Source organism: Panicum virgatum, chromosome 3N (assembly GCF_016808335.1).
Source record: "Panicum virgatum strain AP13 chromosome 3N, P.virgatum_v5, whole genome shotgun sequence".
Taxonomy (NCBI): Eukaryota; Viridiplantae; Streptophyta; class Magnoliopsida; order Poales; family Poaceae; genus Panicum; species Panicum virgatum.
In genome coordinates, this window is record NC_053147.1 from 16,541,615 (window position 1) to 16,592,467 (window position 50,853).

General features: G+C 46.8%; 3 protein-coding genes across 3 annotated transcripts; all 3 read left to right on the forward strand.

Moving 5' to 3' along the window:
• The first annotated feature begins 14,096 nt into the window (after positions 1 to 14,096).
• On the forward strand, positions 14,097 to 14,477 carry LOC120667609. Its single transcript, XM_039947650.1, has one exon. It carries the CDS (start codon positions 14,097 to 14,099, stop codon positions 14,475 to 14,477), a length of 381 nt encoding a protein of 126 aa, XP_039803584.1.
• A 16,310-nt stretch (positions 14,478 to 30,787) lies between these two features.
• Positions 30,788 to 32,718, forward strand: LOC120668163 (protein SPEAR3-like). The gene is made up of 5 exons (XM_039948075.1): positions 30,788 to 31,097; positions 31,210 to 31,317; positions 31,935 to 31,999; positions 32,136 to 32,223; positions 32,332 to 32,718. The coding sequence occupies exons 1-5, from the start codon at positions 30,861 to 30,863 to the stop codon at positions 32,425 to 32,427; spliced, it is 594 nt and encodes a 197-aa protein (XP_039804009.1). The 5' UTR covers positions 30,788 to 30,860; the 3' UTR covers positions 32,428 to 32,718.
• A 14,735-nt stretch (positions 32,719 to 47,453) lies between these two features.
• On the forward strand, positions 47,454 to 49,304 carry LOC120667610 (aldehyde oxidase GLOX-like). Its single transcript, XM_039947651.1, has one exon. It carries the CDS (start codon positions 47,454 to 47,456, stop codon positions 49,302 to 49,304), a length of 1,851 nt encoding a protein of 616 aa, XP_039803585.1.
• Positions 49,305 to 50,853: the final 1,549 nt, after the last annotated feature.

The window sequence follows — 50,853 nt, forward strand, 5'->3', positions numbered from 1 at the left end:
ATCCACTTGTAGTAATTAGCTTTAATAAAATTCTGCCAAGACTTAAAAGCTAATGCAGTTGAGTCAGCCAACCTTAGAGCCTCATAGTTTGTGTTATACTTGTTGAGTACAAGTTGTGTACTCACCCTTGCCTCTTCTCTACTTTTTCCTCTTGGGATACTCTACTGCTGCTCAGTTCCTACCGACGCGAGGGAGTTCACTCAGAGCTACCAGGACTACGAGGACTTCTAGGCGTTCATCTCCCAGTCGACATCCCTGTGGCGCCCAGCTTCCGAGAGGCTTCGTATTTGTACTTTGCTTTCGCTGTATTAGACATTTTGTCATTAATATAATAAATAAAATTCATTTTCTCTTTATTATATCTTTTTACGTGATATGTGCTGTGATATACTGTTCATTCTGTTGTATATACGTGTGACTTGATCCTGGCACGTATATGATTGCTCGGTTTATGTCCATTTATAAACCGGGTGTTACACTCCTTTAGGTGGGCTGCTCTAAGTCCCCACCAAAGGTCCAACCCTATGGGCCCCTCAAGGCCCATTAGTGCATCAAAGCCCAGTCTAATTTGGATCTCATTCTTATTAGGCTTCTGGCCCTTAAGTGTGTGACCCTATGGGCTCACGCGTGAATAGACATAGCCCAGTACTCCTACTGGCCAATAGTTGATAGCGGTCTCTAGCAAGATGTGTCAACTCCTAAGCACGCGCGAATCATATCTGTCGAGCCGTCACAATCTTATACATGATGTTCCCTTTGCCTCATGATATTTGGTCTAGCTTGAAGCTGACCACTCTTTCTCGATCCTGTGATTCGGAATCCTTGGTTAACTCTTAACCCAAGTATGGCCATGCATTTCCTGATCCGAATCACTCGAGGGGCCCAGAGATATCTCTCTCTTGTAGAGAGGGGCAAATCCCCTCTTGACCAACTATGTCTCACAGCATGCTTCTTGACCGACCCGAAAGCCACCTTTATAACTACCCAGTTACGGTGCAGCATTTGATAGCTCCTAAGTAAGTCGGTTCACATCTTGAGTATATACGACGATCTCAGGTCTTAGGACATAGCATACATATTGTGTAATGAGAAGTCATCATCTCGTGTTGGGTCAGTTCAGTCTCATGTCTCACATGAGCCCACATTATTAGTTTGACATCCCCATGTCCATGACTTGTGAAACGTAGTCAATCAACTAATACATGTGCTAGTCTAATATTCATGTGTGTCCTCACATGAACTTCGACTAGGAACACTTTAGAATATTCATACAAGTATAGAGTTTCACAAATACTTCACATAAGCATTAATCAATATAAGTTGTCATCCATGAATATTCAAGGAACACTATATTAATCATGAATACAAGGAAATATGATTGCCTCTAGGGCATATTTCACACACAGGGACCTGGTGCGCGAACTTGGACGGAGCCTTCCCACTAGCACGAATGGCCTGTTTGATGTCACCACCAACTTTGCCTCCGGCGAGGAAGCAGTTGGTGCAATCTTCGACGGCAATACGACCAAGCGCAAGGAGGACGCGCCCGCGGAGGGTAGCAGCAAAACCAAAACCCCCGCGAAGAAGCTGAAGCGGGGCAAGAAAGGAAAGAAGAAAGGCCCATAGAACCAGTGCGGTCAGGGGCAGGAGGAAGACTCAAACGAGGCCCTCGCTGTCATCCCCGATCGCAAAGGTCCCCGAGGCCCCCTCATGGCGGCGGTGGCCTGTTCGACGACATGCTCAAGAAGCCGTGCCCTTATCACAAGGGCTCGGTCAACCATACCTTCGAGCAGTGCGACATGCTCCGTAAATACTTGTAACACCCTAATTTTAAATTTCAGCATTTATTAATAAATTTAATTGGCTTTAGTTAAATTTTCTAAGGTTTATTGTGTTTAGTTGGCATTTAATCTAATTTTTGTTCCTTAATTAATTAAAATTCATCATAGTTTTAAAAATTTTTGTTGCATTCATGCTGGTGCATAATTTTATTTGAGTGTGGTTTGAATTCAAATTCAAATTTGAATTCAAATTTTGTTTGAATTAGATTTAGAAAAGTAAGAGAAATAGAAAGGAAAAACCCAAAACCAGCCAAAACCCAAACCCGGCCCAAGTCAACCCAGCCCGGTCCGTCTCCTCTCTCTCCCTTTCATCCGGCCGGCCCAGCTCGCCACTCCCCCGTTCGGCCCAGCAAGCAGCCCAGTCAGCCCGCCTCCCCTCTTACCCGCGCCTGGCCCAACGCGCCCACTCCACTCAGCCCACGCGGCCCAGCGCCCCCGCGCTCTCTCTCTCCCAGGCCGCACGCGCCCCGCCCCTGCCACCGGGCCCCGCTCGCAGCAGCCCAGCGCCCAGCTCCCCGACGCCCCGGGCCCGCCTGTCATCCCCGACCTCCGTCTACCTCGCGCCAACTGCCAGCCGGATCCCCGCCGCTATCACCGCGCCGCGTCAGCCCTGGACCCGCACGCCGAGGCCGGCCCCTCCCTTTTTAAACGCTCCCTGGCCCCCCTCCCGCACCCTACCTCTCCACGCAGCCGCCATCCTAGCCCTAGCCCGCTCCGCCCCGCGCCGCTCCGCCCCGCGCCGCTCCCCTGTTCCGCGTGGCCGCAAAGCTCCGCTGCGCCATAGCCCCGCCGGAGTAGCGCAGCGGCCTCGTCTCGACTCCAGGAGCACCCCGCGCCGTCCAGAAGCCCGGGGGCGCTCTCCTTCGTCCCCAACACCGAGCTCTGCCCGGAGCGCCGCCGACCAACGTCGCCGCCAACCCTGCGTCACGAATCCGCCGTCCCGAGCTTCTGGTGAGCCCCCCGTGCTCCAATCTTGCCTTCCGTTCATTTAGCGCTTCGAATTTTGCCCTGGCACGGCGGGAACGCCCGACCCCGGCGAGCCCGTCACCGCAGCGCCGCCTCCACCGCCGAGCTCCACGCTCCGGCCACCCCCGACCCGCGCACGAGGCCCCAGTGGACCACGCGTGTCGCGCCCGTCATTTTGCACCAAACCGCGACCCGAATCGAGCCCGGGAACACCGGATTCGGTTGCGCCGGCGACCATCCGCCGCGGAGCAGAGCTCCGGCGACGGCGCCGCCGCCCCCACGCGCCCGAAACCCCCTGGCCGCCCGATCTCGGATGGACGGCCACGATTAGATCTAGATCCAAACTGTTCTTAGCCATCCGATCCAGATCCAAGCGCCCAGATTCAAGCGTACCCCTTCAGCCTGGCGTTTTTGTTAAAGAGCCCCTCGGTTTTCTTGTTATCAACCCGCAGTCCACCTTTATTCAAAAATAATCTCAGTTAGGTCCTGTTTTTATCACTTTAGCCCCTAAGCTTTCCAGTAATAGTGCCCGCCGTCCCTGTCCTTGTGTTTTTGCACGTTAGCCCCTATAGCTATGCTTTAATTACGTTTTAGCCCTCGGTTTTAGCAGAAAAGCCCCTGAAACTTCAGTTTTCTTACAAATAAGCCCCTAGAACTTGTTTTTGGCCTAGTTTATGCGTTTTAGCTCCGTTTTTAGCGTTCTTTATATCCACGCGATCGTTGTAACGCGTAGAATAGTTCTAGAATAGTTTTGTGCGCTGTTTTTATGTATTGATGTACTGTTTCTTAGTTTTTGTTAATGTTTGTTTGTATGCTTATTTTCGTGCATTGTTTTGGCCATGTGTTCGTGAGTAGACGTTGATCCATCTGAGGAGCCCCAGTACCAGTACCAGGAGCAGCCTTCTTCCGAGCAGTTCGAGCAGCAGCAGGAGCAGTACGAGGAAGGCAAGTATAACATGAACAACCTATCACTTTAAATACAATTTCATACTGCATTTTAATATTGTATGCCTATAAGGACTGTCCTAGCCACTTTATGTCCTTTATATATACCTTTGGGTTGCATTTTGGTTAGTTGTGCTAGGTTGCTGCGCTATAACACACTCTGGTCCTTTTTAATTAAATTGATTAATATTTTACTTGAACTTAATTCTGAGAGTGGCACTCTGTGTGGCTTGAGTGGCTCACTTCTCGTTAAAAGATGTTTTTTTTAGAAACATGGTTTAGGGGGGCCAGCACGGTGCTTAGTGCTTGGTTGGCCACTCTCCATAAGGACCGGTTCATAGAGCGACAACCGGGGACAACAGCGCTACCACAAGGCTAGAATGGGATAGACTTGGCGTAATAATTAGATCTTTTTGGTTTGGAGTAACTTACCTGCGGGGCAAGAGTAGTAAGCTTCAATGGTCCCTGCTCCTCCGGCTTGGTCTGTGCTTGGATTGCGCTCCTGTGCTTGTACCCCCGGAGGTGGGCCCCATCATCGCTGACCTATCTCTCGCGGTTACGCCTTACCAACGAGATTCTTTGTAAAGGCCTCGTAGTGAGTCGCTGGCCATCTCACCTAAGGAAGTGTGATGAACAACTGGCGTAGCTCACGACTTGTGGGTAAAGATGTGCAACCTCTGCCGAGTGTAAAACTGGTATACTAGCCGTGCTCACGGTTATGAGCGGCCCAGATCCTCCTTTTGATTAGTGAAGTTATCTCCTTCCGACGAGGGAGGTGCTTCTCGGGGTTTACCTTGGTGGCTTGGTTTTGGTTTGGTTCTCAGTAGTAGTATAATTAATTCTGATTAATTACTATGTAACTGGGTTAATGGTAATTCATCAACTCGTAGTAAATAGCTTTAATAAAACTTTGCCAACACTTAAAAGCTAATGCAGTTGAGTCAGCCAGCCTAGAGCCTCATAGTTTGTGTTATACTTGTTGAGTACAAGTTGTGTACTCACTCTTGCCTCTTCTCTACTTTTTCCTCTTGGCTACGCTACTGCTGCTCAGTTCCTGCCGACGCGAGGGAGTTCGTCCAGCGCTACCAGGACTACGAGGACTTCTAGGTGCTTCGTCTCCCAGTCGACGTCCCTGTGGCGCCCTGCTTCAGCTTCGGAGAGTTTTATTCGTATTTTGTACTTCGCTTCCGCTGTATCAGACATTTTGTCATTATTGTAATAAATAACATTCGTATTCGCTTTAATATATCTTTTTACGTGATATGTGCTATGATATACTGTTCATTCTGTTGTATATACGTGTGACTTGATCCTGGCACGTATATGATTGCTCGGTTTATGTCCTTTTATAAACCGGGTGTTACAGAGTGGTATCAGAGCCATATCGACTGTAGGACGAAGCCTAGATAGAACTGGTCGAGTTTTAGGACTTCTTCTCTCCAATCCTTGTCTGCTGAAACTATTTTACTATTATACCCCTTGACTTCTTTGACTTTTTACCCTTCTTGCTTTGATTTCTCTCTCTAAAGAATAGTTTCGTAGATTTTGGCCTGAATCAGTCATCTGACCACCATGAGCATAGCTAGGTGACCTTTTTATAATAATACGATAGCACGTTCCGCGACGCGTTGTGTTAGTCGAGTCTTTTGCTAAACTCGGCTAATTCGTGAAAATTGTCTGCTTGTTATTATGCTACCTGTTTGATTTGGATTTTTGAATGAATGCATAGCTTAGTAGTTTAAATTTGTTTAAAGAAAATCACTCAGATGTTAAAGTTAACTAATTAATAAAATGAGTTAGATCGTTGGGGGTAAAACAGTCCACTCTATCCTGTCTACTTTATCATGGCTGAGTCTTTTTCCGCAAAGAGTTATCATATCCATTTGAGTTTATTCCTGCAATATCCTTACTCGTGAAATCTTTTGTTCAAATCAGATGGTGAACACCAGGAGCACCGGTTCAGGTTCTGGCCAGCAGCAGGGTCAGAACAACCCGGGTACTGGGATCCCGATGCCGCCGCCTTTGACTCCGGAGCAGTACTTCCAGCTCCAGATGCAGATGATGGCTACCCTGAACAACACTGTTCAGGCTCTTCAGCACGCTCACACTCAGCCTCCGCCTCCTCCACCGCCGCAGCCTCGCGACAGGCGTGCTGAGTTCCTGAGGGGTCACCCGCCGACGTTTTCTCACACGTCTGACCCTCTTCAGGCTGACGACTGGCTCCGTGCAGTGGAGCGTCAGCTGGACATCGCCCAGTGCGATGATCGTGAGCGCGTCTTGTACGCAGCAGGACAGCTGCGAGGGGCAGCTTTGGACTGGTGGGAGTCCCACCCGGTCCATGACCGCGAGTCTCTCACTTGGCTCCAGTTCCGGGAGCGCTTCCGCAGCCACAACGTCCCCGCGGGCGTTATGAAGATGAAACAGAAGGAGTTCCTTGCACTGAAGCAGGTAATCCTAAGTATAATCATTCAGCGTTTTCTTTTGAGCTTATGCCCCTTGTTCTATCCTTATGAATCTTGAGTTAATCTTCCGATATCTATCTGTCTTTGTGAATTCAGGGGACTATGTCGGTCACGGAGTATCGTGATCGCTTTCTTCAGCTGGCTCGCTACGCCCCTGCCGAGGTTGCGGATGACCGCAAGAAGCAGGAGCACTTCATGGAGGGTCTTGAGGACTACCTCCAGTACGCGCTGCTCAACCTCCGCTTCGACGACTTCAACCATCTGGTTGACAGTGCGCTCAACACTGAGCGTAAGCACTTGGAGATGGAGGACAAGAAGAGGAAGGTTGTCCCCGTTGCTTCCGGCAGCAACACTCGCCCTCGACTCCAGCCGCCCCAGCCGTACCAGCAGCAGTACCGGCCTCCTCAGCAGTACCAGCAGAGGCCACCGCAGCAGTACCCGCCTCGACAGCAGCAGGCAGGTCAGGGCCCGAGGTTACCAGCACCTCCGGCTCGTGCTCCACCAGCTCCACCGGCACCGCAGGCTCCACGTCCGGCAGCTCCTACCGGACAGCAGGCTCAGGGACCTCCTCGCACCTGCTTTCACTGCGGCCAGCCGGGGCACTACGCCAACGCTTGCCCCCGGAAGGCGCAGGCGGGACAGCAGGGGCGCCCAGCTCAGCCCAGGGCGCCAGCACAGGGCAGGGTGAACCACGTGACGGCCGAGTCAGCGGCCGAGGCTCCTAACGTGGTTATTGGTACGTTCATGGTTAATTCATATCCAGCTACAGTGCTTTTTGATACTGGTGCTACGCATTCCTTCATTACTCAGTCTTTTGTCGAGCATCATGGTATTCATACTAGCACATTAAAGAGGTGCCTGTTAGTATCTTCACCGGGTGGACAGTTGAGATCTCACACTTACTGCCCGAGAGTCAGTGTTTCCTTGAGGGGAGTAGAGTTCTGTACTGATCTGATGGTGCTAGACACCAAGGGCATTGATGTCATTCTGGGAATGGAGACTCTGGCTAAATGGGGAGTTCGGATAGATTGTGCTCAGAGGACAGTCTTGCTATCAGCTTCCAGTGGCCAAGAGGTTGTTATCAGTGCAGTAGAGCCTTCTGGATTTCTTCATCAGATGGAGGCTAGACCCACGGACGGTATTCGCGTGGTGTCTGAATTCCCGGATGTCTTTCCGGATGATCTGCCAGGTATGCCGCCTGAACGCGCCATTGAGTTTTGTATTGATCTCTTGCCTGGCACAGCTCCTATTGCAAAGCGGCCCTACCGTATGGCACCTATAGAGCATGAAGAAGTTAAGAAGACTATTGATGAGTTGCTAGCCAAGGGCTATATCCGTTGCAGCTTCTCTCCTTGGGCTTTTCCGTTGCTGCTAGTAGATAAGAAGGATGGCTCGAAGAGGATGTGTGTGGATTATCGTGAGCTGAATGCAGTTACTATCAAGAACAAGCATCCACTCCCCCGTATTGAGGATCTCTTCGATTTGCTTCGAGGTGCTCGTATATTCTCGAAGATTGATCTTCGTTCGGGTTATTTTCAGTTGAGGATCCGTCCTGGGGATATTCCGAAGACGGCATTCACCTGCAAGTACGGGCTATATGAGTATACAGTCATGTCCTTCGGCTTGACTAATGCCCCGGCTTTCTTCATGCATCTGATGAACATGGTCTTCATGGATTATCTGGATGTCTTCGTGGTGATTTTCATTGATGATATTCTGATCTTCTCCAAGACAGAAGAAGAGCATGAGGAGCATTTGAGGCTCGTGTTGCAGAGATTGAGAGAGCATCAGCTGTACGCCAAGTTCAGCAAGTGCGAGTTCTGGATTGACGAGGTTCCATTCCTCGGTCATGTTATCTCTCAGGGAGGCATTGCTGTTGATCCAAGCAAGGTGAAGGATGTGATTGAGTGGGAGACACCGCAGACAGTGAAGGAAGTCAGGTCTTTCTTGGGCTTAGCAGGATATTATCGGAGGTTCATTGAGAATTTCTCCAAGATCGCGAAGCCTTTGACTTCTTTACTGGAGAAAAATGTGGCTTTTGTATGGACTGATGAGCGTCAGATGGCCTTTGATGAGCTGAAGAAAAGGTTGACTACGGCGCCAGTCCTGACTCTGCCAGACCAGACGAAGAGGTTCACGGTATATTGTGATGCTTCGAAGGATGGTCTTGGGTGTGTTCTGATGCAGGAGGGCAGAGTGATTGCTTATGCTTCACGGCAGTTACGTCGGCATGAGCTGAATTATCCCACTCATGATCTTGAGTTAGCCGCAGTTGTGCATGCTCTGAAGATTTGGAGGCATTACTTGTATGGGCAGCGTTGTGATATCTACACTGATCACAAGAGCCTCAAGTATATTTTCACGCAGAATGAGCTGAACATGCGGCAGAGAAGATGGCTAGAGTTGGTCAAGGACTATGATCTAGAGATTCACTATCATCCGGGCAAGGCCAATGTTGTAGCAGATGCTCTGAGCAGAAGAAGTTATGTCAACATGGCCGTGGCTTTCCAGATGCCTCCAGAGTTATGCGAGGAGTTCGAGCAGCTGAGTCTGGGCTTCTTGCATCATACCTCCAGTGCAGCATTTGAGGCAGTACCGACTCTAGAGGCAGAGATCCGGCAGCATCAGAAAGATGATGAGAAGCTGCAGGAGATTCGTGAGTTGCTTAAGAAGGGCAAGGCTCCTCATTTCAGAGAGGATGATCAGGGTACCTTGTGGTACAAGAACCGGATCTGCGTGCCTGATGTGCATGATCTTCGGAAGTTGATTCTGAGTGAGGCCCATGATACAGCTTATTCTATTCATCCGGGCAGCACGAAGATGTACTATGATCTGAAGGAACGTTTCTGGTGGTATGGGATGAAGCGTTCAGTGGCAGAGTACGTGGCTATTTGTGACACCTGTCAGCGTGTCAAGGCTGAGCATCAGAGGCCAGCAGGTCTATTGCAGCCTTTGAAGATTCCAGAGTGGAAATGGGAGGAAATCACTATGGACTTCATTGTTGGATTGCCTCGTACTCAGAAAGGGTACAACTCCATTTGGGTAGTAGTGGATCGTCTGACGAAAGTTGCTCACTTCATACCAGTGAACACTACCTACTCCGGTGCTAGACTTGCAGAGTTGTACATCTCTCGGATTGTCTGCTTGCATGGTGTGCCCAAGAAGATCATATCTGATAGAGGGTCTCAGTTCACTTCTCGTTTCTGGGAGCAGCTCCATGATTCGTTGGATACGAAGCTGCGCTTCAGTACGGCTTATCACCCTCAGACAGATGGGCAGACAGAGAGAACCAACCAAGTGTTGGAGGATATGCTGAGAGCTTGTGCCATCCAGTACGGCACTAGTTGGGATAAGTGCCTGTCATTTGCTGAGTTCTCATATAACAACAGCTATCAGGCCAGTCTGAAGAAGTCACCCTTTGAGGCATTGTATGGCAGAAAGTGCAGGACTCCTCTCTATTGGGATCAGATTGGTGAAAAGCAGCTCTTTGGCCCTGAGATCATAGATGATGCAGAGCAGATGGTTCAGGCTGTGCGAGAAAATCTGAGGATTGCACAGAGCAGGCAGAAGAGCTATGCTGATGGCAAACGGAGAGACCTGACTTTCAGTGTCGGTGATTATGTGTATCTGAAGGTGTCTCCGATGAGAGGAATCCGTAGATTTAATGTCAAAGGGAAGTTAGCACCTCGGTATGTGGGGCCATTCAAGGTGCTAGAGCGGAAAGGCGAAGTTGCTTATCGCCTGGAGTTACCTCTCAGCCTCTCAGGAGTTCATGATGTCTTCCATATATCTCAGCTGAAGAGATGTTTGCGTGTACCCGAGGAGCAGGCACCCCTGGATGGAGTAGATGTCCAGGAAAATCTGACTTATACTGAGCATCCGGTGAAGATTCTGGAGACATCAGAAAGGGTTACTCGGAACAAGCGCATCAGGATGTGCAGAGTTCAGTGGAGTCACCACAGTGAAGCTGAGGCTACTTGGGAGCGAGAAGATGAGCTAAAGAAGACGTATCCAGATCTCTTTGCTAGCCAGCCCAGCTAAATCTCGGGACGAGATTTCTTTAAGGGGGTAGGGTCTGTAACACCCTAATTTTAAATTTCAGCATTTATTAATAAATTTAATTGGCTTTAGTTAAATTTTCTAAGGTTTATTGTGTTTAGTTGGCATTTAATCTAATTTTTGTTCCTTAATTAATTAAAATTCATCATAGTTTTAAAAATTTTTGTTGCATTCATGCTGGTGCATAATTTTATTTGAGTGTGGTTTGAATTCAAATTCAAATTTGAATTCAAATTTTGTTTGAATTAGATTTAGAAAAGTAAGAGAAATAGAAAGGAAAAACCCAAAACCAGCCAAAACCCAAACCCGGCCCAAGTCAACCCAGCCCGGTCCGTCTCCTCTCTCTCCCTTTCATCCGGCCGGCCCAGCTCGCCACTCCCCCGTTCGGCCCAGCAAGCAGCCCAGTCAGCCCGCCTCCCCTCTTACCCGCGCCTGGCCCAACGCGCCCACTCCACTCAGCCCACGCGGCCCAGCGCCCCCGCGCTCTCTCTCTCCCAGGCCGCACGCGCCCCGCCCCTGCCACCGGGCCCCGCTCGCAGCAGCCCAGCGCCCAGCTCCCCGACGCCCCGGGCCCGCCTGTCATCCCCGACCTCCGTCTACCTCGCGCCAACTGCCAGCCGGATCCCCGCCGCTATCACCGCGCCGCGTCAGCCCTGGACCCGCACGCCGAGGCCGGCCCCTCCCTTTTTAAACGCTCCCTGGCCCCCCTCCCGCACCCTACCTCTCCACGCAGCCGCCATCCTAGCCCTAGCCCGCTCCGCCCCGCGCCGCTCCGCCCCGCGCCGCTCCCCTGTTCCGCGTGGCCGCAAAGCTCCGCTGCGCCATAGCCCCGCCGGAGTAGCGCAGCGGCCTCATCTCGACTCCAGGAGCACCCCGCGCCGTCCAGAAGCCCGGGGGCGCTCTCCTTCGTCCCCAACACCGAGCTCTGCCCGGAGCGCCGCCGACCAACGTCGCCGCCAACCCTGCGTCACGAATCCGCCGTCCCGAGCTTCTGGTGAGCCCCCCGTGCTCCAATCTTGCCTTCCGTTCATTTAGCGCTTCGAATTTTGCCCTGGCACGGCGGGAACGCCCGACCCCGGCGAGCCCGTCACCGCAGCGCCGCCTCCACCGCCGAGCTCCACGCTCCGGCCACCCCCGACCCGCGCACGAGGCCCCAGTGGACCACGCGTGTCGCGCCCGTCATTTTGCACCAAACCGCGACCCGAATCGAGCCCGGGAACACCGGATTCGGTTGCGCCGGCGACCATCCGCCGCGGAGCAGAGCTCCGGCGACGGCGCCGCCGCCCCCACGCGCCCGAAACCCCCTGGCCGCCCGATCTCGGATGGACGGCCACGATTAGATCTAGATCCAAACTGTTCTTAGCCATCCGATCCAGATCCAAGCGCCCAGATTCAAGCGTACCCCTTCAGCCTGGCGTTTTTGTTAAAGAGCCCCTCGGTTTTCTTGTTATCAACCCGCAGTCCACCTTTATTCAAAAATAATCTCAGTTAGGTCCTGTTTTTATCACTTTAGCCCCTAAGCTTTCCAGTAATAGTGCCCGCCGTCCCTGTCCTTGTGTTTTTGCACGTTAGCCCCTATAGCTATGCTTTAATTACGTTTTAGCCCTCGGTTTTAGCAGAAAAGCCCCTGAAACTTCAGTTTTCTTACAAATAAGCCCCTAGAACTTGTTTTTGGCCTAGTTTATGCGTTTTAGCTCCGTTTTTAGCGTTCTTTATATCCACGCGATCGTTGTAACGCGTAGAATAGTTCTAGAATAGTTTTGTGCGCTGTTTTTATGTATTGATGTACTGTTTCTTAGTTTTTGTTAATGTTTGTTTGTATGCTTATTTTCGTGCATTGTTTTGGCCATGTGTTCGTGAGTAGACGTTGATCCATCTGAGGAGCCCCAGTACCAGTACCAGGAGCAGCCTTCTTCCGAGCAGTTCGAGCAGCAGCAGGAGCAGTACGAGGAAGGCAAGTATAACATGAACAACCTATCACTTTAAATACAATTTCATACTGCATTTTAATATTGTATGCCTATAAGGACTGTCCTAGCCACTTTATGTCCTTTATATATACCTTTGGGTTGCATTTTGGTTAGTTGTGCTAGGTTGCTGCGCTATAACACACTCTGGTCCTTTTTAATTAAATTGATTAATATTTTACTTGAACTTAATTCTGAGAGTGGCACTCTGTGTGGCTTGAGTGGCTCACTTCTCGTTAAAAGATGTTTTTTTTAGAAACATGGTTTAGGGGGGCCAGCACGGTGCTTAGTGCTTGGTTGGCCACTCTCCATAAGGACCGGTTCATAGAGCGACAACCTGGGACAACAGCGCTACCACAAGGCTAGAATGGGATAGACTTGGCGTAATAATTAGATCTTTTTGGTTTGGAGTAACTTACCTGCGGGGCAAGAGTAGTAAGCTTCAATGGTCCCTGCTCCTCCGGCTTGGTCTGTGCTTGGATTGCGCTCCTGTGCTTGTACCCCCGGAGGTGGGCCCCATCGTCGCTGACCTATCTCTCGCGGTTACGCCTTACCAACGAGATTCTTTGTAAAGGCCTCGTAGTGAGTCGCTGGCCATCTCACCTAAGGAAGTGTGATGAACAACTGGCGTAGCTCACGACTTGTGGGTAAAGATGTGCAACCTCTGCAGAGTGTAAAACTGGTATACTAGCCGTGCTCACGGTTATGAGCGGCCCAGATCCTCCTTTTGATTAGTGAAGTTATCTCCTTCCGACGAGGGAGGTGCTTCTCGGGGTTTACCTTGGTGGCTTGGTTTTGGTTTGGTTCTCAGTAGTAGTATAATTAATTCTGATTAATTACTATGTAACTGGGTTAATGGTAATTCATCAACTCGTAGTAAATAGCTTTAATAAAACTTTGCCAACACTTAAAAGCTAATGCAGTTGAGTCAGCCAGCCTAGAGCCTCATAGTTTGTGTTATACTTGTTGAGTACAAGTTGTGTACTCACTCTTGCCTCTTCTCTACTTTTTCCTCTTGGCTACGCTACTGCTGCTCAGTTCCTGCCGACGCGAGGGAGTTCGTCCAGTGCTACCAGGACTACGAGGACTTCTAGGTGCTTCGTCTCCCAGTCGACGTCCCTGTGGCGCCCTGCTTCAGCTTCGGAGAGTTTTATTCGTATTTTGTACTTCGCTTCCGCTGTATCAGACATTTTGTCATTATTGTAATAAATAACATTCGTATTCGCTTTAATATATCTTTTTACGTGATATGTGCTATGATATACTGTTCATTCTGTTGTATATACGTGTGACTTGATCCTGGCACGTATATGATTGCTCGGTTTATGTCCTTTTATAAACCGGGTGTTACAATACTACAACCGCGTCACACACAGGGACGAGGACAAGAAGAAGGATGCAGAGGACAAGAGCGGCGATGGCAAGTTCCCTCGATGGAGAATGTCTTCTTCATTTTCGGGGGTCCGGCGGCAAACATGACCACTCGGCAGTGCAAGCGCGAGCGCTGAGAGGTCTTCTCCATCCGGAAGGCCACGCCATCCTACCTCAACTGGTCGGAGGACACCATTTTCTTCGGCCGCGAGGGCCACCCCGACTACATCCCGAACCCGGGACTGTATCCACTCGTCGTGTATCCCATCATCGGCAACACGCGGTTCTCCAAGGTGCTTATGGATGGAGGCAGTAGCCTCAACATCATGTATGCGCACACCTTGGATCTCAAGGGGATCGGCTTGGACAAGCTGCGCCCCAGCCCGTCGCCGCTCCACGGCGTTGCACCGGGAAAGCGAGTCCAACCCCTCGGTCAGATCGATCTGCCTGTCTGCTTCGGCAGGTCGGCCAACTTCCGCAAGGAGATGCTCACCTTTGAGGTGGTGAGGTTCCAGGGAGCATACCACGCCATTCTTGGGCGGCCATTCTACGCCAAGTTCATGGCGATCCCCGACTACACTTACCTCATGATGAAGATGCCGGGCCCGAAGGGTGTCATCACCATCGGCTCCTCGTTCGAGCACGCCTATCAGTGCGATGTCGAGTGCGTCAAGCACGCCGAGGCTCTGGCTGTGGACAAGGCCCTCATCGCGGAATTGGAGAGGATGGCGAACGAGGCCATGGACTCCACGCAGCGACACGTAGGCCGCTTCGAGCCTGCAGAGGGCACCAAGGACGTACCCCTCGATCCGAAGACCCCCGACGGCAAGACGCTGAAGATCAGCGCTACCCTCGACGACAAATAGGAAGTGGTGCTCGTCGACTTCCTCCGTGCCAAGTAGACATCTTCGCGTGAAGCCCCTCGGACATGCCTGGCATACCGAGAGAGGTTGCCGACCACTCCCTTGACATCCAGCCCAACTCCAAGCCGATGAAGCAGCGCCTGCGACGCTTTGACGAGCTCAGGCACCGGGCGATCGACGAGGAGGTGCACAAGCTTTTGGCGGCTGGATTCATCAAGGAGGTATTTCATCCCGAGTGGCTAGCTAATCCTGTATTAGTTAAGAAAAAGAACGGGAAATGGAGGATGTGTGTAGACTATATTGGTTTAAATAAAGCATGTCCGAAAGTTTCTTTTCCTTTGCCACGTATTGATCAAATAGTTGATTCAACTATGGGATGCAAACTTTTATCCTTTCTTGATGCTTGCACCGGTTACCATCAAATAAAGATGAAGTTATCTGACCAGCTCGCGACTTCTTTTATCACTCCTTTCGGCATGTACTGCTACGTTACGATGCCCTTTGGCCTTAGAAACGCTGGAGCTACATGCCAGTGGTGTATTCTCCACGTGTTTAGAGATCATATCGGGCGGGCCGTAGAAACATATGTCAGCGACATCATCATAAAATCCAGGAAGGTGCACGACCTGGTAGCCAATGGCCAGCGTAGAATGGCTGCAGTAGCACATCGAGCACTATCGGGACAAGGCGATCGATATGTGCGAGGCCATTAAAGACTTCGGTGATTTTGATAAGTTAGGCCAAGGTTTTACGTCGGCTGATCCATTAGAAAAAGTAGATATTGGAGATGGTTCTATTCCTAGGTCGACTTTTGTAAATGCAAATTTGTCGGATGATTGTAAAGCCGATTTAATAAAGTTATTAAAAGAATATGTCGATTGTTTTGCATGGGAATACTCTGAGATGCCTGGTTTGAGTCGTGATTTGGTTGAGCATTGGCTGTCGATTAAGACCGGTTTTAGACCTTATAAACAACCTTCTAAGAAGGATTCGGGCAAGATTAGAGTGTGCATTGATTTTAGAGATCTTAATAAAGCTACTCCTAAAGATGAATGTCCTATGCCTATAGCCGATATATTGATCGATGAGGCTTTTGGACATCGTATTATCAGTTTTCTTGATGGTAATGCAGGTTACAATCAAATATTCATGGCTGAAGAAGATACGTCTAAAACGGCCTTTAGATGTCCTAATTTTGTTGGTTTATTTGAGTGGGTTGTTATGACTTTTGGATTGAAGAATGCTGGTGCTACTTATCAAAGGGCTATGAATTTGATCTTTCAGATTTACTTGGTATTATATTGGAGGTCTATATTGATGATATTGTGATTAAATCGTCCGGCTTGAGTCATCATTTGGCTGATTTAAGACTTGGTCTTGAGAGGATGCGTCAGTATGGATTGAAGATGAACCCACTCAAGTGTGCTTTTGGTGTATCGGCTGGGAAGATTTTGGGCTTCATTATTCATGAGAAGGGCATAGAGATTGTTCCAAAGAGAATTGAAGCCATGAAGAAAGTGGAGGCTCCTGCTTGCAAGAAAGACTTGCAAAAGTTTCTAGACAAAGTGAATTTCTTAAGGAGGTTTATATCTAATTTGTCCGGAAAGATAGATGTTTTTACTCCTATTCTTCGGTTGAAAGATGAAACTAATTTTACTTGGGGGCAGAACAGCAAGAAGCTTTTGAGAAGATCAAGAAATATTTGTCTTCACCACCGATTCTCAAGGCGCCTAAGAGAGGTATTCCTTTTATGCTTTATGTGGCTGCAGAAGACAAGGTTATTGGTGCTGTTTTGACTCAAGAGACCGAAGGGTATGAGTATATCATCACATATGTTGGCCGGCGGCTTATTGCTGCGGAAACGAGGTATACATTTATTGAGAAATTGTGCTTATCATTATATTATGCTTGTACAAAGTTGAGGCATTATCTTTTATCAAGTATTTGCATAGTTACTTGTCAAGCAGATATTATTAAGCATATGCTACAAAAGCCGATTTTGAGTTGTAGAATCGGAAAGTGGGCTTATGCACTTGTTGAATATGATTTGGCCTATGAATCATTGAGAGCTATTAGAGGCCAAATTGTAGTGGATTTCATTGTTGAACATCGGATTAATGATGAGCATGATTTGGAAGTCGGCTATGTTACTTGCACACCATTGAAGTTGTTCTTTGATGGATCGGCTTGTGATGATGGTCAAGGAATTGGTGCCGTTCTGATCTCTCCGAGTGGTACTATTTTTGAGTTCTCAAACCGGTTGGAAGAAGAGCGCACGAATAACCAAGTTGAGTATGAAGCACTTCTATTTGGCTTGGAATTCTTGGAATCAATGGGCGTTAAACACATGGAAGCTTATGGTGATTCACTTCTGGTGGTGCAGCAAGTATCCAAGGTATGCCAATGCTATAACGGGTCTTTAAATGCATATCTTGATAGATGCCTTGATATTATCTCTTGCTTTGATGAATTTATAATCCGACATATTCCAAGAGATAGTAATAAGAAGGCAAATGCTCTGGCTCAGCAAGTATCTAGCTACAATGTTACTAAAAAAATTTTAACATGAGAAAGTTGATGCGAACGACAGCCGAGTTACTGGTTCTGGACAAACCAGTCAGACCAGATGCCCCGACCGGTCTGACCGCCCAGACCGATCTGACTGGTCCAGAGACCGCTCTGACCGGTCAGCCTACTGAAAACAATGAGTCGGCTGCCACTTCCAATTCCAAAGGGAAGGCTGAGGTTAAAGATGGCAACAGGTAGCAAAAACCCGCGTACCCGCGGGCACCTGACCCGATGGGCAAGGATACAGGTGCAAGAGTCTGTCCGTGGGCACGGATTCGGGTAGGATTTTAAACCCGACGGGCATCAGCTAACGAGCAAGAAAAATGTCTACCCGTACCCGCAAACCCATCAAACCCGCTCTCCACTATCTGACATGTGGGGCCACAATTCCTTTCCTCCCCTGGACCCTTCCTTCCCCGTGAATCCTTCCCAGTCCCCAGATCTGAGCAGCCCCCACCCCCCACGCCTCCTCCTCTAGATCTGAGCAGCCATCCACCTCTCCACCGTGGCTCCACCAAACCACCACCCCACGGTCTCCACTGCCCCACGCACTCCGGTCTCTGCTGTTGGCTGCCTCCTCTGCGACAACCCACCTCCTCCAGTCAACGCCGCCCCAACGCCGGTCCCCGCCGTCCTCGACACTCATCATGCTTGCACGCCGACCGTCATCCTCGTCGCCCCCGCGCTGATTCGCGCGGTTGCGCCGTCCTCGTCGCCCGCACACTGGTCGTCGTCCTCGTCGCTCGCGCGCTGGCCGGTCTTGCCGCACACATGCCAGTGGCCGGTGGCTGTCCCCATCACCTCCACGCCGTCCTCATCTCTTCATGCCGCCGGCTGCCGTGTCCTCCTCGCCACCCTCCCGCTGACTGTCATCCTGATGACCTTGCTGCCCTCCAATCCAGTCGGCCCGCCATCTCCACCACCATCCTCATGCCAGCTCGCCGCCCTCCTCTAGATCTGGCGGTCACACGGGCATGCCTACGGGAAAGGCATACCCGCGGATGGCGGGCGCGGGCACCGACTGCGGCCCGTGGCGGGTGACGGGCGCGGGTGCGGGTACGAGATATTTCTCGTGGGTGCGGGTCTGTGCCGCGTGTATCCGCGGGCAAAATACATGTTGCCATTTTTAGCCGAGGTTGCTGATTGGAGGGTACCTATTGTGAAATATTTAATGGACCCTGGTCATGATGCAGAGAGGAATATTCGACGTTTGGCATTTAAATACGTTTTGATCGACGATGAGCTTTATCGTCGAACCGCCGAAGATGTACTTCTCAAGTGCTTAGATTCTGATCAGGCCCGTGTTGCTATGAGAGAAATTCATGAAGGTATTTGTGGTACACATCAATCGGCTCCTAAAATAAAGTGGTTGCTTAGGAGAGCCGGTTTCTATTGGCCAACTATGATGGCGGATTGTTTCAGATATTATAAAAGGTGTGAAGAATGTCAGTGATTTGGTAATGTTCAGTTGGTGCATGCTGCATTATTGCACCCTATAATCAAGCCATGGCCGTTCAGAGGTTGGGGGTTCGATTTCATTGGTCAGATTAATCCCCCTTCTTCAAAGGGACATCGCTTCGTGTTGGTTGCTACGGATTACTTCACTAAATGGACCGAAGCAGTTCCTTTGAAGAATATGACACATCGGGAGGTAATTGAGTTTATTACGGAGCATATTATTCATAGATTCGGCATTCCTCAAACTTTGACAACGGATCAAGATTCATCTTTTATTTCAAAAGAGGTACGTGATTTTGCTGAATCTTACAAGATTAAGATACTCAATTTATCTCCATATTATGCTCAGGCCAATGTTCAAGCCGAGTCTAGTAATAAGATCTTGATAAAGCTCATAAAAAAGATAGAAGAAAATCCCAGGAGGTGGCATGAGGTTTTATCAGAAGCATTGTGGGCTCATCGCATATCTAGACATGGTGCTACTAAGTTTACTCCTTCTGAGATTGTATATGGTCAAGAGGCCGTTTTGCCCGTTGAGATGAATCTGGACGGTTATTGATTGGCTAAACAAAATGACCTTACTATTGTTGATTACTATAATTTGATGATGGACAATATTGATGAAGTAAGCGATAAGCGATTGCAGGTTTTGAAGGAAATTGAGAAGGATAAGCTTCGAGTGGCTAGAGCTTACAACAAAAAGGTAAGAGCCAAATCTTTTTAGGTTGGTGAGCTGGTAAGGAAGACAATATTGCCTCTTGGGATAAAAAAACAACAAGTTTGGCAAGTGGTCGCCAAGTTGGGAAGGGCCGTATAATATTGTCAAGGTTATCTTCGGGAATTCTTATATGGTGAAGAGGATGCAAGGAGAGCGTCTTCCAAGGGCTCTTAATGGAAGATACTTGAAGAAGTACTACCCCAGCGTGTGGCAAGACGCTTGAAGACGAAGACGACCGGTATAGAGTATCGCCCTTAGTATTATTTTTTGTCTTGTATTTTCTGTGTAAATCTATGTATCTAGGATAGTTTCTGGTACTTGATTTTTGGCTTGCAAAGCTCACCAAAAAGGCAGGAGGGGCATATGTTGGCAGCCAAAATTGGCAAACACCGAGGCCGGCCGGTCAGAGCCTGTGTAGTCCGAGTAGAGTTAGGTTTGTATTTTGTAATCCGTTTGTAACTCAATTTGGAAGGGGTACGACTTCCCCGGCCTATAAATATAAAGGCCACGGCCGATTGAGGTCCTTCTACCCAATCGAATCAAACAATTTACATTTTTTCTATTTTTCTTCAAACCCTAGCTTTTCCTATCTCGTGTTGTTCTTTGCTCGTCTCGACGGCGTTCAAGGGCATCTTGGGGGGCCTGCCAACCTCAAGACAACCCTAGATCTTCGAGCTTCAACAGAGTCCCTCCCGAGCTTGAGGTTCTAGGTCTTCGCGAAGTTGTCTGCACCCGACCGGTCTGACCGGTTGCCGGCGTGCTTCATCTGGTTCTGATCGTTGCGATCTGCACGTTCTAGCGCCTGTGTGTTGACCAGATTTCCGTCAACAACTTGTCCTCTGAATGGTTCACAGCATAACCAACACATCCTCTTTTTTCTCTCGGGCAAAAAAATAGCTTTCCTTCCTCAAAGCTCTGTTCAACGCGGCAACGTCTGATTCTACATGGATCCCTAAATAAATAAATAAAATAAAATAAACCCCTGACGCCATTGATGCCACGAATGCATCGATGGATGGGTGACGCAAATAGTACTGGTAGCAGGAACGCATGGTTCAGTCACAGACAATTGGCACATCACATCTCTCTAGAAAAGAATCGGTAATGCCATCTAATAATATGCAAAATGCAGCCATCGAGCAACCGCATCTGGACCTAGCAACATCGATTACTGCATTAGTCAATGGCTCCGTCAGTCACCTCACGACACTTGCTTGCCATCGGCAACCTACTTCTGCCTTTTATTTAAGGGAACATATCAGGTGCAAACTGTGCAAATCTCCAATCTGAACCATCAGATCAACATCCGGGAGGGGGCAGAGGGCACTATGTAAGAAACGCTTATAGGAGATGCGGGTAGACATACATAGGAGAAGCGGTTTTTTTTTCGTCTCAGAATTTGCATTTCTGATGTGAGGTCATAGGAGACGCGTCTAACTGCATCTCCTATAACACAAGATAAGAGACGCGTGTAACCGCGTCTCGTATGTTGTCCAAAAAACATCTCCAGTGATTGGTACCAGAGACACTGAAAACAACCCGCGTCTCTTATTGTGGAATTCATAGGAGACGCGTCTGGTAAACACACGTCTCCTTTGTTAACTATCATAGGAGACGCGTCTCGTAAACACGCGTCTGCTTTGTTGATTATCATAGGAGACGCGTTCTTTAGTTTATTGTTATAGGAGACGTGTTCTTTAAACACGAGTCTCCTATGTTCATTGTTATAGGAGACGCATTCTTTAAACACGCGTCTCGTATGTTTGTTATTATAGGAGACGCGTTTTTTTAAACACGTGTCTCCCATATTGGTTCTGAAAGGAGACTCGTTTTTGAGCATGCGTCTCCTTTGATTGTTTTCATAGGAGACACTTATTGCTTCTCTTCCGCGTCTCCTATGACTTTTGCCACACAACACATAAATTGAAGCTGATACATGCATCACACGACACAGGCAGAAGATCTTCAACATTCAATATATACATCAATTTATACATCACAAATAACATCCAGTTCACAATTGCATCCAGTTCAACATTCAACATCACATAACATGCATCCAGTTTAAAATTGTTCCTCAACAACAGAAATGACAGGAAGTACATCTAAATCACATTAGGCCCTGGGTTCCTGCAGTGGAACTCTCCCTTTGGCGAGATCACCTGATCCAAGATGAAGGAGCAGAGCTTCTCTTGAATGGCTTGCAGAATATCGATGCTGAGGGCGTTGGTCATCACTTCGAACTCCTGATTTGGAAGAACAAAAAAAATCAGCAAGGAGAAATCCCAAAACTAAAATTCAATTGTAAGGCATGCAAGGAAGAGCCATCACATGTGTCTTACATTGGGAGTTATATCTCTGGATCAGTTTGCATACTTAGTAATTCCATTGCTTTCACCATGTGATGGATGACATAGAACCCACATGCATTGCCACCAGGTTGCTGGTGGCACTAGAAAAAAATAATAGAACAAAAATAGTAAAAGGGAAGAAACTACACGCAATTTCATAATAGAACATATGAAGTGCATGAATAAAAGAAAAGTGCATTCTGAAATTAATTCCCAGTCCCCAGTTATGACTAATCCAGAATCAACTGTATTTCTCCCTCATATCATGATCACCAGTCTAATCTTATTATACTGCAGGCCATAGGAATTGAAATGACAAGCTTCCAGCTAATTAACATGGATCTAGGTGAAAACTGATATTATGCGTCATGTCCATCTTTCATAGGAAATTACCATACCGGAAACTTTGTCACATGTTGCAAGCTCGTGCTGGTGTCCATCTTCTTCATTGTGCAGAATGAAAGAAAAGCCCTACATCAACATAGTCACACAGCCATAGACCATCTTTAGCTAGTTCATGAAATATGAAATATTTAGAGAATTAGTAGAAGGTCATGAAAGAACTCACTCATCAAGGGTCTGTTTCAATACACTGTGATCACATGCCTTGGACCTTAGAGAATCAAAGTACAGTGCCTTTCTTCACTTTGGAATGAGAACTACTAAAATCCAGTGGCCAACTGTGTTATGAGCAAACATGATAAGTTTCTTCCTAGCCATTTTTTGCATAGCCTTTGTCATATAATCCACCACATAAGATCTATCTTCATTCATGGTACTCATGAACATCGTCTCTAGATCAAGGAAGCCCACGGGCACAGACTTTGCCTTTGTTTCCTTGATTATGCACCTAGTTAAGAATTAAAATAGCATTTATGAAGCATTTATCAAGACAACAAATGGACTAAATAAAGCGCATTTATGAAGCTATATCCAACAAATGATTAGTGAGGAGATGATTAGAGGAACTTACAGTGTGAAGCTGCGGAGTAAAGACACATCCAGCGCATCGAGATTGAAGAGGTCATATAAGTCATTGAAACACAAAAGGTAACACTCCTCTTCAACTTCTCGTAGAAAATGCACACGCTTGTATGAGGCCACTATATATTTCATTTTTTCTTTACAAAGTTGCATGTAGTAATTATGGAGTGAAGTGGTTGCAGGTCCAGCATTCTCAAGTTCAGCAGCTGTCAACAATGCTCGTCCGTAAATGTATTTTGGGTTCTCCTGAGTCCATGGTGATGCAGCACCTTTCTTCTTAGGCTGCTTCCTACCAGCAGCCTCCTTATACCTTTTCATGGCGTCCTGCTTCTTTGAACCCTTTTGTATCCCACTGTTAGCAGCTCCAATCTTGTTTGCTGCAACTTTTTCAACATTCTTGGGTGCACTCTTGGGTGCAGCAGTGATGGGAGCATCATTGGGTGCAGCTGCGGTGTTTGTAACACTCTTGGCTGCAGCGGGGATTTGAGCACTCTTGGCTGCAGCAGTGATTGGAGCGCTCTTGGTACCACTCTTGGGAGCACCAGCAGATTCAGATTCCTTTGTAGGGAGCTTGGATGCATCTGATGCACTCTTTGTTATTGCCTTGGCCACAGTCTGTGAAGAAACTTGCTTTGATCTAACAACAATAGCAATCCTCGGCCACTGTATCCTTTGCAAGACAGCCTCTCCAAGTTTTGAGATCTCATCATTTGGAGGGAATGGAAGCACAATATCAGGCCACTCAGCAGCTCCACTTTGACCACTGCACATTCTGGTTGAATGGGAACTGTATGTAGCTCAAATTGCCTTGGATAAACTGTACCCCATGCAACCTCTGCTTGGTGACCACCGACATTGTGAATGAGGGCACATGGTGTGGGCTCACTCAAGCCACTTATAGTATCATGATCCTCATCCGGACCCATCCGCTTTGGATTTAGATCATCATCTTCACTGTATACTAAGGGAGCATCATTTAGCCCTTTAGCTGCCTCAGAGGCAGACGCACAATTGCTCCTCCGGCCAGGTGCAGGGCTTGTGTTCCTAGAAAGTGGCATAATCTGCAATCCCTATTTTGCAAGCATTGATAAGATGTCCTGGGTCACCTCAGCTCTTAGTTCGTCCTTTATTGTCTGCAAGTCCGCTGAGCTGATTTTTCTCCTCTTCCTGTACATACTCAAGTGCCCAGGCCATGCTTCCTTCCAGCCATTGTAGCTAGAGACACCCCGCACGCGGCCGGGTTGCTCGGGACCCAAGCATTGAGTTAGCACATCATTCTCCCTGGTCCAAGTGACACCGGAAGTGTAACACCCGGTTTATAAAAGGACATAAACCGAGCAATCATATACGTGCCAGGATCAAGTCACACATATATACAACAGAATGAACAATATATCACAGCACATATCACGTAAAAGATATAATAAAGCGAGTACAAATGTTATTTATTACATTAATGACAAAAATGTCTGATACAGCGGAAGCGAAGTACAAATACGATAAAACTCTCCGAAGCTGAGCAGGGCACCACAAGGACGTCGACTAGGAGATGAACGCCTAGAAGTCCTCGTAGTCCTGGTAGCGCTATGCGAACTCCCTCGCGTCGGCAGGAACTGAGCAGCAGTAGAGTATCCCCAAGAGGAAAAAGAGTAGAGTAGGCAAGAGTGAGTACACAACTTGTACTCAACAAGTATAACACAAACTATGAGGCTCTAGGTTGGCTGACTGACTGCATTAGCTTTTAAGTCTTGGCAAAATTTTATTAAAGCTATTTATTACAAGTTGATGAATTACCATAAACCCGGTTACATAGTAAATAATCAAAATTAATCATGTTACTACTGAGAACCAAACCGAAACCACCAAGGTAACCCCGAGAGGCACCCCCCGTAGGCCGGCTGACAGCTCTGGCCCGCGTGCCAGCCTCCATCCGCCCGCGCCTGCACGTCACCCGCTCACCCTGCGCCCTCACTGACAGCCTGGTCCCACGCGCCAGCGCCCCTCTTCCCTTCTTCTTCCCCGCGCCGACCGGTCTCTGTTCCACTCCGCCCTGCTCTGCTCCGCTCGACCCACCTCTGCACTGTGGGCCATCCTGGCTCTTGCAAGCCCACCGGTCAGCGCCACCGCACCCTCCTCATCTAGAAGCCATGCTCCGCGCCCGGGATCACGCCGAGCGGTTGGCGTGATCCGCTTTCCCCGCCGAGCAGCACCCGGCCGTGATCTCCGCCTTGACAGCGCCAGGCACGCATGCCCAGGAACCCGGGTTCCTTTATTTGGTGCTCGCGGACCCTCCTGCGCTCCATTCCCATCTACGGCCGCCGCCCAGAACCCCAGCGCCGCTGCCCTGTTCCGCTCTGCCGTGTCCCGTACGCTGCGCCACCGCGAAACCACCGCCCCGCTGTACCTCCACCCTTGCCAAGCATCCCAGGAGCTTAGCCTTGCCGCCAGGACGTCCCTCGAGCCCTCCATCCTCGACCACACCCTTTGCAGCGCCGGAATCGTGCCAGGAACCGCCGCGCAGGTGAGCTCGGAGCTCGCCGCAATTGCTCGCCGCCGGTGACGTTTTGACCCCCCTGACCTTCCTAGTTTTAGCGCCCGCAGTCCAGAGACTTTGGTTTTGCACGTTAGCCCCTGGATCTAGCCGTTAATTATGTTTATGCACTCGGTTTTTGCAGGAAAACCCCCTGGAACCTTAGTTTTCTTGCAGTTTAGTCCCTGAACCTTGTTTTAGCTCTAGTTTTTGCGTTTTAGCCCCGTTTTAGGCGTTCTTTATATCCACGGGATCGTTGTAATGCGTAGAATAGTTTTAGACTAGTTTAGTGTGCTGTTTTTATGTATTGATGTACTATTTCTTAGCTTTTGTTAGTGTTTTCTTGTATGCTTATTGTTGTGCATTGTTTTTGGCCATGTGTTCATGAGTAGACGTTAAGCTACCGGAGGAGCCCCAGTACCAGTACCCGGAGCAGCCGTCTTTTGACCAGTTTGAGCAACAGCAGGAGCAGTACGAGGAAGGCAAGTATAACATGAACAACCTATCACTTTTAAATACAATTTCATACTGCATTTTAATACTGTATGCCTATAAGGACTTTCCTAGCCACTTTATATCCTTTATATATTACCTTGGGTTGCATTTTGGTTAGTTGTACTAGGTGCCGCGCTATAACACACTGGGTCCTTTTTAATTAATTTGATTAATGGTTTATGCAACTTAATTCTGAGAGTGGCCCTCTGTGTGGCTTGAGTGGCTCACGTCTCGTTAAAATTGGTTTTGTTAGAAACATGGTTTAGGGGGCCAGCACGGTGCTTACTGCCTGGTTGGCCACTCTCCATAAGGACCGGTTCATAGAGTGACAACCTGGGACAACAGCGCTACCACAAGACTGGAATGGGACGGTCTTGGCGTAATAATTAGGTCTTTTTGGTTTGGAGTAACTTACCGACGGGGCAAGGGTGGTAAGCTTCTATGTCCCTCGTACTGAGTGGCCTCGTCGATGACGCCCACTAGACCTGCTCCATAGTCGCCGATCCAACCCTCGCGGTTACTCCTTACCAACGAGATTCTTTGTAAATGCCTCGTAGTGAGTTTGCTAGTCATCTCACCTAAGGAAGTGTGATGAACAACTAGCGTAGCTCACGACTTGTGGGTAAAGATGTGCAATCTCTGCAGAGTGTAAAACTGGTATACTAGCCGTGCTCACGGTTATGAGTGGCCCAGATCCTCCTTTTGATTAGTGGGGTTATCTCCTTCCGACGAGGGGGTGCCTCTCGGGGTTACCTTGGTGGTTTCGGTTTGGTTCTCAGTAGTAACATGATTAATTTTGATTATTTACTATGTAACCGGGTTTATGGTAATTCATCAACTTGTAGTAAATAACTTTAATAAAATTTTGCCAAGACTTAAAAGCTAATGCAGTCAGTCAGCCAACCTAGAGCCTCATAGTTTGTGTTATACTTGTTGAGTACAAGTTGTGTACTCACTCTTGCCTACTCTACTCTTTTTCCTCTTGGGGATACTCTACTGCTACTCAGTTCCTGCCGACGCGAGGGAGTTCGCACAGCGCTACCAGGACTACGAGGACTTCTAGGCGTTCGTCTCCCAGTCGACGTCCCTGTGGTGCCCTGCTCAGCTTCGGAGAGTTTTATCGTATTTGTACTTCGCTTCCGCTGTATCAGACATTTTTGTCATTAATGTAATAAATAACATTCGTACTCGCTTTATTATATCTTTTACGTGATATGTGCTATGATATATTGTTCATTCTGTTGTATATACGTGTGACTTGATCCTGGCACGTATATGATTGCTCGGTTTATGTCCTTTTATAAACCGGGTGTTACAGGAAGCTTCAGCATGTGCTTGCTTTTCTTGGATTTCTTTGGACAGCCTCTCAGTGTCCTCTGTCTTCCACTTAATATGAGCAGCACCTTCTGATATCACCAGCTTACTCCTTGCGTACGTGTGCGTGCGGCACGTATGGCGGGGCGCAGGCCGTGGAATTGTGTGCGGTGGCCGGCCGGCACGACGCGCAGCAACCTTAAGGATGCGTCCAGGCCCTCGACGGCCGGCGCTAGGCTCTGCTACCGGCCGGCTGGCCAGCGAGCGGCGGCGTACGTGAGAACGGGCAGGGTAGCGACAAAAGCGGAAGGTGGTCTGAATGTCTGAAGAAAACGATAGGAGACGCGTAAAGATAAGCAAGAGTCTCCTTTGAACATAATTTTAGGAGACGCCGGTTATAGAACAGCGTCTCCTTTGATAGCACAACAAAGGAGATGCGGATATATTACAAGCGTCTCCTTTTACGAGAGATATAGGAGACGCGGGTTTCTATTGGAGACTCGTATTGAGAAAACGTGTCTCCTATTGTTTAACAAATAGGAGATGCGTGTTTAGTACACGCGTCGCCTAAACCCTGGGAGATGCGGCTTTCCCACCCGCGTCTCCTATTTACGTACATAGGAGACGCGGGTTATCCATCCTACCTGGGAGAGAAATCATAGGAGACGCTTCGGTTCAACCCGCGTCTCCTATATGTCAAAGGAGACGCGTCGGAACGCCGCGTCTCCTAATGATGTCTCCTTTTATGCTTTCTTACATAGTGGGGAGTGGGAGGGGAATTTGCAAAAGAGTAATTACCCAATTCAAAAGCGGACGGTTAATTATAAAATTATCTAATTCCCCATGCCCTTGAATGTTGATCCGGTGGTCCAGATTGGAGTTTGCACGAAAAAAAATAGTTTACACCTGATATGTTCCTTTTTTAAATCCTCGATAATACGATAGTACCAGACAAGTTGTGATTCCTTTTGTTTTCTGCTTCCCCCTCAATTTCCCTACTTTTATAAGTTTATTAAAACAAAAAAATCAGAGGATTAAACTGGACGCTACTGGCTAATTAAGATAGATTATAGATATATACAAGGCGATTAGCGTGGCAGCGAGTCGTTAATCATGTGGCGTTTGTGAACGAAAGACGTATGCATAATCCGTGTCCACATGTGCCCAATATAAACTAATGCCATCTTAATTAGATTTAATCATGTTTAGAATGGTCAATTAGTCAAATGTGACTAAATTACGCACGGAACAGATAAGTGCAGCTTGCAGGTTAAGACTAATACCAAAATATGTACTCCCCTATCTCAAAATAAAATCATCCTAAAAATTCTAGGACAAATTAATTAACAAGAAGGTAAAATGACCATTTTTGCTTCTATTTATTATTCATATTTAGTGATTCTTACATGCATGTGTACTTTCTAAATAATAGGGTAAGATGTACTTTCTTACATGCAACTTTTATTATTCTTTATTCTTTAGATTTTTTATTTTATTTCAGTGCTCACTACGGGGCCACCTAAACTGGTGAACAATACAATTTTCCATGCTAATTTTGCTTTTTTGAGTGGATTGAAAAGGTTTTCTTTCGATGCTGGCACGCAAGCACGTACTGGGCATCTCTATCCCAATCAGGTTAATCTAATAAGTTTGTTCTAGCCTGCCTTTTGCTGTATATATGATAGCAAAAGAAATAGCCTTATTATTATACACAGATCCTGTTTCAGCTTTTCTAAACATCTAGGCCGGCCGGACTGAAGTTTCTGAAGGTAGGAGCTAGGTAGTAGCAGGCTCCCTTTAGCGCCTGCCGAACAGTGACGAAGCACTACTATATCTCAGCTAGCTTGCAGCAGGCACGCACGGCTGTTGAATTATTTTTTCTTTTCTCTATCTTATTTGGGGGTGAAAGCAACTATATTTTATATAACAAAATCAGCCGCAATTAGTCTCGGAAAGCTGATACACATGCAGCTAAACTATCCAGCATGCACAGCGTGCTGCTGTTTTCTAACCACATTATTGCTCGCAACTGAAAACGCCCCAACCAATTAACTATGGAGATCAGCCTGCCCTTTGCCTCTGAGTGTTAGGTGCTGTTCCCTTTAAGGAGTTTTGCGAGGATCGGATGCTGCAAATCTCAATATATAAACCCTTTTAAAATTAGCACAAAAATTAGACAGATCGATTAGTATATCATCAACTGATGGATGGTGATGCTGTGTCTACATCTTCTTCAACTTCTCACTACTACAAAAAACGGTTTTTAGGAACGGGTGCGGTACCCGCCCCTTCTTCTCGCAACTCCCTCACCCACCCACCCTGGAAATAGGATGGGTGAGGGAGTGACCCGTCCCTAAAAATATTTTTCTAAGGTAGTTTTTTTTATGGCAAGGTAGGTTTTTTTTACTACAGTATAGTAGACTTGCTTCTTTTGTAGGAGCGAGTTATATTTTGACCCGCCGCTCCTGCCCTGGACTAGAATAATATTGAGATGTTCCTACAAATCATCTTTGTAGCAGTGTGTGTACGTGTTGCAGTTTTGCGTTCTGATAAAAGCAGTATTTAAAAAAAGCCTGAGCTGATGCTGCATTATCTTATGAGATTTTCAGCCCGGCCTAGACTACAGTGTCCGCAACTTTTCCATCGGTCGATGCGTGTCACCATTGTCATCGCCACGCCCATGCAAGGGCGCCGGGGATCCAGCACGTGAAACCGAAATCTACGACCGGAACTGTAGCAGCAGCAAGTGGCAAATATGCAGGTGATGCCCTCCCTGATCGATAACATATGTGCCAGTGTGTGGTTTGTGTTCGATCGAGGACGATCCTTTCCACCTACTCTGCGATCCCCACCCACACCCCATGTCCGAGCCAGCCGAGTCGGATCCATGCAGCAACCAGCGAAGCTTCTGATTCCCGAGATCGCCGAGAAGATTTGCTCCCCATCTCGCCCTCCCCTCCAACCAATACTAAACCCATTCCCCTCCAATCCCTTTCAGATAATCGCACGTACATGCTGTCATGCGCGTATGGCTTTATTAGTTTTATTATTTATTGTGCTTTGGCACTTGGAAATTCTCTCTTCTTCCAAGTCTCTCCCTCCACCAGTTTCTGGTTGTATATTGCTGCTTTTGTTCAGTTATTGTATCATCAAATGGGATGTGCTGTAGCTAGTAGCAGGAACGTGGTTTTCACTCAGCTTCATAGTTTAGAGATAGAGAGTTGGTAAACAGTACCAGGCAAGAAAACATCACCTGATAGTATAGTGGAAGTCCATACTATCATTTCAACCTCTCGAATCCGTGTGAGTTCTTTAATTTCTTTCCTCTTTGTGCTAGGATTTGACACAACGTCAAGTATCCAAGACCCCAGATTTTCAGTTCACTTACTGGACAAGAAGCATTTCTTAATTAATTAAAGGCAGCTAGCTCTATGAATCATTATTATTGGAAGGACGAGAGTGTATTAGTAACGAACAAAATTTATATGCACCCTTGTTTCTGGCTCTGGGCTAAGCTAGTTCCATGTAAATTTGAGGAGCTTCATTCGTAATTACTCTCGAAGTTTGTCAATGGTGCATTTTAATTTGCTGACAAAGATGCCCAAGATCGTCTCCGAGCCTATCAAAATCAAGGAGCCAAATTTAGTTGTTATCTCCTTTTGTTCTAGTGATAATGTTTGTGGCGCACATGGTGGTGATTATCTATGCTAGTGAGCCATGCCACTACATGGATTAAATTAATGAATCCAATAAAATATTGACAAAAATCTGCTGTCTCCTTTTAACTAATGGGGGTATTGGACGTGTAAGGCGATCTCTCGCTTTCGCTTTAAGAGGCTTCTTTGCACCACCCATCTCCTCCTTTCTTTCTAGCTTAATTGCTCCCATTTCTTGGTCTTCTTCTAGCTAGGTCTAGCCATCTATCTAGCTAGCAGTACCAGCAACCAACAAGGGGCCGGCCGGGATCCATGAGTGCAAGCAACTCCGGGTCCGGGGACAGCATGGAATGGGGAAGGGGAAGATCATCTGGCTCCAGGAAGGGAAAGAGGGGCGGCAACAGCAGCTCTGACAAGCCGAGGCAGCCGCAGCGAGGGCTCGGAGTAGCGCAGCTGGAGAAGATCAGGATACAAAGTGAGATGGCCGAGTACTTGCACCACCCTCTTGGCCAGCCGCCTCCGATCCACAGAACTGGTAGCTTCAACTTGGTAATCGTTCGGTCATATGTGATAATTTGATTCCGTGGTTTTTGGTTGGGTCCGTATATATTGTTCCTGATTTGATGTGATGATTTTGTATATATGTAATTGATTGATTGAGCAGGAAGAACCGCGGTTCCCTCACTCGCTGCCGTCGTCTCCTTCCTCCACCTTCCATGCTAACATCGGTGTTTCATCTTCGTCCCCAATTCATCATCCAAATCTTGCGGTACATCTTATTAATTAATGCGACTGTTTTTTTTTGTATATATAGTAGTTCAACGAGTGTATGAAGAACTATATATGTACTAGCAGAGACCATTCAAATTAGCTTACGAAAGCATTGTATGCTGTTGCTATTTTCTGAATTTCTATGTATACATTAATTCAGATATATATTCCATGATTACCAGACCGGGATAAATATTCATACTTTTCTTTTGATAAATTAGTTGATCACTATATATGCAGAACGACATGAGATCAGAAAAGCTGGCAAAAATGGTCTTGTTGCCCCCCCCCCCCCCCCAAATTTTTTTTGGAGGGGGGGGGTGTCTTCGGTGCTTTTGCATGTACTTCTGTACTAGTAAACCAAGAATGCATCATATATTATTACTTTTGGGCCAAGGAATGATAAATCATGTATGAAGCCTAAAAGATGAACAAGAATGCATATATATAATATAATTATTCCAAGCACCGAAAGATGAACAAAGAGAGTATCATTGCAGATCAAGAGATTTTATTCTGCCATGCACGTGATGCCTTAGCCAGCTGGCTGCCTGGCTGCATATCTCACAGCAGCTGGTGTGGCGACCTAACCTCAATTATGTGCCATGTACGCAGATGGCCTATGGAGAGAGATCAGGAGACATAAGATATGGTGCATTTCAAACCAATCCCATCATCAGGTGAGTCGTATATGTGAAAGGAGTCAAAGCTTCATGTCTACCAGCTGAACTTGTGGTCATATCAAAGACGATCTAGACACCGATAATGCATTGACATATGAGCATGCATGTATTTCCTATATGTATGTACATTCAGGTCACCCAATTACCATGGCGCCATGTATGGTTCAGAAGCACATTATTCCCATCCAAACAACGTCACATTGCCGCTCTTCGAACCTGAGGTACTTATGTTTGATGTAATTAATATATGTGCTAGTGTAAAAGAAGTTTCTGTTTTCTCAGTAACTTATTGGTGAATGGTGTACGTGTTGCCAACTTCTCTTCTGCAGGAATCCGTTTGCTTGAATAGACCATACGATCTAAATCAAACAGTGGACTCGCCGAACTTAGATGACCAAGAGGTAGACCTCGAGCTCAAGCTGTGATCGAAAATATGCAGGCCCGCCTCTACCTCAGTTAAGCTATATGCCTGATTATTTGTGCCACAAGAACTAGAGTGCTTGCAGCCTTGTGTGTAATGCATGCATGGGATCATAAATGAGAAAAAGGGTATGCACATGCGCAATTCTTTGAATCAGTGCACCGTGTGACGATGTGTAACTGAGTTACTGAAACTATGGACAACCAGCAGCTGGACTTGGTGATGCTGGCTAGCTAGTTAATTTGTAGAATTGTGTAAACATTGGCAGCATAGAATTGAATTAGTAGTTTTCTCACAGTGATGTCGCAATCTATCCATGGATACGCGATCATTCATCGACATTGCTCAATTCAGAAATGCAGAATATTGGTGCATCCTCTCGGTCCATACCAGAATAATCCTGATAAAGAAAATTATGCAAAGATATATAGCTGCTACTGATGAGAATGGCGCTGATGAATGTTCCATGGTGTCGTCGCACCGTACACACACAGAAAAATTTGCATGCATGCAGATTTTCATCAAGACAATCTGCATCAATGTGCAGTTCTGTACGTGTGTGCATTTGCATATTTTGATGCTCGTAATACGCGCTTTCTCAGTTTTAACTGTACGTGGGATTGGAACATTTTGCCTGCTATAGCTATCTTGTACATGCATGATGTTGGCGACGATTTCTTATATACATCCTCTTATGAAATGCTTGCATTCAAATGGATATGTTTGTATCTACCTTTTGATAATTCTTAACAATCTTAGTTACATTGTGACACACAAAAAAAAGTTACATTGTGCATATCAAAGACTTTCATGAATGGATGGGATCACAATCTTTTATATTCTCCCTCCGTCCTAAATTACAATCCATTTTGACTTTTTAGATACATACTATGTATCTAGATATAGTGTACATCTATGTGCATAACAAAATATATGTATCTAGAAAAAACAGAACGAATTTTAATTTGGGGCGGAGGTGGTATATGCAAGGTGGTGTTTTTGTTAAAAAATAATTAAGAATCCATGCACGTGCTCTCTGAAAAAAAAAGAATTATGCGCACTGTAATTATCACATGCGTGAACCTAATCTCTCTTAAATGTAGCTCGTGCTAGCTAGCTAAATATGAATTTCATGATCGAGTGTGTACAGATATTTATAAAACTTTGCACCTTTGAGTACTGACAGTGCAGCGCTTCGATATCTATCAACCTGCGTGTACCTGAACCGGGCTAGCAATTATATGTATATAGAAAATACATTAATAATAGAACCTCTTCATAAGTATCCTATGATTTAGTGCGCTTTTCTTATTGTATTCTTCTTATATTGAATCAGAGTCTCTTGTGCAATAAGATATTTTTCTTGGCCACTAGCTCTTCCTCATATATAACGTTCATGATATTTGTTACGGAAAATGCTTCAAACTAAAAGACCAAATATCTATATAACCTATATAGACTAAGGATAATTTACATCTATTTCTCTGCGACCACGTTAAGCCACGCCACTTCTATTTTCATTACTGTCAGATCATCGATGTCCTCTAAAATCCATACGTCCATGTATCATCCCCTCATCCTCCACCAGCATTAACCATAATGATCATAATCCTCCACTAGCATTATCCATAATGATCATAACTTGAATGCCACTACTAATAGCATTTCAGCTCATCGTCTGACTTCTCTACTCCCTTCCTACAACTATAAAAGGCGCCTATCCTCTCATAGTTTATCAAAAAATTCTCTTAAATCCCGCAGCAATGCGCGGGGAATCACCTAGTATATTTGTATAATTGAGTTACAGTAACCATGTTATCCAACTCCTTTAAGTGATTTAATGAGCCATTCATTCGTTGCCCTGTTTACAATCTCCAGTAGTGGAAGTGTGATTTTATAATAGTGCATGCTTGAACTGGCGAAGTGAAAAAAAATGCGACTTCTAGCTTTTTCCAGGAAAAAGGCTGCAAGATCACAAAATCATGGCGATCTATTATACGTGTAATCTGACACTGATCGATATCAGAATGTTGTCCTTCTTGCCTGGCCTTTCTTGTACACGCATATGATCGGTAGCTAGCGATGAAAGGCTATAGGATATTATATTGATTGGCGATACGGGTACTACACACACCCCTGTCATCAGTCTCTCCAATTATCGTGTCTGAATTGAAAGTAGCGAGAAGACTACTCAATCCAACGGTACACAGACGTTGAGAGAAGCCTTAGCTAGCTGGCGGCTTTCAGTGTGCTGCATGCGTACGCGGAGATCTCAACGCACGAGATAGCTTTGCAAGTTGCAACCCCCCATATCCTCAAGCTGCAGTATTAAACTAGCCAATGATCCAAGTAATCATCCCATGCATGCAGGTTCGTAATTGGGATTTTTGAACAAGTCTCCTCCTAAAAAGAACTAAAGAAGTCGAGGTTATTAGTTCGAAAGCAGGAAGGGACGCGCGCTCTTCCTGCAACTTGCTCAAAGCTAAGCAACCGCGCCAAATAAAAGGAGGCTCCAATCCGACTCCGGATCGTATACAAAATGGCACCGATATGCATACATATGTTAATACCACGCTCCTAATCGTGTAATGTAATTGTGTGTAGAGAAGTTGCGACGACGACATCGCTGGCCCACTGCACACAGCTGCATGCTAAATCATGGTGCCAGAAGTGCAAGGATGCCAGTGTGCATATACATGCCTGCCGGCCTGCTGGCTGCTGCCGGCCCTGTTGCAGGCGGCAGAGGCAAGTTGCGAAAAGGCTCGCACTGTAGAGAGGACCCCGGCCGCATCGCCGGCAATTTTTTGCTTCCTGCATTTGCAGCCGCAACTGCGCGAGTGTCTGTACTCGAGAAGTCGACCGACGAGAGGCGACCAATAATGCTACGTCTTCTATTTGCCATCATTGTTAAGCAACCCTTGATTTTTTTTCACTAAGGGCCACGCCCGAATCTCATTACTTAAGAAGCAACGAAATTACAAGATAATCCAGGTTCAGAGTTTGAGCAAACTACGAAAGTAAAACCACAGAGACAGAGCTCCAGCTCACGGCAGACAGTTTGGCAACAAGGCCAGGCGAAACAAAAGAACTACTACACAAACTCAGCTCACGGCAGACAGTTTGTTTCGGCAGACAGGTTAAGCAACCCTTGATAGATCATGAGTACATCTTAGTTAGTCTGCCAGGTGCTCACCGGCCGCTTCCCCGTCCATCTTTCCGGAAACCCCTCGGGCGGCCGGCCAAGCGTCAGCCGCTGCTGGCTGCTGCTGCACAGGGCCTAGACGCTAGAAAAGGTGTCCGACATGGACGAAGATAACGCGCGACGGTCGCACGGTGTGGGAGGGCGCGAGCCGTCGCTGTCGGCAGAGTAGGTGGTGGTGTGTTTCCAAAAAAATAGAGTCCATATATTTTTCTAGAAAAAAATAATTTATCTCCACCATACGATTTCTATTTTTGAAACCGTTTGCAACATTACGTTCTGTGCGACGAGAGGAACAAAACTAGATCCCACTTGCATATATTTTGATGATATTTTTCACTCGTGCCAAGTTATTATATTCTATCACATAAGTTGTCAATGTGTCTACACATAAGTTGCCACACTTGTAAAATAAGAGTTGCAACAAAAAATAGCATTTTTTGTTTAAGTTGTCAAAAAAATTTATCATGAAATCATAATTTGTTATGCACAGGAGTTGTCACAAAGACCAGAAAAAGTGTCATGCACATGAGTTGCAGAAAAAAAATCTTATACAAAGTTGCCACACTTGTAATATAGAAGTTGCCAGAGAACAGAAGGTGTCTTATACATAAGTTGCCACAAACACAGAAGAATGTCGTAAACATGAGTTGCTACACATATAACACATAATTTGCTACAAATACATAAGGATGTCCTATACATAAGTTGTCACATGAGTTGTTGGTGGACACTCTGTTTTTATGACAAACTCATATAAATGAAATGCTATTTTTATGGCAATTTGTATATTAGAACTGTGACAATCTATGTATGCAATACTGTGCAACTTATGTTATAGCATATAGCAATTTGACACTGTTGCAAAACATCATCGAAACATATGTAAGTGGGATCTAGTTTTATTCGACTCGTCGAGTAGAACACTATGATGCAATCAGTTCTCAAAACGGAGCTCATATGAGTGAGATAAAATATTTTTTAGTTAGAGAAAGAGATGGGCTCCGTACAGCGGCCCGTCATCCCCTCGCAGGCCGTAGCAGACCACCGTGGTCGGGCGGCTTTTTTATTTTTATATTTTTTAAAAATGTTTTTTACAGAAATATATTTTCGGTTTCACATTTTACAGTTTTATACCCCTACCGCCCGGCAGGGGGGCGGCAGGGACCTATATGTAAATGAATATATTTTTTTTGCACGGAGGCCCCTGGTGGGAGCCTACCCCCCCCCCCCCCCCCCCCCGCCGGGCGGCAGGCGCCCGCCGCCCGGTGGAGGGGCGGCAGGCAGCCCGCCCGGCCGGCAGGGGGGCGGCAGACTCCCCCCCCCCCCCCCAATATAAAAGCTGAGCCCCTTCCCTCGCACCCTCATTTCCTGCCCACGAGATCCAGAGAGGGGAGAGGGAGAAAGGAGGGGTGAGGGAGGTAATTCCACTGGCGAAGCCCTGCCGGATTTTGGATCCGAACCGCAGGTAACCAATATTTCTCAACTTTCTCATTGAAAATTTTTTGTATGTTTAATTCTATGATTAGTATTTTTTATTATTGCAAGCACTTAGGGTTCGGATTAGTGGTTATAATTGAAGTCATACCATGTTTCTAGATATTGGATTAATTAAAATAAAGTCTTTGGATGGCCAGATATGTCGAGTAAGGTGGTGTTTCAAGTTCATTACGGTGACTTCTACAGAATTACTCATGATTCCTATAAAGTAAATCTATCAGCATTGCAAAGAAGACAGTGCGGTCTAGAAAAACCCCTAGAGAGGAGTTTTGAGTCCATACGGAAATGTTTTCACAGGAAGTTCAATGTAAATCCAAAGACTCATTTGCTTATGGTTCATACCTTGACTTCCTGGGAAACTAATGAGGATTTCTGGGAGTTGACGCCTTGTTGGCGCTCCTTAAGTATCCATTTTATCCCCTGTTTAACTTTGATAATGGCATGAATTTAATATCAAAATCACTAACCATCCTAACCTCGGCCCAATTATTGGTCGTTTTCGTATTTGCATATATATTTTGGAGGTACTTCGTTTTTGCAGGTTTTTGACCAATTTTGGAACATGAAATGACGAGGCCCATGATCACGTGATGACACGAAGAAAGACGAAGGCCAAAGCCCGAACAAAGGACCGAAGGCCATGATGATTAGAGGCCCGTTTGTGCATATCCACCCTCAAATGAAGCCCAAAGGACAAAGCCCACAAGATAAGATCAAGATACTTCGGGGCTAAGCAAAGCAAAGAGAGATTTAAGGAAGGATTTTCCATCCTATCCTTTTCCTCGAAGAAATCTCGAAGATAACGACGTCTAATGGGGTGCAATCGTGAAAGGCATAAACTCTAGAAGACTCCAGGAGACTTGGGGAGAAAGGAGGACACGAGGCGGCGAAGAAATGGGCCAGGCCGGCCGGCCTGGGTCCATTGGGCCGGCCGGCCCAGCCCCTTTTTGAGGCGGTTCGGCCTCCCCTTTGACCTAGGATTTCATGAGGCTATTTAAAGACCCCTCCCCAAGGTTCACGAGGAGATCAATTCAGGAGACGACACCAAGGAGCAGAGAAGATAGAGGGACACCTCTCGGAGAGCCGAGGGTCGTGCTAGTTGTCTACGGTTTGCCCTAGCCGACTTGGGAACCTTGCAAGGAAGACCACATCGGAGTTCTGGAGCTAGGATCATCAAGATCAAGGTAGGGCCCCGGTTGTGATCTTGTGATGTACAATCATTCATGGTGAAGTTATTTGTGATTCCGAATGTTTAGCGACCATGTTCTCTCTTTCGATTTCGTTCTTTTCTTTGGGTTTGCTTCATCCTAGATCTATTATCGAGATAGATCGCTTAGCATGATCTTGTAGTCATGGTGGCTAGAGGTTCATGGCGGAACTACCAAAGGGGGTTCGACTTGCTTCAGGGTACTTTCGTCCAAAGGGGGGCATCGTGACAGGCGTTGCCACTGAGTAGGTGGGGTATCGAGGGATCGGATTGGAGATTTTGAGTTTAAAGATGCTTTTCATTGAGATTCACATCTATCTTACTTCACTACATCTAGCTGGAACTACAACATATGCATGATCTAGGTGATCTAGATTGGTTATCTCTAACTTTCTCTTGCTACCTTCGGTGTTTGTCGTTTTTAGTAGATTAGATTCGTTTTTCACCATCTCAACACAAAGGAATCTCTATGTTAGTAGATTATTTCTTGTATCTTTGGTTCCGTGGATTGATAAACCTTGGGGGAATACTCTAAGGGAAAAGCTACACGAACCGTGCGCTTGCGGTATACAAATCGGGGGCGCTAAGGAGCGTCAATACGCCTATAAGTAGTACGAAAGAATGGCAATATTAGATGCACGCAACTCTTGAAAGTGGGTGGCCTCTCGCAATGGTAATTCAGATTCACCAGAAGGCCGGTGATTTAGGTGAAGGGTCAACACACACAACATCTGACTGGAATGAAGAGATGGAAGAGGATAAAGAAGAAGAAAACGTGCAAGCTCCAGAACCAGAACCAGAACCACAAGGTTTAGCAGATGAAGGCGAGCGGATACCTGGAATTGTGGAGGACATGGAGAAAGAAGACCAGGATGCGCGAATAATGGAGCAATGTGGGGACTCATCGGACAATGAGGACGATGAGCGCTTCCCAGTGCTAGGTGAATGGCGTGAAGAGGGTTTTGGGAATCTAGTGGTACAAGATATTAGGAGTTTGGAGTTTGAATACAGAGTTAATAAGGTTGTACAAGGGGCAAAGTATCATACCATTGAGGATGTGAAGAATGCTGTGAAGCTCTGGGTTGTATCTCTGAGGAAGGAATTCAGAGTACTGAAGTCTAGCAGCAAAGAATATGAGGTGAGGTGTGCAGATAGAGACTGTACATGGCGAGTGCATGCCTACAAGGGAAAGTTCAAGACACACTGGGAATGTTCAATTGTTACACCACATACTTGTAGATTGACAGGTGTTGTGGGACATCATCGTAATATCACATCAACTTTTGTGGCTAAGAAGATGTATGGGGTGATTCTTGACAAAATGGATTACGAGCCTGCATTGATAATTAGGTACTGGTTTCTTGAACGTCTGAAGAATCACGTTGTTGTTGGAAGGCCTAATGTTTGCCTTATCAGTGATAGACATGCAGGTCTCCTTGCAACTATAAGGCAGCTACAAGAAGGTAGTCCATTTTCACCTCCTATATGGCCAGATGTTGTCAGTAGGTGGTGTGTGAGGCATATGGCTGCTAATTTTTATGAGCGGTTCAAGAACAAGGATCTGATGAATTTGTTCAAGCGATTGTGCGCTCAAAATCAGCAAAGGAAGTTCGATGCTTTGTGGGGTATAATTGATGATATGGGCGCCGAATTGCTTAAGAGTCAGGCCTCATCATCCAGCAGGAGATGTTCTACAGATTCAGTAGTTGGACATTCTAAGCCATTTTCATAGTGGATTGATGGTGCGCCTAAAGAGAAGTGGTCACTTTTGTATGACACAGATGGGAGGCGTTACGGAATCGAGACGACCAACCATGCTGAGTGTTACAATATGGTAATGCATCGTGTTTGTGGATTTCCTCTTGTTGGCATTGTTGAGTTCATCATGTATGAATGTATAAGGTATTTTAGGGAGCTGTACGCATTAGCTGCTTGCTTACTTCATGATCCAGGAGTGCGTTTTTGCAGAAGAGTCAATGAGTACATGGAGAAAAAAATTGAAAAGGCTCGATTTCACTCATTCATATCGATGGGCACAGAGGAGCAAAGATTTGAGGTATCATGCAGGGACAGGACCGGACAGGGTGTCCGCAGACAAAGGGTAATTCAAGAAGTCTTGATAACCATTGACGTGAGGGTGTTCTGCCGATGCCAGAAGCCAAAGGTGCATCACTTACCATGCTCCCAAGTCATCGCGGCTTGTTCTGTATCTGGGTTAGATGGTGCATCATATGTTTCTCAATATTTCACAAAAGAAGCCGCAGCAGAGACTTGGTGTCATGAGATATACGTCATCGGTATTCTAGGCCCATTCACTAAAAAAAAATCATCATCCAATGCTCATCCCTGATCTAGCTACGAAGAGGGGCATAGGCTGACGGCAGACACGTCGTATCCGGAACGGAATGGACGAGTCCGAGGCTGGAATGAAGAAAAACGTTGCAACTTGTGTGAAGCGGACGGTCACACTTACAAGAAGTGCCCACAGCTTTCAGTACCCACTGCTGTTACCGAGGCTGGACCTTCCGGGAATCCAACGGATGGGTTGGCTCCACCTACAAGAATTCGCCGCATGTAGTTGTGCACGACACACCTTCCAATGTATTTGTTTGTACGAAACTAAGTATATTGTGTATGTAGTATGCCTAAATGTTTTGTTTAATTAATTGGCAGTGCATATTTCTATAGAATTTGGTCGTAATGAATGAAACCTTCAATGCAATATCTTATGTGGTATCTTGTTTAACGTTCAATTTAAATTTTGTTCATTGTATCAAATTGGTCAGCCCCAAATGCTTGGACACATGGTTTGTAGCCACCTTTAGCACAAGCACCAATTAAACAAATCAAACAATTCTAAATGCCAGCTCTACTTGACCGAGTCATAGAGCCACACGAGGTTCAAGGTTCACAAAAAAATATAATCATTGCAATCAAACATAGCAAACATATAAGTATTGCAATTAAAGGTAAAGGAGGCCTACCGCCCCGTCACAATTTACTTCACAATCTAGACCGATCAACACCATAACACCATACGATACACATCATGTCATTTCTTGGAGGCCATAGTTCGGGGGGGGGCATGAAGTCATCTAGGTCGTCATCCCAGTTAATAGAACTTGGTGCTGGAGGTGGTGCAGTTTGACTTGATGAACCTCTTGACTTTCCCTTTCTCTCTTTTATGGTTCTACTTTCATGTACAGAGGGAGGAACATAAGGTCTTGGAGGCCATGGTTTGGGGGGCATGAAGTCATCTAGGTCGTCATCCCAGTTAACAGAACTTGGTGTTGGAGGTAGTGCAGTTTGACTTGACGAACCTCCGGTTCTATGTGATTGCGGAGGCAAAGTACTATCACCCGAAGATCTTCCACGCCTCCTTCGTCTTGTTTGCGGCATGAGTCCACCGAAGATACATACCAATTTACGAAAATTTGGTATTGATTTGTTAATCACCTCAGTGTCCTCGGGGTAATCCTTGCATATAATTACACAACAATTTTAAAATTTACGGAATATGGATTACAAATGACTATAGATATTAGATCCGAATGATAGTTACCTTAATGTGCATCTCATACACCTCTGACCGCATCCATATCGTAGAAGTACTTTATACGAAACCAATAACATTAGAATGATTAGCTAGTTCCCATACCCTCATATACATCTTACGGCGTTCTAGCAGGTGTCCCTTTACATCTTGCGTTGTAATACCTCGAAACAATGTGAAATCTTTAAACTTTACTAATTTGGACAACAACATCTCTATCGTACCATCCGCTAATGGATCCAACTTCTTACTGATTACAAGATGTGTCATGATCTTAAGAATTATACTAGATTTTTCTTCGGTCCATGAAAATCCAACAGAATTGGAGGCAGACATTGCCTTATGCTGCAATAGCAATAAGGTACTGTCATTCTAAGTTTACTATTCTATATTTCACTATCCAAAAACTAAATCTATTCTAATTCATAATTATTTTAGAAACAAGTCTATAATAGTTGAGAAATATTAGTTACCTGCAGTTCGGATTCAAAATCCGGTAGGGCTTCACCGGTGGAATTACCTCCCTCACCCCTCCTCTCTCCCATCCCCTCTCTGGATCTCGTGGACAGGAAATGAGGGTGCGAGGGAAGGGGCTCAGCTTTTATATTGGGGGGGGAGTCTGCCGCCCCTCCACCGGGCGGCAGGTGCCTGCCGCCCGGCAGGAGGGCGGCAGGCTCCCGCCAGGGGTCTCCGTGCAAAAAAAATTATATTTATTTACATATAGGTCCCTGCCGCCCCCCTGCCGGGCGGTAGGGGTATAAAACTGTAAAATGTTAAACCAAAAATATATTTATGTAAAAAACGTTTTAAAAAAATATAAAAATAAAAAGCCGCCAAATCTCTATGGCCGTACTGACTCTGCCCAAGGCCGCGTGGGCCGAGCAACTGTTTCGACATTTTTCGCCCTTGGAATCATAATTTGTTATGCACATGAGTTGTCACAGAGACCAGAAAAAGTGTCATGCACATGAGTTGCCTAAAAAAATCTTATACAAAGTTGCCACACTTGTAATATAGAAATTGCCAGAAAACAGGAGGTGTCTTATACATAAGTTGCCACAAACACAGAAGGATGTCGTAAACATAAGTTGCTACACATATAACACATAATTTGCTACAAATACAGAAGGATGTCCTATACATAAGTTGCCACATGAGTTGTTGGTGGACACTCTGTTTTATGACAAACTCATATAAATGAAATGCTATTTTTATGGCAATTTGTATATTAGAACTGTGACAATCTATGTATGCAATACTGTGCAACTTATGTTATAGCATATAGCAATTTGACACTGTTGCAAAACATCATCGAAATATATGTAAGTGGGATCTAATTTTGTTCGACTCGTCGAGTAGAACACTATGGTGCACTCGGTTAAAATATTTTTTAGTAAGAGAAAGAGATGGGCTCCGTACAGCGGCCCGTCATCTCCTCGCAGGCCGTAGCAGACCACCGTGGTCGCGCAGGCACACGCGGGCGCGACTGATCGCGTGTTAGATTTTTCCATCCGACATTCCGACTCCGACCGAGAGAACCGCGCAGGCCGTCAGTCACAAATCTCTGTGGCCCGACTGACTCTGCCCAAGGCCGCGTGGGCCGAGCAACCGTTTCGACATTTTTTCGCCCTTGGGCCGGCCCAGTCGAAATCTCCGCCGCACTCCACCGAACAAATCACTCATCAGCATGCAGTACGTACAGTAACAGCACATCCCTGGAACTCTTTTTTTTTTGAAATATTACATCCCTGGAACTCTGGAAGAAACAAACGGCCTCCAGCGTAAAAAAAAAGAAGAGAGAGCTGTAAATAGCTGGGGGATACTTGCATCTCTGGATCGTGGGGTTTTCGAAATCCTATGAGATTCTTAGTTGTAATTGACGGATCCTGGAAAACAGCTAGCAAGCCACTAGCCAGATTTCAACAGGATCCTGGAAAACTTGAACTGTTCACTTATCAAATAAATTAGCAGGAATGGAAAACTTCCCCATAAGTTTGCCGCGCGTCTATATACATTCTTGATATACATAAGGAAACATTTACAGCACTAGATACATATCCAGAATTTGCATTGATGTCTGTCTTTTTAAAATCATTACAACTTACTATAAACTACATTTACAGGTCTAACAAAGCATGAGCGGAAATATCAACTACGAATATATGCATTTATGGCGGGAGCAAAAGATTGCAGCAAATCAAATTATGAACGTTGAGCTTGAGGCCGGCCACGCGTTTTATACATGGCGGGGCTGGCGCCTGGCGCCGCTATATATACATGGGCTTGCGCCAGTGAAAAATATTGGGGAGCAAAATTGAAGCCGTCGTCCTCTTGCGGTATTGGAAACGATATTGGTTATTTGCACGAATCCAGTAAAAGTTTCTCCTCCGTTTCTAGATCTACTTTTGCATAGACGACGATGCTAACTTGTACTAGTATCTTTTACGGATGCTCTTCGTTCTGTTAATTCTTTGCAGGTACCCATGGCCATGGACGCAAGCAGTTCAAGCAATGGCAGCCGTAGGAACGGCAAAAGGGCCGCTGGCAAGAGCTTCATGGACAGGCTGAGGGAGCCAAAACGGGGGGTGGGGATAGCCAAGCTGGAGAAGATGAGGGTGGAGGAGGAAATGATGAAACAGAAGTACTTACACGAATCCTTTAGAAGGGCACAAATTTCTGGACCTGGTATTGGTATCCAAGGCATGGTAAGTAGCACACCTTTTTTTTTTCTTTTCGCGAAAATTTTCTTTTCGCATGGTTTTTTTATTTTTGTTTTATATGATCATTTTATGAATTACTTATCTGCTTGATTAATTATTACCTGACGCATTTTTACGGGAATTGATCTGTATCAAGTGAAGCATCCATGCATGTTGCATCATCAAGCATCCATGCATGTTGCAATAGATGTGATGAGGGGACATGTATTTCACAACTCTGATGATCTTTGTGATATAATATTTTTTAAAATTAATTCGGAGTAGGGCAATCGAACTGTCCCCCGGCCCATCCAACCCCACTTGCATCTTACTATCCTTGCTATCGTGCTTCAGTTCAATGCCTATATATACAGTCCTTCCATACTTTATGTATATATGAGCCTATCCTTGAGACTTTGTTCAAAACTGAAAGCATTGTCGTTGTTGTTTTTTCTGTTTCTCCAATGTTTGTTTCTTTTTTCAGACTTCTCATGTGTGATGATAATAATAATACTTCTCCCTAGCCTTACATCTTATGCCCTTATTAGCATATACATGTTGGTGTCAAGTAGGGTTGACAGTTGACCCATTTCTGATCTATCGTAGATGTCATATGGACCAAACGGGAACATGCGTGGACTGTTCATCGTTCCCTTGGCCAGGTACACATATATATACATGATCAATTTCCCATATTATTTACACATGTTCTTGGAGTAGGGGACTAATTAACAATTCGGAATAGGGATCATGCATGAGATAATTCTTTGTCTGACCAATGTTTAATATGCAAACAGGCCTCCAAGTCCCTCCGAAGCAGCAGCAGCAGCAGCTAGTGTCAACCATCCAAGCTACACAGTGGCTACTAGAACTCTGCAGCTCTTTCCTGAACATAAGGTACATATATATCCAGATCGTTGTTCTCATTTTTCTAGACTGAATTCATGGTTGACATGCTTCATACAAAGCACAAACCCTGCTGTTGTTCTTTGGTAGTAGCATGAAATACATGTGCTGCTATTTTTTTTTTCTTTTTTGGTCTAAGCAAACCCTAGGCGAATTGAAATGCTCGTGTGAACATTGAATTACTCAAGCTTTGTAGCTAGAGCGGAGCTCAGTATGTGCATGCTATTCAACTGCATAGGGTATAAAACTCATTGATCACGGCTGCGCTCCAATTTTTGCAGGAAAATGAACATGCTGATTCCAAGGAAGAGAGCGACGAGAACCTACCGGTGGAGGAGCCCGCTTGCAAGAACCCCCATGACAATCCACAGGGCCTGGACCTTGAGCTGAGGCTGTGATCCTATAGTCCTTCAAAAAGTCTCTTGAGGAGGGTGGCTCCAACATCTTAGACATGCGTGTCAGAGATCGTGTCCGCTTGAGAGGCTTAACGCATGGTCTTGAGAAGAAGAAAAGAGTTGATTATGTGGATTAGTAATAAGATATATCAGCAAGTAGTAGTCATTTTATTCCCTTCTGTAAGAGTGAGACTTTGTATTATTGTGCTTGTGTTGCTATGCAATGTCGTAATGCGAAATGTGGGATTACCCAAGTCGAGATCAGAAATAGAGCAAGGACTATTGGAAAAAAAATGCGAAATGTGTGCTCATGGAGATTGCCCACGCCTGGTATTTACACTTGCACTGCAGTTGCGGAGTCCAGGTACAGTGGCTTCCCGGCGTCTTTTTTTTTTTTTTGCCGCCCCATGCTCGGGCACGGGATGGTAATTTTACATGCCGTACCTAACCCGACGGATGAGGATACGAGTATAAAATTTTACCCGCGGATATGGCTACGGCATAGAATCTTACCCGTGGGTACCAAAAATAAAAAAATAATATAATGAACTTTTATCATTCGCAAATTTTGTGTCTCATTTTCTTGTGATTGTATGAACTAATTGTGTGAACTAAAAGATGTGAAAATGACATTGACAATTTTGCTTATTATTTTTTAGTGAAGTGTATGATCATTGTTGCATTTTTTATATGAAATACTTAACTAGAATGGAACACATTTACTTACATACAACTACAAAATAGATGCTGTAGATAAAAAAAAAGTGGTGCAAAATGATCCGTTTAGTTCTCTATTTTACTAATATTTTCGTTCGTTTGTATGGGCGATAAATTCAAAATATGCTAGTCTATACAATCAAATGATAGGTTATTTATGCTATCATTAATATATTCGATGGGTACCCGTATCCGAGTGGGTACGAGTACGGGTATAAAACTTTATCCGGTAGACTTCGCAAGTATGGTATGTCTTATATTTTTAGGTATTGTTATGGCAGGGTATTAATTCTACCCGTACTTTACCCGATCCGTTGCCATCCCTAGTCGGACAAGCCCACATACTACGTGGGATGGAATTTTTCCAAAGCAGGGGAAGGATTTTGCATCTCCATTTCTCCGTCCTAGCTTGCTTGATCACCCACCTAGAGATGAAAGAGCCAAATACTGAAACCGTTCTTGGCCCAATCAAGCAACAAGTTACTCTAAACTATGGAAATTTAGCAAAGCAGTTTGGATATGGAACGCGAGACGACGTGACGAAACAGAGCAACGACGACGCGGCGCGCGGCTGCTATATTGGAACGGCCGCTGCGCTTGCGCTCCCGCGAGAACCGCGCGGCCGGCGCCAGCTAGATTTGCCCAGCCAGCGGGGCTAGAAAGAAACCGCGGCCGGCGAGCTAGAGCGACGGAGGCGACCCAAATTTAGTCGCCGGGATAATTAGCGGCGGAGCTTAAAGCTTCCAAATAAGAAGGAATGGAGGCAGCGATCCCTAGCCGGGCCGGTCACGGGAGGAGGCCGGAGGGAAGGGAAAGACCAGCTCCTCGACCTCTCCGCCGCCGCCGCCGCAATGATGGGGTCCCGCGCCGCGGCCTTCGCCGTGGCCGTCCTCCTGCTGGCCTCCCCCGGCGAGGCGTTCTTCGACATCTTCAACATCTTCAGCCCGCGCTCCGACAGCGACTACTTCCAGAACGCCTTCGACGGCCCGGAGGAGCAGGCGGCGCCCGTGCAGACGGAGCAGGAGGAGAAGGGCGCCGCGCCGGCCACCGCCACGGGGCTCACGAGGGTGCCGCCCTCGGGGCCCCTCAGCAAGGCCGCGCAGGACACGGTCCAGGTGGCGGCCGCCAGCGGCGAAGGGCCGGTCGGCGAGTGGACCATCGTGAGCGAGAACTCGGGCGTGTCGCCCATGCACATGGCCGTCATGCGCCACGGCAGGGCCGTCATGTTCGACACCAGCACCACGGGGCGGTCACTCATGCGGCTGCCCCAGGACAACTGCCGCACCGACCCGCGCGCCAAGGAGGAGGGTACCATGGACTGCTGGGCCCACTCCGTCGAGTTCGACTACAACACCGGCGGCCTCCGCCCTCTCAAGATCTTGACGGACACCTGGTGCTCGTCGGGCGCGTTCGACGCGGACGGCAACCTGGTGCAGACCGGGGGCTACTTCGAGGGCGACAAGGTTGTCCGGGTGCTCAGCCCGTGCGAGACCTGCGACTGGCTGGAGCGCCCCAACAGCTTCGCGGAGGGGAGATGGTACGCGACGCAGCAGGTGCTCCCGGACGGCCGGTTCATCGTGTTCGGCGGCCGCCGCGCCTTCGGCTACGAGTTCGTGCCGGCTCCCGGGAGGATGAACGACAAGGCCAACTACATGCCCTTCCTCCGCCAGACCACCGACGACGTGGAGAACAACCTGTACCCGTTCGTGAACCTCCTCCCCAGTGGCAACCTCTTCCTCTTCGCCAACGACCGCTCCGTCATCTTCGACTACCAGGCCGGCAAGATCGTGCGCGAGCTCCCCAAGCTGGCCGGCGGGAGCCGCAACTACCCCGCGTCCGCCATGTCCGCGCTCCTCCCGCTCGACCTCCGCAACGCCACCGGCGACCCCGAGCCAATGGTCATCATCTGCGGCGGGGCGCTCAAGACGGCCTTCCGGTTCGGCGAGAACAACACCTTCAAGCCCGCGCTCCGCGACTGCGCCCGCATCAACCTCGCCGCTCCCGGCGCGCAGTGGGAGACCGAGGACATGCCCGTCGGGCGCGTCATGGGCAACATGCTCATCCTCCCCACCGGCGACCTGCTGCTGCTCAACGGCGCCGCCAAGGGCTGCTCGGGCTGGGGCTTCGCCCGGCAGCCCATCCTGACCCCGATCCTGTACTCGCCGCGCAAGGAGCAGGGGTCGCGGTTCCGGGCGCTGGCCTCGTCCACCATCTCGCGCATGTACCACTCCACGAGCGCCGTGCTGCCCGACGGCAGCGTGCTCGTCGCCGGCGGCAACACCAACGCGGCCTACAACTTCAGCGGCGTCGACTTCCCCACCGAGGTGCGCGTGGAGCGCTTCTCCCCGCCGTACCTGAGCAAGGACCGCGCCGGCAACCGCCCGAGGATCGACGCGGCGTCGGTGCCCGCGGACGGGATGCGCTACGGCTCCCCGTTCACGTTCCGGTTCTCCATGCCCTCCGAGGCCGTGGGCCAGCCGGACGTGAAGGTCACCATGTACGCGCCGCCCTTCACCACGCACGGCTACTCCATGAACCAGCGGATGCTCATCCTGTCGGTGACCACGTTCACCGAGGAGGGCCGGAGCTACACGGTGACCGTGGACGCGCCGGGGAAGCCGGAGCTGGCGCCGCGGGGGTACTACCTGGTCTTCGTGGTGGCCAAGGGCTTGCCGAGCGTGGCTGCGTGGGTGAAGATCATGTGAATACTGCTCTAGACCTTGCGATGTGTGTCTGCTGGCTGGCTCTGCGGTACGGTTTTGTGGTTTTACTTAGGGATCGAGGTTTATGGGAAGTCAGATTGAACAGATCATTACCACTGTACTTGTGATCATGCGGTTCGTATGCTTGACTCCTTACATGAACATAGCTAGCTAGTATAGCGCAAGAAGCCTAGAACGTAATGCTTGAATTGAACACGTGCAGAGATTGATAGAAAGCTCTGTATGAGTATAGGATGGCAGAATTTAGTACAGGAGCTCGGAGGAGAAAGCCAAAAGGTGACAGGTGTGTTCCAAATTGAACAGTAAAATTTGATTAAAATGAACAGTCCAGTCCTTGTGTATGTGGGATAATAGTTTCATTTACTATCAAAACAGACTTCTGACATAGCAAATGTGTATTATTTTTCTATTTACCTTTATCAACAACCTTGTTTTCCCTGCATCCTGTGTTTTTTACATGTCTTTGTAGTGTTTCTGCCATCTGATTTGAGGGTAGTATTTTCCAAACACCATTGCATTTCCTAGTAAAGAGTAAAGACCGTCGATTGAAGTATGGGTGTCAGATCAAGACCACTGTGTTTGTAACAGCGTACTGGTGTGTATGCCTTTGCGGGTGGCACATACCAACATTGCATAAGTGTGACACCTCCAGCCAGCTGCCCAAAACTGCAGTAAAGGATTAGCAGTGAGATTAGTTGGTTTGTTTTGCTTCTTCAGAGGAAAGTTAGCTTCTTTATTATTCAGTTTGTTAGGCACTGAGCTCTACATAAGGGCATTGGTTATTGAGTTTGGCAAGCCAAGATTTATCCCTGATTAATTTAAACCAGCAGTTCAGGGCTTCCTTGAGAGGGCGCATTAGAATTAGGAATTTTCAGGAGTCGCATCCGGTGTAACATAAGCGAATAGTGCTGTAGCACTTTCGTGCTTCTGAGGTGAACACGACTATTAACACATTTGATGTTCACAGGTCAGTTCAGTTTAGTCCGTAGTATTCGTTAAGAAACTTCAGTTTTAAATGGTATCATTGCCACCTCCCGATGTCAGCATGCAGGATGCATCAATGCTGCAACGCTAGCTCTTGCAGATGCCGGGATTCCAATGCGAGACATTGTCACATCTTTTAGTGCTTGGGTATCTGTGTTCTAATCCTTTGCTTGGTAAGACGCCTAACTACTTTTTTTTCATATCTTTGATAAGCTAAGAATCGTATGGTAGAAACAGAACTTTTTTTTTCCGAAAGACTATGGTAGAAACAGAACTCAAAGTAATTCTAATGTGCTATATCAGATCTCAGATCTGAATTACTTAGAAGACAGTGCTGGGGGTCCAGATGTCACAGTTGGAATTCTTGTGAAAATGGACAAAGTGACTCTTCTGGAGGTAAAAAGATCAAGCATTCATGTTCCAAATTCTTAACTCCTGTAGTCTCTTTGTGTGAATCTTGCTCTCTTGTGAAATAATTCTTTTGTGATTGTTTGTTGCATAGCATTGTTCTTATATACCTTTTGTTATCACCAAAAGGAAGCAGCTG

Coding starts and splice junctions, on each gene's coding strand:
- LOC120667609 (XM_039947650.1), top strand. CDS start 14,097: ATGCTCACCTTTGAGGTGGTGAGGTTCCAGGGAGCATACCACGCCATT.
- LOC120668163 (XM_039948075.1), top strand. CDS start 30,861: ATGAGTGCAAGCAACTCCGGGTCCGGGGACAGCATGGAATGGGGAAGG. Junction 31,098..31,209: donor GAACTGGTAGCTTCAACTTG/GTAATCGTTCGG, acceptor TGATTGATTGAG/CAGGAAGAACCGCGGTTCCC. Junction 32,000..32,135: donor CAAACCAATCCCATCATCAG/GTGAGTCGTATA, acceptor ATGTACATTCAG/GTCACCCAATTACCATGGCG.
- LOC120667610 (XM_039947651.1), top strand. CDS start 47,454: ATGGGGTCCCGCGCCGCGGCCTTCGCCGTGGCCGTCCTCCTGCTGGCC.